At 49.4% G+C, this 71674-nt stretch overlaps 1 protein-coding gene across 1 annotated transcript; it reads right to left on the reverse strand.

Annotated features, from left to right (window-relative positions):
- Window positions 1–224: 224 nt before the first annotated feature.
- Window positions 225–29848, reverse strand: Pgr (progesterone receptor). Its single transcript, XM_090319771.1, has 8 exons — window positions 28488–29848; window positions 27726–27877; window positions 18517–18633; window positions 11303–11608; window positions 7033–7177; window positions 4979–5109; window positions 2928–3085; window positions 225–393 (listed from the first exon to the last, which is right to left on the reverse strand). Exons 1-8 carry the CDS (start codon window positions 29846–29848, stop codon window positions 238–240), a joined length of 2526 nt encoding a protein of 841 aa, XP_090175897.1. The 3' UTR covers window positions 225–237.
- Between the last annotated feature and the right edge of the window lie 41826 nt (window positions 29849–71674).

Consider the following 71674-nt stretch of genomic DNA (forward strand, 5'->3'; position numbering starts at 1 on the left):
AGTGCTTTTTCAGTCTTGTAAACTCTAAAGGAAAGTATAGGTACACCGATGCACTTTAAAAATTCAAACTGTGCTTTACAAAGAACATTCTAAGCTCACGTTTTTCTCATAAATGTACACAATGTGATATGTTATGAATGTAAGGCTTTCAGAAGGTATTTCAGAAGAAACCTCCAGGCCGAAGCTAAAGGACATTCTGCAGAACCCCCGTCTGCCCCCCCCCCAGGGGCGCGGCCTTCACTTCTTGTGGAAGAGGAGCGGCTTCACCATCCCGGCCAGGATCTTGGGCAGCTGTGCGGCTATCACCTCCGACATCATCTCAGGAAACTCCACGGCCAGCGTCCGGGACTGCAGGAATGTGTTCAGGCAGTACAGGTGGAGCTGCTTCACGAGCTACGCGTTCAACGCGGGGTAGAGACGGGGAAGGAAAGGTCACGCGCTCTCCCAGGGGAGCTCAAAGCATTGCTTCCTCCCACCAAAAATGAAACCACCTCCCCGCCAGGGAACCCCAGAACTGCTGTCTACACACAGTGGAGCAGCCCGTGGCCTGCACGGATTTAAAGGGATGGAAGCTATCTGTGTTTCCACAGTGCAGCCAAGTTGGACATTTTGGTGTATTGTTCAAGTTGTTTTTTTAAGATGCGTGAATGTGGGCACGCACAAACACACCACCAGCCTCGGGTCACCTCAGAAATGCTACCTGTTCGTCTCTTTCCATTCATATACCTGTACAGTGACTATTAATCAGTAACCCATCAGAATGAATCTCAAGGCAATCCATGTATACAATTTCAAAAGTCGCATGGCATGGCAGATTTAGAACACCAAAAGTGGCAGCAGGGAAACACGCCCGACAGTGATTGCTCTTATCCAGCTTCCCCCACACACACACACTTGATTTTTGGGGGGAGGGGTGCTTCTGTTTTTTATATTTACGTTTCAAATGAAGTTTGCCATGCCATTTTAGCATCTACATTGCACATTCATGTTGGATTTGTCTTGTTCTCGGTTCCCACCTCCTTCCTTACCTAACTTCACTTTGCAAGGGCTCTCTTACATGTTTGTCTCCTCCAGATCAACTGCAGAGTCACGGGTAAATTCTGACGCCAATGCCTTAGTGTCATCTGAGGAGGGCTTTGCCTGGCTCTCCCTACTTCTTCCCATGTTTCATGGTAAGGCATCCAAAGGAAAGACTCAAAGGAGGCTTTGCAGATGTAACCATGGCTTTCCATGACACTGGCTGAGATGTTTGTTGCCATCAAAACTCTGCCAGCTGTGTCCCACTGCCTTCTGGCTCCCACTGCTGCCACCTAGAAGTGTGACGCTGTCTTGTGAGTGCGAATCACCAAATGTGAGGTGGCCTGGGTGCACGCAAGGTGTTTCCACCAGTAGGGATGCTGCCGAGTTCTAATCATGTTCTGTCCTCACGGTGCAGGGCCTCCGCCAACCCCTAACGTCCCCCCACACCTGCTGACCCTTGGGCACTTCCGGGTTTGTCACCTTCGGGCTGAGCCGTCACCTCAGTCCCATGTTTTCACTGTAACCAGTTCGTATTAGCTAGCGCCATACTGTGATGGAATCTGGCATGGCGGGGTTGTTGGTAGGGCATCTTCTGTTCTTATGTAGTTTCCTCCATTTTCTGCTGTCCTTTCCCTGAAATGTTTTATTCCTGGGACCCTAAGACCCCAAGATTAACCTCCTAGACTTCTATCTCTTCTCTCAATTGTCCATGACTTGCTCTTAAAATTATTTCCACCTCCTTTATATTTCATACATCTTAATTGGTTTTTAAGTGTCTCTTCTGTATTTAATTGTGCCAGAGTATTTTTCTCACCAAACATTACTTTTTATTTTCTTAGCATTTTTTAATTTTCCAATCTTGGATACCATGCTATTCTTACTTTTCTGAAGATCTTACACATCTTTTTCTGTTCTCTACTGGCACTTTATCCTTCAAGTTGCTTTTTATCCTGCTTATTTTTCTCTCTGCTTTTCATCTTAGAGGCTTGACTCAAATAGCTCATAATGTTGGAGGTCTGCTCATAATTCAAGAGTTAGGCCCTTGGAATTTGACCTGGAGAGTAGATAGCTTTTTATGCGTTGACTGTCATTTTAATGTGGTTTCTGAACCCTCCAGTAATAAAAGTCTGTATCCAGTATGTCTTAACTAGCCCCATAGCTAACCGCACATCTTTTTTTATTAATATAGTTCAGGTGTTGGACGCCTCTGGGGTTTCGCCAGAGCAGGGGGGAAAGAAACCAAAAACAACCCAGAAGGAACTTAAAGAATTTAGATCCTGCCTAGTTATTTCTTCAAGATAAAGCCTAAAAACAGAAGTTTGGAAACCATGTAGATGTTAGCTCTTGATACGTAGTTCCTGGCTGTCTAGGGGGAGTTACTTGTCATTCCATCCATATTTTCACAGTGAGTGTACATATATGAACATGTAATTTTTTTTATTTTTGCTTGTCCTGCAGCTTGAACTCAGGGCCTGTGCGCTGTCTCTGAGCTTTTGTGCTCAAGGCTGGTGATCTACCACTTCAGCCACAGTTCTTCTTCCAGTGTGCGTGCGTGTGTGCGTGTGCATGCGTGTGTGTGTGTGTGGTGGCTAATAGGAGATAGGCATCGCATGGGCTTTTTTGACCAGGGCTGGCTTCAAACCGTAATCCTCAGCTCTCAGCCTCCTAAATAGCTAGGATTGCAGGAGACAGCTACAAGCACCCAGCTATTTTTCTAATTTTAAAGCCAAAATACTCTGGATCATATTGTAAAAAACGTGCCACCATTCCTATGGGTATGAACGTACTCCTCAGCTGTACAAATGACAGTGACCCTGGAAAGGGACATGCTTCATCCCTTCCAGCCAATGGCGGAAGCTTTTACAGTGGACTGTGGACTGCGGGCATCCCGGCACGGGCGTACTCACGTCATGCAAGTTATCCAGGAGTTTCGTGAGCTGGTAGAAGCGCTGGGAGCTGGGCACGACGCCCTTCTGCCTCAAGCCGACGGCCTTGATGAGCTCGCGGATGTAGCTCGATCGCATCTCCTCGAAGTGGCTCTGGCTCCTCAGGCCTTCCAAGGGAACTGCAGTGAGGCACGAGGCACGCGTGAGTGACGGGTGCTTCAGAGGAGATGCCTGCGGCCCCGCAGGGCACGCCAGGCCCCGCCAGCTCGTGGGGTGTTTTACTCTACGGGTTTCTCTGGAACGTTTTACCCTTTTCCTACAAAGCTCAACTACGGATCATTGCAAAATTAGTCCCCAAAAGTTTATCAGTGTGTGTGTGTGTGTGTGTGTGTGTGTGTGTGTGTGTGTGTGTGTGTGTGTGTGTGTGCTGTTGCATTCTAAATTCCTCCAGTCCCCTGGGCGATGCCTTCTTTTTGATCTGGAAAGCAAGCCATAGGCTATTTAAATACATCTCATATCCACCCTCTTAGTACTTTTTTAATATTTGTTTTTAATCTGAGTAATTGGGGGTGGAAGACCTTTGCTTTTCTTATATACAAACATGGCGCTTTCAGTAATTGCCACTTCTAATAGCTGTGGTTCTCATTTCTGAACCACCATTGACTGAAGGGCTCCACAGCTCTAGAACTGCCTCCCGGGTGACAGGGGCGGGGTGCTCATGGGTGCCTTTCCTGAGGACATGGCTCATGGGGTGGTGCTCTGATTCTCCCCTCTGAAACCCTCAGACCCGACGCCCAACTGCCCAGCTGGCCTGTTACCATGGAATCCATTCCACCTTTGGTTTTCTCCAAAGCCTTCTAGTTCTTTCTGGTTTTCTCCAGTAACTTTACTGCCAAATCCACCCCCCCCACACACACACACACATACCTCCTTGCTGCACTTCTTAAAAAACAAAAACACAAAAACAAAAAACCCTGCAACCTTATGTGAACTTCCTCTGCAGTGATACAGATGGCTGACAGAAAAGTCACAAAACTGCCTAGATTTATGACCTTGACCCTCAGCAGTATTTCTGTAATGAAGTACACTTAGTTTAAAGGCAACGATATGTGCCTAGCAAAGAGAAAAACACTAATTTTTTTAAAGCCTATGTATTACCTGCACTACATCTACCCTTGTCTTCCACTCTTCTTGCTGAGAAAGGCCACTCATATACAGCCAAGAAAACCTAAGCTTTGGGCTGTGATTTTTTAAGGCTGGGATCTTGAATAGAAAAGGGTCTCTGAAAGATAATTCAGCAATATGAAATTTTTGCTCTTTTGAAAAATGTAATTCCTAAGCCAGGCGTGGTGGCACACACCTTTAGGCTGAAATGGTGATAGCACAAGTTTGAAATCAGCCTGGGCTATGGAGTGATACCCTGTCTTCAATTAAAAAAACAGAAAAGAAAAAAACCATTAATTCGCTGTATGTATGTCTACAAATATGTGTATGCATCTCTGATCTCTCAATTATCTCCTATAAATTTACTTCAAAACATCACTGCCTCTAAGGTTTACAATGCTCACATTTCCCTCACTTTCCCAAGCCTTTGATGTCACTTTGGAGGGACTCGGGTAAGCGCCCGAGTTCACCTGTCACCTCTTGCTGGAAGAATCTAAGCAGGAGTTTAGCTTTATCGCTACCCGTTTCTCCTTTGCCAGCTTCCCATGGTACGTACTTACACCTCCTCTCTGGGACTGGAAGAGAATTTCTGGTGCTCCTCCCCTCGAGGGATTTTCAGGAAGGTTTGCCTGAGCCGCCCTTTCCCCGGCGCCCTTTCCTCCTGCCATTTTCCCAGTGGGGTCCCGTGTTTATGCGCAGCCTGCCTGGCCGGCAACGCCCCTGTCTGTGCTCCCCAGTGGCGGTGGACAGTTGTGTGTCCCCAGGCCCAGCTCTGTCTTGGCTGTGATGGGGCTCGAGACCAGGTGCTGGTCTGAGTGCTGAACTGCCCTCCCCACATGCCCCCCTTCCACCCCGCATCCGGGGAGGCGTGTGAGCAGCCACGTCCTCTCCTCCTCGAGCTCACTCACTCGTGCTCAGCAGCAGCAGAACCTTCATGCAGAGAAACTCCTCCTGGCTGACCTGCAGCTTCACGAACTCCTGGGGAATCTGCCACATGGTGAGGCACAGGGAGTAGAAGGACGACTCCTTCATCCGCTGCCTGGCGCCACACGTGCAAGGGACAGCCACGGAAAATCAGTCTCAGCCACGGAAGAAGGCCACGCCTCCCCCTCACAGGGTTGAGTGGTTAGCAAGCGAGCTTAGTGTGTGGAATTCCAAATACCTTTCATGGATTCCACAGGTTGGCACTGACTGACCGAGGTGATGGACTGGGAAAGTTAGAGGTGCAGAGGTGGGGAGATGAGAGTGGAGGTGAGGATGCTCACAGAGGTGGGGAGGTGAGAGTGGAGGTGAAGATGTTAACAGAGGTGGGGAGATGAGAGTGGAGGTGAGGATGCTCACAGAGGTGGGGAGGTGAGAGTGGAGGTGAAGATGTTAACAGAGGTGGGGAGGTGAGAGTGGAGGTGAAGATGTTAACAGAGGTGGGGAGATGAGAGTGGAGGTGAGGATGCTCACAGAGGTGGGGAGATGAGAGTGGAGGTGAAGATGCTGACAGAGGTGGGGAAATGAGAGTGGAGGTGAAGGTGCCAACAGAGGTGGGGAGGTGAGAGTGGGGGTGAAGATGTTAACAGAGGTGGGGAGGTGAGAGTGGAGGTGAAGATGTTGACAGAGGTGGGGAGATGAGAGTGGAGGTGAAGATGCCAACAGAGGTGGGGGTGATGAGAGTGGAGGTGAAGATGTTAACAGAGGTGGGGAGGTGAGAGTGGAGGTGAAGATGTTAACAGAGGTGGGGAGGTGAGAGTGGAGGTGAAGATGTTAACAGAGGTGGGGAGGTGAGAGTGGAGGTGAAGATGTTAACAGAGGTGGGGAGGTGAGAGTGGAGGTGAAGATGTTGACAGAGGTGGGGAGATGAGAGTGGAGGTGAAGATGCCAACAGAGGTGGGGGGTGATGAGAGTGGAGGTGAAGATGTTAACAGAGGTGGGGAGGTGAGAGTGGAGGTGAAGATGTTAACAGAGGTGGGGGCGATGAGAGTGGAGGTGAAGATGCACTTATCCACTTGTTTCCCGGCAGCACACATGGCATTGGTGTGTGTACCTGCCCGAGTGTGTCCACGCATTCTGCGTGCAGGCCCGCGGGAGGCCTGCCCCTGCTCAGGGCTCCCACCTTGCAGAGTGGTGCAGGGGAGGGGTGTGGTGGCGTGTATGAGCAGAGGACGAGCCAGCCTGAAGGACTGTGAGGTTCTAAAGATGGGGTGCATGGCCCTGAGGCCTCAGCCTCCAAGTCCAGGACTCCTGAACCCAGAACCTCCAAGTCCAGGGGCCTTGAAATGGTCATCTTTTTAATTGTAAAAGTAAATTACCAGCCTCGTTTTGGCTGCGATGATTTTACCTTGTGAAGGGAATCAATAGTTTCAAACAAAGCCACTTCTAACATATTTCATTATCTCCACTAGCACCAAGGTCTAAAACTAAACTTGATAAAGCCAGCATTTGATTATGTGCTTGGGGTGTGGACACATTTTTATTTTCTGTGCCAAACCTGCAGCTTAAACTCAAGAACTGCGCTTGAACTCTGTCCCGGAGCTCATTTTTGGCTCAAACCCAGGGCTCTTCCACTTGAGCCACAACTCTTCTTTTTGGCTTATTTTTGATGGCCTTTTTTTTTTTGAGATAAGTCTGAGCTGGCTTTAAACCTCGATCCTCAGATCTCAGACTCCTGAGTAGCTGGCATGGCAGGGGTGGTGCCTGGCTCCAGGTGTATTGCTTGATACATTTTGGAAGAGTTCAAACAAATCTCAGACCATTTTGGACAACAATGCCTCTTGGAAGGCGAGGAAGAGCTATGGATCCCACGTTTCCGGGGAGGCTGCGGTTGAAGGCTGAGGCCTGGAATGATGGAGGGAGGCCCCGGGCAGACTCGGGAATGTTCTACCACCCGGGACACCTGGTATGCTGGCAGGGGCCCCGGCAAGACCCTGGAGCGAGGCTGGGCGCGTGCGGACAGCCCCGAGAGGCTACTCACTCGTTGAGGATCAGGTCGGGCGCGAAGTAGAGCATCTGGCCGCTGACGTGCTTGTAGGACCTCCAGCCCAGCCCGAACACCATGAGACTCATCCACGAGTACTGGATCAGCGTGATCTGGTCATCGATGTGCAAGTTCCGGAAACCTGCGGGAGCACCACGACGGTCACCTCTGTGCCCACACGGCTGGAAACGGGTGCCCTCCGGACAGCAGAGGTAAGGAGGGTGATGTTGCACACTCCCCAAAGCCAGGAGACAGTCGCAAGTAGAGCGGCCAGAGAAATGGAGCTTAGTGGCCGCGACAAAGCACATGGGGGAAATCTGTCCTGTGACTCAGCTGCCTGCCACTCACTTGTGCTACCCATTTACGGAGACCCTGCGTGAGGGCCCCAGGCCCATGTGGAGGGTCAGGAAGACAAGCACAACCCCACCAGGGTCCCTCACAAGCTCACCACTACTCGGCGGGAGAGACACGCACACAGGAGGATGAGAACACGGCGCCACCCACTGGAAGAAGGTAAGCGCTCTGTAGCTGTTTTTCAGGTAGCTAATGCTTTTGCCCAAGAATGGCTTCAGAATCAATCTGCCTGTTTATACTTCCTTCGCGGTGGTGACAGACAAGTGCCACCATCCCCGTTTTGTTGTTGTTATTTGGTTGAGATGGGGTCGGGTTAACTTTTTGCCCATGGTGGCCTTGAGCTGCGATCCTCCTAAATCTTTGCCTCTCAAGTAGCTGGGGTGACAGCACGAGCCATTGTACCTGGCCTACTCGTTCTCACGTTCATGTCCTTCTTAAGGAAGTATTTAAGTAGCTGACACAAAAAGCTGTGCTTTTTTTTGTCTTGCTTTACCTTTTAATCTCCGACTGGTTTGAAACATGTTGCAAAGTTATACATGAGATAACTGGATTGTTCTTTATTTGAAAATAGATTTTGTTTATATTTACAATCACTTTTTCACTCTGTCTTTTTGCTTCTCTGTTTCTTTCCGTTGTTGTGTTAGCAGTCCTGAGTTTAAGCTCAGGGTCTGGGTACTACTGTCCCTGAGCTGCTTTTCCTCGTGGCCAGCACTCTACCACTTGAGCCAGGACACCAACCACTCTAGAATTTCCTGAGTAGTTCACTGGAGATGAGCGTTTCGTGGATTTTTCTGCCTGGGCTGGCTTCAAACCTCCATCCTCAGATCTCAGCCAGGGGGCGGGTAGCTAGGGTGACAGACATGAACCACCAGGACCTGGCTTGCTTTTCTGTTTTGGCATTCTAGGATTATTAATGGCATGAAACAAATGAATGCATCAATATAAAGGTCAAATGTTTAATATGTAAAAGCGTACTCAGTGACCAATATTTCCACCAGGTAGTATATTTCCATCTGGCAGAACAGAAGCCAGAAAATCCCTCTCCTTACCTCTGGGAGGTCTTCTCTACGATAAATAACTGCAGCATTGAGTTGGCTTTAATACGCTGGCTCAGAAGTGTAATGTGCCCACGAACTGTGATATCATCCTATTATTTTATACTTAAAGATGGGAACACTGAGAACAGATTTCCATGGCGATAATTGGGAAAATTCAGTGTATATGAGATGAAAATGGAAAACCTTCACACAGAGATACGGCCAATGCTCACTGATTGTTCTTAGCAACTAGTATGAAAAATAACCTTCTAATTGAAGTGATTTGATCTGATAATTCTAGAAAGAAAACTTTGGTAAGAAGCTGCTTGGTTCTCAATGCACAAAAAGTGTAAAGAAAGTAGAAGAAAGGCAATTCTGTGTGCCCTGCTTTTTCTTCACGCGTGAGGATAAAGAACATGGGCGATGGCTGGGTGTGGTGGCTCATGCCTGTAATCTCCGCTACTCGGGAGGTTGAGATCTGAGGATCTCCTTTTAAAGCCAGACCAAGAAAGTCTGAGAGATTCTTATCTCCAATTAACTACCAGCAAACCAGAAGTGGAGCTGTGGCTCTGTAAAGTGATAGAGTGCTAGCCTCGAGCAGAAGAGCTCAGAGACAGTATCCAAGCATAACAGGCAAAAAGAAAAGAATACCTGTACACACACACATGGTACGCTCCCCCCAAAGCAAAAGGTCAGGGAGCATGAACAAGGGCAGAACATCACGTATCATTTCTGTCTATAAGTATTAGACAAATAGATCGGTGGTATATGAAATCAGTGTCTCCTGATTCCACACACAAGCGTGGATCTGGAGGGCTGTACTGTACTTCTTTCACCACCAGCACAGGTTTAATCACGAGGATCTAAGACAGCGCAGCCCGGGGAATGCAAACGTTTGTATCAATTCCGTAGTTGGAAATTATGTCTGCCTGCAGCACCGCAATCTGGTGAGGCAGAGAGAAAACAGAGCAGTTTTGTCTCAGCATGACCACGGTCTGGCTGACGAGGGCAGTGGAGACACAGAAGGGTGAGGGGAGGCTCTGGAAGGGCCTGCAGAGCAGGCGGTAGGTGGGAGAGAGTGGGGAAAGTTGCTGGAAATGCAGGGTGTCCAGGAGGGGAAGCAGTGGGGTGGGGGTGTTGTGCAAAGGCGTCCAGGTACGCTGGGCTCCGCAGTGCCCTGGCAGAGGCGCCATGGCTCAGCCTGGAGCTGCCCTCCTACACGAGACGGGCAGATGGGCAGAATACATTTCTCCATGGGCAAACGTGATTCACCGATGCCAGAACAGACACACGGATTCGTGCCCGGAGCCCAGCCTCGAGCCTTGTCTTTCTCCCCTGCACGCTGCCAGTGTCCAGTACATGCTGTGAGTGAACCAGTGAGCAGGAACAGTGGCTTTGGTTCAAGTCAGCTGACAGAATTCTGGAGTAGCTACTGACACGTGTCCCTCCCAGGCCTTTCTCAAAGGCCAAAACTGTCACTGGAGCTCATGGACCATTTTGTCACTGACTCAGTGATGCTGGCTCACAAAATGCAGTCTGTGAAAGCTCAGGCCGCAGCGCCCGTGGGTGACGCCATGCTTCCCTCATTTCTACATAACCGCTGTCTCCTGTTGCTGGCAGGGGTAGGGTGTACCGTCGACTGTGAGGCTGCATATAAATTATGTTTTCAACATTAAAAAAGTGGCCACCCAAATGCAGTGAAAAGTCATATGGGAGTGAAACTACCTGGACATATAACTCTCTTGCTTACAAGCTGAGCTTTGAGCCACAATGAATAAATTATCTGCTTAGTTGCATAGAGTCTACAGTCTTCTTAAGCACTAAAGAACCTTCAAAATGCAAACAAAAAGAATGTGACCAAAATCAACCAAAAAATATATCACCATTTCTAAATAAGAGAAAATTAAAAACACATTTGAATATTCATTTTAAAACAGAATAATTTATCAATGCTGTTATGACATTTTGCTCAGTAAGGACCTATCAAATTTATTAAGTCCCTCACAGCAAGTTTTAAATATTCAGAACTTCTCTAATAGAAAAAAATTACCTGTCTAAGGTCTTTTAACTAGAATAAAGCCGATAAGGACTTGGGCATTTTAGATTTTTCTATAAAATTACTTCATCTCCATTAGAATACTAGATTTCATTAACTTTGTTCCTGTACATTTTTTAAAAATGATTCAACAAACAGGAATCTGTTTTTTTTGTTTCATATAACCTTGAATGTTCAATAGCAATTCATCTATTATACTTCAAACCGTTCCAGAAGAATGAATAATGACTAAAAAATATATTAAGGCAAATTGGAAAGGAATTCTTTATATTAGAAACTGTTGAATTCACTTGGAGACTAAAAAGATATAATACATTTAATTCTTAATCAGATATTAGAAAAATAAATTGGCCTCCAGAAGTAGAAGGATATTACAGATGCAAACAAAATATGCTTTGGGAGGAAACGAGGGGAGATTTCGAATCCCAGCTTAACACCACACCCTTCCATGGGAGACTCTGTGACCCCTGCCTCGGCAGCCCGAGATCTAGTGGGGACGATGTCATCCGGGTAATTCCCCGACCACCTCGCTTTTGGTGAGCTGCTCCAGGGAGCCCAGCAGACCACGAGACACAGACGTGAGTCCCCTCTACTCTCAGACCGAGTTCTCACTGCACGAGTACGTCATAGGAAATAAGTCCACATCCAGTTGACTTACTAGGCTTAGGGATTTGTTTTCTTCGTTAACCTTGGAAGCCTTACTGGCTCTGAATGCAATTATGGTTTATGAGGTGAATAGATACATCGAGGCTTATTTCACGCTTCATAGAACCACTGCCGCCACAGGGATTTTCAGCCCGTCCACCTCCAGGCCCGTTACCTGGCAGAGACTTGGACCACTTGACCACGGACAGGAGCTGCCTCTCACAAAGCTGGTTCAGGCTGGTGAGCAGGGAGCTGGAGGTGTCGGGCTTTGTGTTGTCGTACCCGGCGTAGATCACATCGGGCTCGATGCTCATGAGCAGGTTGATGAGGGATGGTACCAGCTGGATCTCCTGGCTCGGGGAGAAGGTCATTCTCTGGCTCAGCGCGGCGCCCTCGCTGGGAAGGCCCCCAGGCTGAGGGAGCGCCACTCCGTCCAGGGCCCGCACCACTCGGACCTTATTGAACTTTTTGAACTTTCGACCTACAGGGAAGAGAAAGGGAGAGAAAGTGCATGTGAGCCCTCGTGAGCTAAATACCCATGCCAGACGCCATTTCCCTTAAGCCTCATAATCATGGCAGCCATGCCAGGAACTCGTGATAAATCCCAAATGATAGACCTTAAAAGTAACAGCCCTCCTTGTGTCAGCAGGCGGCCATGAGACAGCAGCACCGGAGCCCATTCAGACAAGATGGTCTGTAGAGGAATGCGGCTGCCTTCCCCTGTAACCTCGCGGAACCTCGCATTACATAGTATCATGCTAAGAATATGCATAGATAGGAAACATTATAACACCTTTTTTTAGCTGTCTTGTGAGTTCCCAGATCCCTTGAAATCAGTTTATGAACTGCAATAAAGACAAAAATCCAGAAGATCCCTCGTGGTTGAGGAGAGACAGAGGCCGTAGCCTGTCGTGTGCTGGCTGGACTTTTGTGTTCGTAGGGATTTCTAGTCACATGGATTCGTGCATTAGGAAGGAAAGGGCTCGATGGTGGATGCCTAGAATTTGCCTTTGAGGAGACAGGGCCTCCCTCAGGGCACTCCTCGCCAGCTGCTCTTCACAGAGGTGAGTTCGAGAAGAACGGCTGGATCTCAGTACCACGACAGGAATGAGCTGATGGTCCAGCAGGCAGTGACGCGGTCTACACTGAGCAGTCACCGCAGGCCTGAGTCCCTGATCTGCTCACAGCCATCTGGCTCATTCAACAGGACCTTTTATGAAAACGCTCCTGAGTTCACTCAACGGCTGGTGGCAGAGAACATCTCCTAAGCCTGTAGATGCGATGTGGACTGTCCAGTTGGCTCAGTCACGAGTAAAGACCAGCAGAAGGCCGTGTCTTCAGTCCTCCCACTCTACAAGACCATTTACCTGCTGTGTCTAAAATCGTTGTCTTTTCCGAGCTCAGGTGTTGCTGGGCTGGTGTAGGATCACACCCACCTGTCTAGCTGTACAGACGAGGACCACACCTGCGCAAATGACCCAGCGGAGCAAGCACTTGTAGCAAAGGGGACAGCTGCTGGGGTCACCCGAGGAAGAGGATGCAGGTGTCTGTGCAGAGGTCAATGGCCACACAGGAAGGGAAGAGAAGAGCGGGGAGCACGGGCGGCTGCGTGTGGGGGCGACAGCTGAATCGCCTTCAGCCCCATCCTGCATGGGGAGGGGGGTCCAGACCCTCTGTGAGCGGGGAGCACAAGCCGCAGAGGAGATGCTGGGCGAGGAGCGCCAGTCATGAGGAGGCGCCCTGCCCACGGAGGCTGGGGAGCTCAGAGTTTGTGGAGTGGCCGTCTGGACGGCCTCCCCACTGGCATATCCTCCCTGGACATGTGGGCACGAGCTGCATTTCCATTCGGCACCCCCACCACTGGCGGGGACTGCCAGCCTGCCCAGCTTCCTTTCTCCCCCCACCCCGAACCTGTCAGCTCTGCTCCTGAATGGAGGCCTCGGAGTGCCCGAGGTACAGGGGAGTCCTGACGACAGCAGAACTGAGGCAGGACCCTGTGTTGAACCAGGTCTTGTGTTATCCTATTTACCCTTGGAAAGGAACTTGGTGTTCCCATTTAGAAGGGAAGGCTTGTGGAGGGGTGCTCCCCCACCCCTGCCGTCTCCGGGCTCCACAGTGCACAGATGCAGGGATACGGATGGCAGTCAGGACTGCGTTTATTCTCCCGTCGCTCATACATTCCTTCACTTCCCCGGCCGGGTTGATTTCCAGACCCCAGCAGCCAACAGCAGCCTGCCTTTATCCAGGCAGCCGACATTCTGGGTCTAAGGGGCAGAGGACGGAGAAGCTGCTACCTGAGGAGGGGCTGACCCTGAACAGTCACGGCCACCCAAGTGAGTGGACTTGAAGGCAGGAGGTACTAGGAATGGGGTGGAGTCCCCTGGCCGGTCCGCTGCCCCGTGTCGTGACCTCTGCAGACCAGGTCCTCTTTGGGATCCATTCAGGCAAGGCCTAATCGAAGGGGAGCCTTGCATACCGGGAGACTTAAGAGTCCAAAAGCTGCACAGTATTTAAACGGTTATTTTCCAGAAGGGCTAAACGGTTGCAGTCTTGCCAGGGTGACAATCTACCACCTACTGTGAACGTCAGTTTTGTTCTTCAGAAAATGCTCTGGAGATACAGCGACGTCTCCCTCCATCTGAGCTAGAGAGCAGGAAACTGGAAGGAAACCCTGCTATCCCAGACAGAGCCTGCATTTCTCACTTGATGACCAAACCTATTGACTACCTCGGGAAAGCATTTGTCTTTTCTTCTCTCTCTCTTTCTTTCTTCTTCTTTACCAGTCCCAGGACTTGGACTCAGGGTCTGACACTGCTCTGTGAGCTTTGTCAAGGCTAATGTTTTACCAGTTAAGCCACAGCACCACTTCCAGCTTTTTCTGCATATGTGGCACTAAGGGATCAAATCCAGGGCTTCGTGCATGCTAGGCAAGTGCTCTACCACTAGGCCAAACTCCTGGCCTGGGGAAGCATTTCTTTAGACTGATTTTATCCTCCAGTCTTCTGACATCAAGCCTACAGTTTATTACTCCCATTATCAAGCATCGGGTCACAATTTTTTTCTCTTACATCTTAAACAAAAGTGTAAATCATTTGAATGTGTGATGGTTTTATTACAATACAGTCAACCATAATATTCTCCCTCCTTCCCCCGGCCTCCTTCTCCCTCTCCCTCTCCGTCTCGGGTATACTGGGTCTTGGACTCAGGGCCTTGTGCTCTATCACTGGAGTTACACCTCCGCGTCTAGCTTTTTGACGGTCAGCGGGAGGTAAGATCTTCAGGACTTCTCTGCTCGGGCTGCTACTGCACCTCAGTCCTCAGATCTCAGCCTTCCAGGCAGCTACATTTACAAGTGTGAGTGACCGGTGCCCAGCCATATTCTACTCACCGTTCTCTGAACTATGAACCACAAGGACACATGTGTCCTGTCACACGTTAGAGCGAAACATGGGGAAGATTATTTTCTGGCTCTTCTGACACCTGTTCAGCTAAGGTCCCGGAATAAAAAGGAGCTGGGTTTCCCAACCAGGTGCACAGCTGGCGTCTCAGGTCAGGTCCTGAGGTTGATGGCAGGGAGGAGAGGGTGAAGTCTCCCTCTCCCTGAGACCTGCAGTTGAGGCACACTTCCCCTGTCCCTGGCGTGTCTTACTCAGTCCTGGAGTTGCCTCTACTAGCTGTCACTTCAGCACCAAATCCCACCATGTGCCTGCACACTCAGAAACTGCTCTCCACCTCTGTGCCGACCCATTCATCCCAGCAAATGCCTGGGCGAGAGAGCTGAGTCCCCGCCCCATTAGCCCTTCAATCCTTTCGGGTTCCATTCCACCCACACTGGCTCCACATAGAGAACTATGTTCAGCTAGAGCCCCAAGTTCAAGTCTTGTAGCTCAGGTTATGAGAGGATCATCAAAATAATGCTGGGGCAAACAAGAGAGGAAGCCAAGGAAAGCCGGTAAATAATAACACGGCTAACTATGAGGTTAAGACAGAATGACCAAGGTTCAAATGCGTTTAAGTAACACACAGATCTAAAGTATAAGTATTTGCAGAAATAATGTAAAGAGAAAGTAAAAGCTAGATGAACAGTGCAAGGTGAAAGGAAAAGCAGTACAACAAACCACAAAACAAATCTATACCTTCAAAAAAAATGTCTTTGCACACACTTCCAACCATCTACTGGATCATTCTGCAATTTGCTCATCTTTGAAAGAACTAATTACCCGAGGAATAGTCTAGCCTTCTTACCATAAATGCGAAATACAGAGCTGTACTGCTTCTGGGATTCTTTCTGTGAGTCACTGAACAGGAATGTTTTCTAAAGGAAAGAAGTTGAAGCAGAGGACTTAAATGAGAAGATATATTAGCTCCCTTCCCACAGAGCAATGCACAGCCGTGAAGGCAGCTCAGGAGTCGCTGTGACCTGCTCCAGGAGGGGAAGTGATTCATTTCAGCGAGACTGGGGCAGCGAGCGACGGAGGAGCTCAGACATCGTTCTTATAATGAAAACTTAGTCACTGGCGCAGACAGGAATAAACTGCCCTGCACAGGAACTGCGAAAGGACATGTCAAAACCACATTTCTGACTTGGGAGACTCCAGCCCCGGGGTTTTATGAAGTCCTTCAAAAAGCTCTTCAGTGTCCTCCCGTGTGCCATGCTGAGCTAATGGTTTTGTTCCTGTGTCAGAAATGAGAAATCTCCAGAAGGAGCAAGAAGCAAAAATGAACGAAGAAAGGAGGGGGAAAGAGAAGGGACAGGAAAGAAAGGAAGGAAAGAAAAATGGGACAAGGGCCTTGAACTGTGCTCTTCCAGAGCACCACCTGCCGGGTAGCCGGGGTGACGGGCACTGGGTACCACCTATGGCCCATGAGGACTTAAACCCAGAATTCTCTTTGTTGGTAAGTGACCCGGAACACTCCTGAAACATAGGCACAAGCATACAGGGCAAAGAATTGTCAGCGACAGGACATTTGACAACTATGAAAGATTATAAGCCAACTTCCTTTACCCTAAGAGCAGAGCAAAGCCATGAGGGATGTCCATCAAATGAAGCATTATGGAGTTAAGTCCAAAATCCTGCATTCGTGTACACACGTGACTAAATCGCATCAACACAAATGCCGTGTGGAAGAGCGCCTGGGAAATGCGTGTGCAGCAAGGTGGTGAATGAGCTCGGGATGCCGGCCGGGATGACAGGCCTGGCCTGCTGCTGTCACGCGGCGACTCAGCGTGGCAAGGGACGTGTCTAGTGCTCAGCGAAGGGATGCCCAGTCCAGGCTATTTCAAAATCTCTGTGATGTTTCATTCCTTAAACACACAGCAAACACGAACATCTAAAACACCCAGCAGCTCTTAGAAACTCCGCGAATTTAAACGTTACCTTAAGTCATATTTCTGTGGCAAGTTGTCAAAGAATGAAGAATCATAACAAGCTTACCCTCAAGGGTTCAATCAAGTTTCAGAATTAGGCAGACAGGCACTCTGGGGGTGGGGACACACCACCAGTTACACTCCACACATGGACTCACAAGGGCAACACTAACCAGCGTTCCCCATCAGCCACGACGAGCCCTTACACGTGACTAGCTGACTTAGGAAACTGCTCGAGTGAAACCAAACCTGGGATACCAAAGATGCATGGAAGAGCGTGACTAAAATTGCTGAGGGCCACACCGGTGGATTCTGCTTATAACCTTAGCTACGTGGGAGCCTCGTGGTTCAAGGCCAGCTCAGGCACTAAAGTTCACAGGACACCTCAATGGAGAGCTAGGAGCCATGTCACCCCAGTCAATACAGGACGTCTCATGGGCAGGTCACACCCCATTGCACACTTGGGCAGGAACTGAGATGTGATCTGAAAAATAAGGTCAGCAAAAACCAAAGCTGGAGGCCTGGCTCAGTGGTAAGGGCCTGACTCTCAACCCTAGCGCTCAACTCTTATACCCCACACACACACACTCAAAATGCTCGTGAAATGTGGGATTTGAAAAGTAGTATGTCAGGCGGGGAATGTGGCCTAGTGGTAGAGTGCTTGCCTAGCAGGCACAAAGCCCTGGGGTTGATTCCTCACTACTACATACATAGAAAAGGCCAAAAGTGCCATTGTGGCTCAAGCGGTAGAGGGCTAGCCTTGAGGTTCAGGGACAAAGCCCAGTTCCTGAGTTCAACCCCCGGGACCGGCAAAGACAAATCAAGGAGTAGAAAACTAGTATGTCAAAATAAGTTTCTGTATTTAGTTTCAACATTTGTATTTAATTGAACGAATGCACTAAACTCTCATTATGGAAATGTGTGGTGCCTCTATGCAGAAACCCTACCAAACCTTTCTATGTGTTGGCCATTTTGCAGCTTTCCCAAAGGGCTGGTCAGCCTGAAAGGACCTCTGCGTGCACCTGTTGGCCCCTTCAGTGTATGCAGTGTGCTCATTCGTCCTCGTGCCCACATCCTGGTCTGAACAATACGTCTTCTGGTTCCTCAGACATAAAATTGACTTGTCAACAACAGGCCAACCCTAAGTGCAGCAGTGTCCAAACAAGTACAACGAAAGCCTGCTGCAGTCCAGCTCTAGCGTCCAGGACCCCCGGGCAGCTCAGAGGTGGGAAAACACGATCAGATGGTTCCCCACAAAACTCCACTCCTACCATGAGCGGAGACGGGGAAGGTTTCGTTAACATGCTGCCACCACCCGCCACAGACCGAAGCATGAGGAGCAAGTGAGGATGCCTAGGAAATGGAGGAGAAGGCCTCACTCTGCTGATGGCCAGCGGGGTGGACTGCAAGGGCTGCCAGGAGAAGGGCCCGCCTGCGTGCTGTATTGGTCATTTGTTCAGAAAAGTCACTACTCTATCATCTATAAAGCTGGATACAGACCCCCGAAGCCCCGTGGCCCAGACTGCCCTCCATGTCTCTTTCTTCTGATTCCAGCTCACTGACTTAGCATCTAGAGACGCCACAGGGTGCCAGGCTTTTTTACACACAAACCTTGTCCATTCACCTATAGTCTATCTCCATTTGAGAAGATCTCTGAGGCCTTTGCCAGCACTCCTGTAAGTTATTTCCTTTTCTCTCTTGCCAGAAGTCACCGGCTTTTCCATCCTACACTTACTTTATTATAGAATCGTCCTATCCTTATTTGTAGATGATCAGAGTGTGCCTGGCACAGGGGAGGCAGCGCCTTTCCTTACCCGCCTCACTCTGCCGATGTCTGTAAACTTCATGTGATATCATTTTGGTTTTGTCATTGACACATACAAGTATAAAGAGTCACTACCGATAATCAAGACAGTAAAAAGACAAAACAAAGACAGGTAAGAAAGCCAGAGCTTCCTGGCCCTCAGTGCTTTTGTGCCAGCCGAAGCTGGTAGCCGAGGGAGGAGATTTGGAATGCTCACCTCCAAGCACCATGCCAGCCTGGCAGCACTTTCTCAGGCGACACGCCGGGCAGTTTTTCCTGCGGATTTTATCAACTATGCAGTCATTTCTTCCAGCGCATAAGTAGTTGTGTTGCCCTGAAAACAAACAAACAAGAAAGTCGGAATTATTTACAGCATTTAAAGCACAGTGGACAGTGCCTGCCTGCAAACATGAGTGAACGGAGGGTGGAGGCTCTGTTCAGCCTGCCAGGTACCACTGAGAACCTGTGCCCCTGCCAGCCAGCCCCCCATTCCACCTGTGTCCCCATGGCCCAGGAGAAGGGTGGTGAGTACTAAGTCACTTAAATATGCAGCCACAAAATGCAATGCATGTGCATCTTAAAGACTGATGAGCTCGGCAGCTCAGCATGGAGAGTTCAAGGGGGAAGGAGAATTCCCACGGCTGGGAGCACTGTGTGAAGGGCGAAGAAAGCACGGCTGCGGGGACTGTCCACCTAGACGGGCTGGTGGCAGGAAGCCTGGGAGCTCGGTCAGCTCTCCATGGTGGCCAAGGGCTGACACCCGGAGTTGGGCCTTGAGGCCCACCAAGCAGATGTACCATACTCGAGCCTAACACCAGGGCCTCGCCAGAGGTTAGCGTCCTGGAGACACGACCGGCCCCGGGCCAGGCGGGAGGTGGAGGGGCCCGAGACGCCTTGTGGCTGGCCGTGAGGAGTTTGATTTTATCCAGGGCTGGTGTCTGTGTGTCCAGGCCACACTAGCGCGATGGTTTGCTCAGGCCAGGCTGGGACCATGAGGAACTGGGAGGGGGCTGACACAGGCTTTGCCTTCTGGAAAGGCATTCCACGGGACAGGACCAGTGGAACAGTGGTCCGTAAAAGCCAATTTGGTGAGGGTGCAGAGCCAACTAGACTTGTCTGACAAGGCTGCCACTGGGCATGGCCCCAGGACCAGAGCCCCATACAGCTCTCTTGTCATTTGCCATGGAGTCATGCTGTCGGCAACAGACAGTGGACTACGACAGAGGCGTGTAACTTGAGAAAGTTTAGTGACCAAGCACGTGGATTACGTAAAGGGCCTGCAGTGGTGAGTGGGAGGGGAAAGAGAGGACCACAGAGCTGGTAAGGGACAAACCTGTTACTTTGAAAATCGATCATTAAAGGTAAGTCATTACCCATTTTAGGCTTGTGCAATAAATTGTATTTTAAGGTTACACAATTGCTTCAGGGAATTAAGAAAGCACTATAAAAAAAAGGTTTTGGAGCTGATAAAAATCAGGATGGACAATAAAAGTTAAAACAACATCCTTTACTGCCTCCAGCAAGACGACGACCACATGTGCAGTCCATGGGAATGCAGGCAGGCCTGGGCTTTGTGGGGCGCGTCCAGCTGTGTGGGGTGCCCTGACAGCACGGAGACCGGCAGGCAAGGGGAGTCGAGGCTGAGCTCACCAGGAGCGCCGCCCCACCCTCTCCCATCGCTCTGACGTAAGCTCTGCGACGTGAGCCACACACCTCCATCGTGGGACTCACGATGGAGTTCACGGAGGTGTGAAGCCCGTTCTTGCAGATGGGATCTACTATTTCATAGGGACTCTTGACAGACTGTAAAGCACCAGTGGGCCTGGCACATGGACCCAACAGTCGCTGACAGAAAGAGGCTGGGACAAGACACATGTTCATGGAGTGACAAAGACTCAAAACTGGAGTTTGAATTAGGATTAAGAAAGAAGACTCAAAGGAGCTGAGCAGCAAAAGAAAAAGAAGCGGAGGAGGAGAAGGAGGAGGAGGAGGAGGAGAAAGATTAGAATAAATATCTGGTGGTAGAAGAGTGAGTATTCAGATATTCAAAGAGTGAATATTGGGGTTGTGTCTTAGTTTAAGATGGACAAAGAGCGGGGCATATGAAGAGAAGCGGAAAGGGCCGGTAGAGGACAAGGAGGCAGCGGTGGGGCAGGACAGCTGCTGGCCCAGCTCCGCTTTCATGGGTGGGTGGTGAGTGCGCATCACGTAGCCGGAGAGCTCGTGGAGCTCTGCTCTACAGGACCCTCGCCATAGCCCTATGATCCCAGCTCCTCACCAGGCTGAGGTCCCCGCATCAATGCCAACCCAGGCAGGAGAGTCTGTGAGACTCATCTTCAGATAATCACCAAAAGAGCAGAAGGAGCTGTGGCTCAAGTGATCGAGCCCTGGCCTTCAGTGGGAAGCTCTAGGACAGCACCTGGGCCCTGTACTCATTCTCACACACACATATATATGCACATGCACGTGTGCACACGCGTACACACACACACACACACACACAGAAAAAAAATTAGGAAGCAAGGTCATCCTCTGAAATGAGGGCAGAAAGGGCTGGAAGGTAGAGGTGACAGAGGCAGAAGGCCCCCTCGACCCGTGCAGAATGAGTGGACAGACTGCCAGATGCAGGCCGTGGTTGTGAGAATCCTTTCCATCTTTAATTATGCAGCTCCTCACCCCAGAAATGCAACTAGCACACTTCTACTTCCCCTGATACAACTAGGGTTTTGTTTTCACAAATAATTAGTAGAAAGAGACAGTGGGGAAGAGGAGGAGGGACAGTCTCAGGTGTGGGCTTCCAGTTCATGTGAGTTCATTTCTTTATGCTTCATACGAGCCTTCAGCCAGCTTCTCAGCACGATGTAAATGTTCCATAGGGAAACCATTATTTCAAAATACGCTCAGAACCTCACTGGTGAAACTCTCAGGAAGACGAACAATTAGAAAATCCTATTTGCAAGTGTTTAAGCACACAGATGTGAGACTCTGACCTCTTGTAATACTTTTACAACAATAGAATCATCACTCCAACACTTGTTTTTAAAATATTCCATAAATAACAAAGATATTTCTTTTTCTAGCAAAAAAAGGCTTGTTTAACTTGATGAGGTAGGTGGTGTCCTGTGTGCTGAATATCTTCTAAGTCACAATACAACTGAGACACTTATCACACAAGAGGTGGTTCAGAACACGTGTCCTTCTGCAGAATGAAACCACAGTGCATCTTTACATTTAACAACTCCTTGTAAGTACTCCAGTACTTACAAGAAAAACAGAAAAACAGCAACGGCGGTGTGCAGTAAAAGCCACGGTCGTTGTCTAGTCACGTGCAGCGCTCCTGCCTGTGGTCCTGAGTGTTTGGGAGGTAGTGATGAGAAGATGGATCGTGGTTTAAAGGCGGGCCACACAAAAAGCAAGGTCTCACGGTCAGTAAACAAGCTAAGCATGTCTGCACAAACCTGCAATTCCAGTTGCTAAGTTCCAGACCCTAAGCTAAAGCAGAACAGGTGGGTGGTTCAAGAGGCAAAGCACCTGCCTAGCAAGCAAGAGACTTTGATTTCAGACATCAGCAGAGGCAGAAAGGGAGAGGGAGAGAGGGGGCAGGGAGGGAGGAAGAACGGGGAGAGGAGCAACTTTCTTTGTAGCACAGGAAGCAAATGCCATTGAGACTGTATCTCTTCTATACATCATTATTGACTCATTGAAAAGTGTTATGTTTTTCATGATTCACACAAAACCTAGCAGCCGCCATCAAACTCCACCATAAAGCATGGGATGCTGCTGCTCTTAACTCACCTAAAATACAATTCTGGAAGGGCGCCTTCACCCAGCCTGCTCCTAGCTCACAAGCAGAGAGGGATGGGTGTGAAGCTGGTCACAGTAAGCAGGCCCTCACCAGCTTAGTCTGTGCCAGGTTCCAGGTGGGCGTGCAAACTGGAAGCAAGCAAGCAAGAGGCTGTGCCCAGGAGATCCAGGCTCGACCGTGGGCTAGAACTAGGCTGGGGCCAGATGGACTTTCAAGCAACACTTCAACCCTGAGCGCCTGCCACGTGCTCTGCTGGCCCGGGGCTCGCAGCCCTGCGGTCACTGACGTGCGGCCACTGGCAGCACTCTGCCTCCGTGAGCCAACACAAGGCCTGCCGATCCTCAGCAGTTCCCAACCGCATCTCCCGCCGGTTTCGAATGTTCACCCTTGGCTAGCGACTTGCTTTGTGTGTGTTATCTGAGCCATTTATACAATGGAAGAGCGGTGACCTGGACACGTGGACAGTTAGCCAGCATCATTACATTCAAGGACCTGCAAAAGAGGCTCCATACCGGGCCGGGAGTTTGGCCTAGAGGTAGAGCACTTGCCTAGCATGCACGAAGACCGGGGTTCGATTCCTCAGTACCACATACCGGAAAAAAAAGCCGGAAGTGGTGCTGTGGCTCAAGTGGTAGAGCTCTAGTCTTGAGAAAGTCCAAGGACAGTGCTCAGGCCCTGAGCTCAAGCCCAGGACTGGCACGCACGCGCACGCACACACACACACACACACACACACACACACACACACACACAAAAGAGGCTCCGTACCTCAAAGTGGAGTGGAATTTGTGCATGAGCTCTGACCATGTGACCTTACAGGACAGGCCCACTGAACACAGCAGGTACCAAGTGACCTTACAGAAAACCTGCACCTGACCACAGCATATACCACTTGAGCTTACAGAACACCTGCACCTGACCACAGCATGTACCACGTGACCTTACAGAACCCCTGCACCTGACCACAGCATGTACCACTTGAGCTTACAGAAAACCTGCACCTGGCCACAGCGTGTACCATGTGACCTTACATAACCCCTGCATCTGACCACAGCATGTACCACGTGAGCTTACATAACCCCTGCACCTGACCACAGCGTGTACCACGTGACCTTACATAACCCCTGCACCTGACCACAGCAAGTACCACGTGAGCTTATATAACCCCTGCACCTGACCACAGCGTGTACCACGTGAGCTTATATAACCCCTGCATCTGACCACAGTGTGTACCATGTGAGCTTACAGAACACCTGTACCTGACCACAGCGTGTACCACGTGAGCTTACATAACCCCTGCATCTGACCACAGCGTGTACCACGTGACCTTACATAACCCCTGCATCTGACCACAGCATATACCATGTGAGCTTATAGAACACCTGCACCTGACCACAGCATGTACCACGTGAGTTTACATAACCCCTGCATCTGCCCACAGCATGTACCACGTGACCTTACAAGCCATCCTGAGCTTGACCACAGCACACACTATATGACCTTACATAAAACCTGGGTCTGACCACAGCATGTATCAAGTGACCTGAGCCTGGCCATAGCCCATACCACATGACCTCATAGGACAACCTGTGTGTGACCACAGCACAAGCCATGTGACCTTTTACAGGCCAGACCACAGTGTACCCCAGGACCTTACATGAAAAGCTAACCTGCACCCGGCCACAGCACATACCATGTAACCTTAAAGCACGGGTGTGACCACAGTGCGCACCAGGAGATCTTACAGTTTTCCCTCAGGTTCTGAGTACTTAGTTGTTTTAGTCCATTAGGGCTGTGGTAACAGAATTCAGTGAACCAAGCTGGCCTACACAGATATAAACCTTTGCCTCGCCATTGTGGAGGCTAGGAAGTACATGGGACAGGCTCTGGCTGGCGCTGTGACTGAGTGGGCCTGAGTCTTGCCCCATGCGTAGAAGCTCAGGTACTTGCACCAGGCTGAATGCCTCTCCTCAGAGCTGAAGAGACTCTCCAAGGTCTTTTCTGCAAGGTGACTTGCCCTGCTCACGAGTCAAGGTCCCATGACCTCCCTTGTGGGGCAAGTTGTATTTAAAAATTAAGACCGATTTGCACTTTAGAAGGATGATTTTAAAAAACCACACATCACAAGGAAACATTTTTATGCAACCAAACATACAAATATTCATGGGGACTACAAACTACCCATATGTGAGTTCAGAATGATGCAAGTCAGTAAGGTGCTGTGGACCAATGGCCAGAACAGAGCTGGGTGATCGAGGGAAGGATTGGCGAGCTGGCCTCTGCTTGCCTCTGTGTGCACAGATTCCTTAATTCATGATGCAGGCATGCATGCATGCATAGACATACTTAGGACGCCAAGCGATTACATGGAAAAGCAAAACGACACGTACGTTACACATGGTTATCAACACATCCTAAGCATGCATGGTCTACACACATGTGAAATCTGAGGCACAGACATGGGAAAATCACAAGGGATAGAAAGATCAGCACAACTGGATCAGGCATGGTGTTGCATGCCTTTAATCCCAGCAACTTGGGAAGGCCATGGCCCCAGGTTGGCCTATGCCAAAGCACACGACCCTATCTGAGGAACAAACTAAAGAGTTCCAAGGTGGGTGGCATGGTTCAGGTGGTAGAACACCTTCCTGGCAATTCTCCTGTACCACCACCACACACATTTAAAAAATAGCATTATTGACCAAATAGTGCCTATACATCACTGGCACTGTCTCTGGGGTATTTTTCTTATTTTTCTTTTTGTCAGTCTTGGGGCTTGAACTCGGGCTTGGCGCTGTCCCTGAGACTTCATGCTCAAAGCTACTACTTTGCCGCTCGAGTCACAGCACCACTTATGGCTTTTGCTCCGTAGTTTATTGGAGAAAAGAATCTCACAGACTTTCTTGCCTGCGATGGCTTTGAACTTTGCTCCTCAGATCTCAGCTTTCTGAATAGCTAGGATGACAGGCCTGAGCCACCAGAGCTCAGCTAGTATCTCTGTTTTGTTTGGTCATTTATTTTTAAAGGAGAATGGATTGCTGCTGCATCACGTGAGTAATTAAAAGTACAAGGACTCAAGCCAGAGTAGAAGCAGAAAATGCTGAACTCCAAATGCCAACACTGTCACTACTTATCTTTCAGTACAGCACAGGCTGGCTTCAATGGTTCATTCAGGCTCAATAGTAAACCCAGAAGAACCTGGGTATAGAGCTTTGAGGTGAAATCTACTCGGTGACTACGTGTTTACTTTTAGGATCATGGGAAAACTGCCAAAGGGTAGACTGTGTGGGAAAGTAAACTAAATGAGATGATTGGTAAAGTACCTTCTCAAGAGCCCAAACGCTAATCAGATAAATTGTGGAGGGATTATTGAATGGTTTCCTGGACTATAAGAGGTAGAAAAGGCATTACAGACGGGCAAATAACTCCAACAGATGTGACGATGGTTTAAATGTTTTATCTTCTCCGGATGCTGTATGAAGGGAGCTGGGTGACTATTTTCCTATTACCCCCGACACCCAGGAGAAACACTTCATTCACACGAGCACGTCACTTCTGCCCAGCTTCTGCTGTGCCTGTTTAACGAGTGTGCTTCTCTTAACTCTGGGCACCACTTCCCACATGATGGCCAGCTCTGTCCACACACCGCAGTGACCTGCCCCATCGCGTGTGCCAATTCATCAGAAGGCCCCTCTCTCCCCCTTCCCCTCACCAGCTCACTGCTTGGACAGGGCGGTCAGTGATGAAGGAAGGGGGGTGTGAACTCGTGTAACGGGGTCCTTAAGTTATGAATACATACAGGAATAAGGAGGGTAGATGGTACTCCAATACAATTAAAGGACCCATCAGCACCTCTCTGTGGTCTCATGCCCTGTGAATAATCGCACTGCATTACTCTTACTCCACATCAGCGGTCAGACACCTTAGAAATACCATCACACAGCCCAGTATCCAAAGAGGAGGTGTGGGGCATTATCAGCTGGGGTGAATGGGGTGGCTGGCAAAGCAGTGACCCGGTCAGTGCTGTTCTGCCAGCCCTGGTGGTGGCCCAGGTAAACAGGCCTAGCCTGTCCTCCCCGACTCCCTCCCGCCCTCTGTAGCAGGCCACCATCTCCTAGAGAGATCTCACCTGGCCCAGTCCTACCTGTCCTGGGGAGATGGGAACAGACAGCCCCAGGGGAGGGGGGAGGCTGTCTCACCTTTGTAACAGGCTCACACTCGCTCACACACGCACACACTCACACACTCACGCTCACACTCTCACACTCATGCTCACACTCTTGCTCACACCCACACACTCACACTCATGCTCACATACTCACACACACATTCATGCTCACACACACACTCATGCTCACATACTCACACACTCACACTCATGCTCACATACTCACACACTCACACACACTCATGCTCACACACACTCATGCTCACATACTCATGCTCACATGCACACACACACTCATGCTCACACACACATGCTCACACTCATGCTCCCATACTCACACTCACACACACGCACATGCACACACTCACACACACTCACACTGACATGCACACACTCACACTCACACACACACTCACACGCACACACTCACATGCACATACGCACTTGCACTCACACATACTCACATGCACACACACACACTCACATGCACACACACTCACACTCGCACTCACACACACATGCACACACACTCGCACTCACACACTCTCACACACACACATGCACACACACTCGCACTCACTCACACACACTCACTCGCACACACTCACACACGCACACACTCATGCTCACACATTCATGCTCTCACACACACTCACACTCATGCTCACATGCTCTCATACTCACACATTCATGTTCACACACTCATGCTCACATACTCACACACTCACACTCATGCTCACATACTCTCACACACTCACATACACTCATGCTCACATACACACTCATGCTCACACACTCATGCTCACATACTCATGCTCACATGCACACACACACTCATGCTCACACACACACATGCTCACACTCATGCTCCCATACTCACACTCACACACACACTCATGCTCACAAACTCACACTCATGCTCACACACTTGCTCACACCCACACTCACACTCATGCTCACACACTCACACACTCAAGCTCACACCCACACTCGCATGCACACTCACACTCACACGCACATACACTCACATGCACACACACGCACACACTCACATGCACACACTCACATGCACATACACACTCGCACTCACACATGCACACACACTCACGCACACACTCACATGCACACACTCACATGCACATACACACTCGCACTCACACACTCACATGCACACACTCACACGCACACACTCGCATGCACACACTCACACTCACACGTACATACACTCACATGCACACACACTCACCTGCACACACACTCACACGCACACACACACTCACACTCGCACTCACACACACATGCACACACACACTCGCACTCACTCGCACTCACACGCACACACGCGCACTCCCACACTCAGGCAGACAGGGAGGCGTCTCCCCGCGATGCCCTCCCGTCCTGGCGGCACTGGTGCCGCTTCCCCGCAGCCCGGACGGAGCCCGGGCAGGCCTACCTTCCATGGCCCTCTTGAAGAACACCTTGCAGCTGCCGCAGGTGAGGACGCCGTAGTGGCAGCCGGAGGCCTCGTCCCCGCAGATGAGGCAGATCTTCTGGGGGAAGGACTCCAGGCCGAACTGCGGGCTCGGCCCGCCCTCCGCGTCCGCTCTGCAAGGCAAGGCCAGCGAGCCGCGCTCACTCCGGGGACGCCGCGCCGGCCGGCGGGGGACGCGGGGGACGCAGGGGAGGCCGGCGCTCGTCCACGGCTCGTCCACGGCGCCCAGCGCGCTGGAGGCAGCGCGGACCCCGCGGGCCGGCTGTACGCGGAGCCCAGGCCGCCGCCGGGCCCCCAGATCCACGCCCGGGGCCCGGGGCCCGCGCCGCCCCCACGCCAGTCTCCACGCCCGGCCCCGCCCGCCCCTCCGGCCCGGGGCAGTAGGAGAATGGGAGTACGCGGTGAACAGGTGTCCTGAACAGGTGTCCGAGGGCGCGCCGGCCGCCCCGCCCCTCCTGCCCCGCAGCCTCGGCCCGGCCCGGCCCGGCCCGGCCCGCCCGCCTGCCCCGAGCCGACCCGACCCGACCCGACCCGAGCCGCCCGCCCGCCCCGCAGCCCCGGCAGCCGACACCGCGTGGGACCCCGCACAGCCCCGACACCAGGTGGGTCCGCCGCGGCAATCCCGAGGCTGCGCCAGGTCGCACAGGTGCGGGAGCCCGCGCCCCCGCCGCGGAGGGGAGCGGAGGGGAGGGCGGGGGGCGGCGGGTTCGCGCCCGGCCTCACCTCAGGTAGTTGAGATAGGGCGGGTAGACCGGCGCCAGGCCGTCCTTGAGCACCGCCGCCTGGTAGCCGAGCTGCGGGAGGCCGTTGAGGCTCAGCGGCGGGTAGAGCGCGGGCGCGGGCGCGGCGGCCGCGGAGGAGGCGGCCAGGCCGTCCCGGGGGAGCAGGCAGGCGGCGACCCCGGCCCCGACGCCGGGCCCCGCGGGTCTGCAGGGCGCGGGCGCGAAGGCGCCGGGCGGCGCGGCGGCGGCGGCGGCGGCGCCCGGGGCTTTGTAGAGGATGCACTCCAGGGCGGGCGCGGGCGACAGCGAGGGCGCGGCGGGGCCGGGCGCCGCGCCGTCCCCGGGTCTGCAGGAGGCGGCTCGGGGCGGCGGCGGGAAGTCCGCGAAGGCGGCGGCGGGGCAGGCCCCGGGCGCGGGGAACGGGCGCGGGGAGCGCGTGGCCGCGTCCGCGCCGCCCTCCTCCTCCTCCTTGATCTTCAGCGCCGCGGCCTGGAAGTCGCCGAAGCCTGGGAACGCGTCCTCCTTGGGGTCGGCGTCGGGCGGGAAGGCGCAGGCCGGGAAGTCGGCGGGGCCGCCGTCCAGCGCCTCCCCTTCCAGCAGCTGCCGCGTGCGCGCCGTCAGGAGCGCGTGGCCGAGCGGCAGCACGGGCAGCGGGACGGGGACCAGGTCCAGCACCGCGGGGCCCGGCGGGCCGCGGCCGGGCAGCGGAGCGGCGTCCGGCTCCGCCGCGGGGCCCCCGGGGGCCGGGGCGCGGGCCCGGGGCAGCGGCCCTGCGGGGCCGTCTGGCGCCGCGTCCTCCTCGTCGTCCTCGGCGGCGGCGGGCGGCTTGGGGGGCGCCCCGGGCCACGGCGGGGTCCCTGGCGTGGGGAGCAGCAGCGCCCGCGCCGACGGGGCCGGGCCCCGGGGCAGCACCTTGCCGACGGCGGCGGCGGCGGCGCCCGGCCTGACCTCGGCTCGGCCGGCGAGCAGCGCCGGGGTCCCCCTGGCGGCCGGGCCGCGGGGGTCGTCCGGGAGCTCGGCGGCCCCGGAGCCGAACAGGCACCAGGCGCCGGCGGCGGCGCAGGCGGGCGGACTGGCGCGCGCGCCCGGCGGCTCCAGGAGCGAGTCGAGCACGCTGTCCAGCAGCCGGCCGTCCTTCTCCGGGGCCGCCGCGTCTGCGCCCGGCAGCTTCCCGTCCGCGGGGGCCCGGCCCGAGCAGGGCCCGGGGAAGATCAGCCCGTCCAGGGAGGCGTCCGCCTGCGGGGGCCCCGCGAAGCCGACGCGGTCCGCGCCGCCCAGCAGCGGCGCCGCGACCTCGGCCGGGACCAGCGCGCTGCCCGCCGCGCACGGAGCGCGGGCGTCCTTGGGCTGGGGCTCCGTCATGTCCTCCGGCGCCCCTTCCCTCCCGGCTCTAGGGAGCAGGGGAAGGGGCGCGGGAGAGGAGCGGCTGATATAGGGGCCGGCGGCGGAGAAGGGGGGCTGCGGCGGGACCCCGGGTCTCCGCCTCCGAGGGGGCGCGGCGCTGGTCGGCTCGGGCCGCGCTCGGCCCCGCCTGCGGGAAGGGTGGCGGGGGTCCGCCCGCTGACGGCGGCGGAGAAGCCGGCGGCCGCTCTGGTCCCCTGCTGGCACTCGTCGCCGGGCTGGGGCGGGCGCGCGGGAGCCAGGCTCGGCTGCAGCTGGACGCGCAGGACCGCGGCTCCGCCCGCCCCCGACCCCCGCCGGGGCCCCTGGAGCCGGGGTGGCCCGCCTCGCAGCCGCCCCGGGGTCCTGGCCGGCGCCCCTCCGTTCCGTGCATCCGCAGCCGCCCCTCTCCGACCGTTCCCGGCAGCGCCCGGCGCGGTCTCCACCTGTGCCCGCTCCCCGCGGCGGCGTGGCCCGCGCGGTGCCCGCAGCTCCGGCGCCCGCCCGCCCGGGAAGCAAGCTTGCAGGCGGGCTGGCGGGCGGGCGCACCGCCCCTCCCCTCCGCTCCCACGCCGGCCTGGCTGGAGATCCCCATGGCGGGGCCCCGCGCGCTCGGAGCGGGCCAGCCCGGAGGGAGGGAGACTCTTGACTGTGCCATGCCCTAGACCAAGCGGACACGCAGACGACCCTGAGAGCCTGCGAGTTCATGAAGTGAGGGGTTTCCAGCGCCTGCCGCCTCTCCAAGGCGGCCCAACGTGGGTGACACACCCCTCCCTCAGCCCAAGGAGCCACTTCCGTGGGCCCCCACGTCACCAGAAAACCCCGCGTAGAGTTGTTGAACACTTGCTTTCTCCCTGCAATATTCTTATCCTTAAAAATAATCAGCATTGCGTTTTCTTAAAAATCGCCTTTGGGTGGAGGCCTCTCCCATACTCCAATACTGGATGTGCGTCTTGGAAAGGCGGCCTCTAGGCTGGGACACAGACCCTCACCTTGCAGTCCAGGCTGGCCTCAAGCCATCCTCCCTGTCCACTACCCAGGGCTGGATTGCTAGCACTCGCCATCCCACCTGGCTTGAATCTCTTGACAAAAACAAGATTCACTGGTTGCACTTGAATTATAGTGGGGCTAACTCCAGATAGTCCTAGAGGCTGTTTGTAGAGGAGAAAATGTGAACTTGGCATTGTCTTGCTCTCATTTTGGGGGGGGAGGCGGGATGAGGGACGCAGGCTTTATCAAGGCCCAGTTGTCACACAGTAAGTTGCAGGTTCAAACTGCATGATTGGTCAGTGAAACTGCCTTTATTCCTGGGCTGGAGTTTGAATTCAGGGCTTCAGGCTTGCTGGGCCAGCACTTGAGATGCTTAAGCCATATCCCCAGAGCAAGATGCAGAAATGCAAACACTGCAATCTATCGCCACATGTGTGTTCGATGTATGTATGCCCTGCATCCCTGCAGACGCAACCCAGCACACAGGACCCCCTCCCCAAGAGCCGTCATGCAAATGGCTCACTTCCTCACCCCATTCCCCAACTGCCACCCATCTGCTTTTTGTCACTATAGATCAGTTCTTGAATATCCACTGCACATTTAAAAGTATGTGCACTATATATATATTTTGAAGATCTCAGTGGGTTTTTTCCTAAGTAGTTTATTGGTAGACTTTTTTTTTAATGCCAATTCTGAGACTTGAACTCAGGGCCTGGGCACTGTGTCTGAGCTGCTTTTGCTCAGTGCTATTGTTCTACCACTTGAGCCGTGGCTCTACTTCCAGCTTTTTTTTTTTAATGGTAGTTTAATGGGGATAAGAGTCTCATAAGCTCTGGCTTCAAATTGTGATCCTCAGATTTCAGCCTCCTGAGCAGCTAGGATTACAGGCATGAGCCACAGTGTCCAGCTCCTCTTTAGAAGAGCCTACAGTTTTCCCATTAGCACCTTACATGAAGAGCCTAGTTTCGTAACAACTGAGGAACGCCCATAAACTATGCAGATGCTCAGTTTTTGCTTACTGTCTATTTTCTTCTCTGGTACTCTGACCAGGACACCACATGTCATTGTGGTCTCCTTAGAATGCTGGTGGGGATAATTTCTCAGACCTGGATTTCATGGCCTTGTATTTTATGACCTTGACAGACCTCAGAAGTATTGTAGACTGCCACTCCATGACTTCGTTGGTTTGGGGAGGAAAATCAAAGGCGCACAAGCTGCCATCACCCCCTCATTTCAGAGATACATACGACAGATATGGGTTACCAATATCGGTGTGTGATGGAGTAGGAATTAAGCTCCTTTTGGGAGGAGAGGGAGGGTAGAGTATGCATGCACGTGTGCATACAGACGCACACACACACACGCTCAATGTTGCTAGGTCTTTGCATTTGCTAGGCCAGAGCTGTCTATGTCAGCCCCACCTTCAGCTTTAGGTTCTGGTTGTTTTTGATCTAGGGTTTGCGTTTTCCCCTAGCTGGCTTGGGCCATAGCAAATGAGATTTCTCACATCTCGTTTCTCTCACCCAGCACAGTGACTTTGAGTGAGCATTAGTAGTCCTCCCTGATTGCAGAATAGAAACTCTGAGTAGAAATCTACCCCAGGGGCATCCATGGTCCTGGGGTGTGCTAGGATTTAGAAGCTGAAACGCTCCACGCAGGTTGTATGTGAGACCTGATGGGCAACGGTGTCGGTGCTGGGGTGATGAGTCTGTGAGCCTGCTCCCGGCACCGAGGATATAGTGTGCAAGGGAATGTGCAGCTGCCCTTCCTTGCAGGGCCTGGCTCTGACATCAGACCCCACGGGCCTGCGGTTGGTGAGCAGGTTCCCGCTGTGTCCCAGGTTCATAGTTCCTGGTCTCACCACAGCCCTGATGGACTAAGATGATAGGTATGCATTCCACGCACAATCTTCCAAGTTGGTCGTCTTGAGTTCTCTTTCTCCCTCATTCTGCATGATATTGTTGACCTTAGCATCGGCCATTGTAATGGGTATGTGGTGGTCTCCACCGTGCTGGGCTTCTTGTCTCCCCCATGGTTGGGGAACTGAGTGGAGTTGCACATTCTTCCCATTGACATGGCTTCCTCATGGATCTCAGGCAGTGGTTCACACCCTTCCTTTGCTTTAGAAAGCATTGCGCTTGCTTATCATTGAAACTTGCTTTGGAATTCTGATTGGCCTAGTGTTTGAGTTGAAGCGACTCTCTCATTTTTTTGTGTTCTCAATGGCATCTTCAGAAGAGCAGATGTTCCAAACAGGACTTGAGACATTAATGATCAATTGACAACTTTTACAAATTGTGCTCTGTGTCGTAGCACAAAAAAAAAAGAAAGAAAGAAAAAACAAGTGTCTGTGCGTAAGTTCTCCGCTGTTCCTCCGCTTGTCTAGCGTTAAGGGTCTGCTGCTCGTGCTTGTTTGTGTGGTCTAGCACATGGGGGCATGCCACGAAACCCCACAGATACCAGCCACGTTCACACAGCCTCATCTAGAGAGCCGCAGCCCTTGGTGGCCTGGCTGTGGCTCTCAAATATTTCCAGGGTCTTCTCAGTCAGCTGACTTCAGAGGTCTAGGTTTTGTTTGTTTCCTTGTTCCCTGGTGTCTAAAGACAGCTCCTGATGCTGGAGGCCTCCAGACATCACACAGTTGCATCCAGAATTAGGAATAAGAGTTTCTCTTGGCATTCCTTTCTTTTTTTTTAATCAAGGAAGAAATGCACCCAGAAGCCTACTTTACCAATGTCCTTTCAAAACGTATCTGCTAGAAGTGAGTCGTCTGCCCGCTCCTAACCCAATTACTCCAGGGAGCATTTGATTCCTCTACCCGTGACTCATCTCCCAAGCCAATTCCACGGCCCAGAGCAGTGCTATCGAATGTGCACAGAGCTGGGGTTCATTTGGAAAGGGAAGGGAAAAGGGAGGTGCAGGGGGAGGAGTCTCACTCCCCTCTGAGCCCTAAACTACGTCTTCACCGAGAAGGAATTTCATGGTTCTGTCCCCTTGTCAACACATCGTTTTCGGGTATTTTCCCTGATGATTTTACACATGTGCAAACACATAGGTGACTGCTAGAAATTTCACTCTGGCGGCATTTTGTGATGTCCGAGTGTCCTCCGTGTCTGTGGATGTCTCCACTGCCGGGGGCTGAGGCTCAGTTCCTTGGTCCCCGTGGCTGTCCTTGAGCTAGGGAAAAGTTGACTGATGAGTTGTAAGGTCTTGTGTGTGGCTCTGCACAGTAGGGTGTAGAGAGCGATTATATATATTTTAAAACCTAAAAGAGAAATCATTCTGAATGCTTTTACTATAAGAAAATGATAAATGAGAAGGTAGATACGTTTAATCTTATTTAAATATTGCCTAGTATCTATGTGTATCAAATAGTGGTACTCTCGCTAGTATCTATAATATTTATATGTTTCCTGTGCATCTGTTAATAAATTTAATAGTAGTCATGTTTCCTGTGCATCTGTTAATAAATGTAATAATAGTCAAATGATACATGGTCATAACTTCTAACTCCTTTCTTTTATGACTGAATTTTAATCATATCACCTTTTCTAATATTTCCCCTGATAAAATTATTTTATCTTCTCCCACATATGCAAATAAGCCATTCACAGAATATTTTCTATTTTTTACATTGTCTTCTCTTTTATAAAGTAGCATTTCATCCTTTGTAATCCGTCTCCCGATGTTTGTTTTCATTTTAAACGTTCATTGGTTGAGGATATTTCCTGGCCATATCCTGCTGTTTGCAGTAGTTACTAATACTGAGTTCTTACATATTGACTTGAGAACGTTGTGTTATAAATTGTCTAAAAGTTGGTTTGCATGCTCTAGAGATTGATTGTAAAAGCTTCACCATGCGCAAGGAGCATGGCCTAGTGGTAGAGTGCTCGCTTAGCATGCATGAAGCCCTGGGTTCAGTTCCTGGGTACCACATACACACAAAAAAAGCTGCAAGGGGCACTGTGGCTCAAGTGATACCGAGTGCTAGCCTTGAGACAGTCCAAGGACAGAGCCCAGGCCCTGAGTTCAAGCCCCAGAACTGGCCAAAAAAAAAAAAAAAAACCCCTTCACAGTCTACTAGACCCAGTATTGTACTGCTGCAAGTAGAATACAGTTTACCTCTATACAGCCCCATTTCCTCCCCTCCTTCAAAATATCCATACATTAAAAATCCACCAGAAAAGTGTGTGTGTGTGTGGTGATTGCACTCTATTTCGGATCATTACACAAATGTGGGAACCTGAGAAGGTGAAAATGGTGTTAATTCTGTTCTATTCAGGCAGCTTCCCTTTCTCCATTTCCCACGGTCAGGGCCTGCCCCTGCTCTCTCCCTCCAGGCCCTGCTGCCACCACCAGCATCTCCAGACAGCCTTCCCCGAGAGTGGTCACTCTCTCTCATTCCTGAAACCAAGTTCACCAAAGACTACACTCTTAAGTCTCCTGGGCCCTGGCACAAGTGAGTGTGGATGAGGCTGCGGGATCTTGTTTTGCTCCTTTGGTGGATGAAGATGATTTGGGTTGAGCGGGAAACCCACTGGGCTGGGACCGGGTGGCCAGGGATGAATCTTATATTTTCTGAGTGTTTCAATGTCAGGTCTGTGGCTAAAGCTTGGTGTGGCTGCTCGGGGTTCCTTGCCCATGTGGCCGGTGTGACGTAGGATGGGCCGTGTCCTCTCTGGGAGTCCTGTTCCAGGGGCTCATCCTCTCAGGGCCCTCTCCGCCCTCCAGTGTGTTGGGTGTCCTGTGTCCCTTTGTCTTCTCCAGTGGGGTCACGGCTCTTAGGATCGCCTGCATCCTGCCAACATTGGGCACAAAGAATGTTTCAGAGGAGAAGCAAAAGAGAATTCTCCCTTTCCTGTTATGCTGACTGCTGCCACCTCCCCAGGAGCCCCGTATTAAATTCTCTCTGCTTTCCTGAGCAAAGAACAATCTCATTAGACAGCTGTTTGCCTGGAAGTGGATCAGTGCTAAAAGCAAGACAAGAGGAATTATTCTGCACGAATCCGATCCTGTTTTATGTGTTGCTTAGCCCTGTGTTGAAAGTTTAGCATTCATAGACACTTTCATGATGAGTATTAGACATGACAGAGTAGGCAGGCATTGATGTGATGAATACAACAACCTTTTTTAGTGTCTAGTAAAAAGCCAACTGTTAATTTTTGAGTCATTAGGTAGCCCAAGCTGGACTCAAACTCACGACCCTCCCACCTCAACTTCTTCAGGGCTAGTATTACAGTCATATGCTAAAATGTTAAGATATTCCAACATCTCATAGATAATACAAGTACTTTTCACTTTCTTTGAAAGGACTACATAAAGCATGGAAATTAAGCTTTGAGAGAAATAAGCCGTTATTAATACAATTTACTCCCAGGGAAATTCTGTCTCTAAAAGCCCATCTTCCCCGACACCCTCTCCTCCTCCTCCTCCTCCTCCTCCTCCTCTTCCTCCTCCTCTTTCTATTCCTCCTCCTCCTCCTCTTCCATCTCTTCCTCCTCTTCCACCTCTTCCTCCCAACACCCTCTCCTCCTCTTCCTCCTCCTCCTCCTCTTGCTCCTCCTCCTCCTCTTCCTCCTCCTCTTCCTCCTCCTCTTCCTCCTCCTCTTCCTCCTCCTCTTCCTCCTCCTCCTCTTCCTCCTCCTCTTCCATCTCTTCCTCCTCTTCCACCTCTTCCTCCCAACACCCTCTCCTCCTCTTCCTCCTCCTTCTCCTCCTCTTCCATCTCTTCCCCCCACACCCTCTCCTCCTCTTTCCTCCTCTCCTCCTCTCATTCTCCTCCATCTCTCCTTTCTCTTTCCTGTCTCCCTTTCTTCTTCCCTCCCCTTTCTTCTCCTCTCTCGTCCTTTTGTGCCTGTATCAGGACTTGAACTCAGGCCTTCCTGCTCTCACTTGGCTTTTCAGCTCAAGGCTAGATGACAAACAGAATATGATAACAATAGGAATCGAGTTGTGATGTACATCAAAAATTGTGTATTTTTTCATTCTCTGTATTAAACTAGAAAACAAAATTGTGTTAACTATCATGAGGACCACTCCACTATAAAAGCAGATAGTCATTTTATTTGGAAATTGTACCCAGGGAATTACAATGTTTTGACTGTTTCAAAAATGTAAAAGAATTCTTGATCATGGATGTCGTTGGCTCTGAGCTCTTCCCTCATCCCTCTCATCCACATCCCTCTCCCCCCCCAGTCCCTCTCCCCCATGTCCCTCTCATCCACGTGCCTCTCCCCCACATCCCTCTCCCCCACATCCCTCTCAGCCATGTCCCTCTCCCCCCATGCCCATATCCCTTTTTTCTCTAACGCCTTTTCTCATCTCTTTCCTCAAAGCTCCATTGCACTCCTTCCAGCCAATGGTTCCGAGCCACCTGCTTCAGAGGACTCCTGTGTGGAGCTCCCTGCTGTCTCTGTGTGCAGCCGTCCTTGAAAGACCCCTGCCACCCCCGCTGGCTTACCTGGCTTTCTGCTCCTCCTAGGGCCTGCTTGCGCTCGTTGCTCTGCAGATGGCGTTGGCTGGAGCATCGTGAGTAGATTTCTCAAGGAGGTCTCTCCCAGCAATGCTGCACGGCCCGCCCTGTCCACTCCCCAGTCCTGTGATTCCTGGCTGTGACTAGCCATAAAGGACCTGGTACTTCACAAAAGACAGACGACTTCCTGAGGCTGGGAGGGAGCCATACTCTCTAACCCTGAGCTTCCTCCCGGCCTGCGTCCGCAGTCTCCCAGCCCCTCAGGGCCGGCACTCGGCCCACCAACAGAGCTGGACAGAGCCAGGGACCGTTACTGTCGGCCTCATACTGAGTGTGTCTGCTGACACTCTTTAGCTCTTCATTCAAGACTGTTGAAATGATTTCAGATTTAACACCAGACACTCAGTGATCTGATTCTGCAGGTTGTCCTAGGCCCTGGAAACTATTTTTTTTCTCTTTTACAATGTGAATTCAAATGACTTAATTCAATTTTTATTTTTAAGAGATTTGTACATCGCACCATGCCTGGGTTGCTAAGTGAGGGCTACTAACTGAGGTCTACATAAACACACCTGAGGGAGCTATCTTGCTGTTTTGTGGCCAAATATATAATACACATACACACACACACACACACACACACACACACGCACGCACATATATATATACATATATGTTTCTGTTTTGTGGTAAAAATAATGCAATCTTATTTCATCATGCTACTGTTTTAGAAAATATTTTTCAAAGCACGTTTATCTTGCCATCTGTTGTATGCATTATAAACTTGGCCAACAGTAAATTCACTTGAGCTAAAGCCAGCACAACTGTTTCTCTTCTGCCTTTGTTTGTGTTTTAACAACACAGCTAATGTCAACATGGCTGTATTTGCTCTTATCCAAAAGCACTGACCAGAAACCAAGTAGATACCTAATAGTCTACTTTTTTTCCCTGTGTCATTAATGAAGTGTTGACTTTTCTGAAAGGAAGGTATTTTTTTAGGCTATAGTAATTCTGACATCAAATGCCCAAGTCATATTTAAGTTGAAGTGTAACATTTTTCTCAAGTGTTATGTGTCACATCACTATTCTCTTTCAACAACAGAAAAAAAACAAACTTGGCCTGATTTCACCTCATAAACTTCAGCATCTTGGTGTCTGTCCATGGAAGTTTATTACTGTTTATAGGGTCTGGGGTGTGTGTGTGTGTGTGTGTGTGTGTGAAGATCCTCATTTCCTCTGTTAGTAATCTGAAAATTTTAGCGTTTCTGGATACAGTCAACGTCTCTGCCTGCGTCAGTATTGTGATTGTATTGTGAGATGATCCCTCAACACTGTCCTGCCAGCCTACCCCATGGAGTCTTTTCTATTCCATGCTTTAGGATCTGGAGTTGTCCTGTGTCCTTCTGGGTACGTGTGTGCAGCTTTCCAGGTCTGAAGTAGCTGTAGAGCTCAGATGTCTCCATGTCGCCGGGTGTGGCAGTGATTTCCTCTCTGTGGAGCCCATGTGTGGGGAGCGGCGTGGTCTGCTCGAGTCTGGTTCTCTTCTCCAGGTGTCTGTGGCGAGGCTCCTGCCTGGCCCTCCACCCACTGTCTTCACATCATCACCATGGCATCCTGCAAGCATCACACACAGATCATTCCCAGTCAACACCACTCAACTAGACTTTCTCAGGCCATGGTTTTAAGCCTTTATTCACTCCCGTGTTCAGATCACCCGGTGCCATCATTTGTGATTACTCCAGACTTATTGGGAGCCATTCCATTCTTCTTTAAGTTTCTGGATTTGCTTCTTCTTTCCATAGCATTCCATCTAACTCACACCTTGTCTTGCACTCCCTCAAGTTATGTTTAGCAGTAGCCAAGGGATAGTTGATGTTATGAAAATATCTGTGACTTTCTAAAATTAGCAAGGTAAATCACATTTTGAGTTCACTAGAGGGAGCTCAATAATTAAAATAACCTTCCTAGAAATTACTCTGCTTAAGAAACCAGGGCTAAGGAGGTAGCTTGATGAGAAAGTGCTTGCCTGGAATGTGTGAGACTTGGTACAAACACCCCCCCCCACCCCCCCCCACACTGCACTCGCACACTGTCCCCCACAGCACCGCATGGAATACTGGCTCACAGTTCTGCCTTCAAGCTGGACTTGTTTTAGAAAGATCTTGAAAGTTTTGGAAGTCCAAGCCATTATTATCACAGCTCTTTTTTAGTTGCAATCGATGTTTACTCAGCCCTTGAGGCAATTTTTCCAGCACCGTAAGAGGCCTAACACATCCTTAACAACCACTTTGTCATCAAGAAGCTCTGCTGGAGGTGCGCGTTAAAGATGACCTGACTCAGTCCTGCGGGTCCTTTAAGGTGGACTGAGACGCAAACCTGCACTGTGTATCTTGGCTGGCGACTTTGCAAGGGGATTCTGGATCACTTAGATGCCAGCCTGCAAGGAGCACAGGTGTGAGGTGGCGCTGGGAGCACAGGTGTGAGGTGGCGCTGGGAGCACAGGTGTGTGGTGGCGCTGGGAGCACAGGTGTGTGGTGGCGCTGGGAGCACAGGTGTGTGGTGGCGCTGGGAGCACAGGTGTGTGGTGGCGCTGGGAGCACAGGTGTGTGGTGGCGCTGGGAGCACAGGTGTGTGGTGGCTCTGGGAGCACAGGTGCACAGTAGTCCCTGCCGATCCATCCTTGTACCTTCTGTGGTTTCTGCCACCTGCAATCAGCCATGATCCAAACAAAGAAAACCAAAAGAAACCGGAACATTCCAGAGGGAAGCCACTCGTGGGTGTCACACTGGGGTGTGTCCGTGGTTCCTCCGGGCAGGAGCCAGCCCCTCAGTGCAGCTGCTGTGTCGGCTGGCAGGCTGGCACCGTCCTCTGCAGCATCCAGCCTCCTGCCTTGTTATCCGCGTGCTCGTATTTTTGTGTAGATGCTCTGAAGCTCCCACTTAATCTGGTTTTAAGCACATGGGCTGATTTAAGAATGCCAACCACATCCATCTCTCTCTTCTGGGTGTACTTTTTAATATCAACTGTGATCACTTTACCTTCATGTTTCCATATTTGCAGCATTCAAAAATAATTTTCTCACGGAGGTCTTGGGCATTTTATATCTATGTAATGAATGTTGAGTTACACGTATGGATATGTTCAATCATTTGGTTCTTTGTAAGCATTTTCTTCATGGGGAGGTTACACATAGGTAGAAGCCATGTGACGACGTACTCAGTAAAGGCATGTGGAGGCCAGGAATACGGGAGCAATTACTGGAAAGCCATGGCCCGAGCTCCAGCCCCTTTCTCTGTGTGGCATGTCTTTAGAGAGTGCTGGCGCTGGTGTGAAGCTGCAGTGTCTACCTGCCTTACGTGTTCAACGCAGCAGGGAGACACACTGTCCTTGCCACCATAAACCGGCAAAGTTGTTTCATATTTACTTTGAATACAAATTGAAAATGTTTTTCTGGTGGTGCAGGGATGTGTGTTCAGGGCCTCCTCCTGCTCCTCCAGCCTGCCTCGTGCAGATGAATTTTCATTCCTGCTTCCCCTCGTCCAGGCATACCTGGGTCACCTGGATCTCAACCTTCAAACTCATAGTGCAGGCCACCGCCTGGGCGCTTCATTCAGAAGCTCTGGAGCTGGCATTGCTTTCTTACGTAATTGCTCGGGCCAAGTAGAATTCCCTTGACAGGGAAGGGTTTCAGCAAGCACTGAGGGAGAGGGAAGGAAGAGCAATGAGGAATGGGAAGAAAGCATTGAGGGCCTGTGACATTGTAGGCAGGGAAGAGAAGCAAGCTCGAGAAGAGCTCAACTGGCAAACATGGCCTTGGTAGCTTGGAGCAAGGTAGCATAGTTTTGAGAACGGCTAAGAGAACACAGAGCGATTACTAGGTGTGAAGCAATGCCTACGTGAATGCTCATCTGAGCCATTCTAAAAGGAACCCTGGATTCAATCCCAATACGCGAGGAAAACAACAACTCAGTAAAGACTGCGATAGTGCAGAGCAGAAAAAGGCCAGCCACGCAGGTTCACACCAAGTGAGGGAGAAATGACTTTGAGAGCTGAGGAGGCTCCATCTCACCTACGGGAGACATTTCAAGGGGAATCACACCAGAAACCATTCTTTCATAATTATTGGTTTAATAATTCCGATAAAGTATCTGGTGACCCTGAAGACATAGATAGTAAAAAGCAAACTTTCACAGGCAGGAGTATTACCATTACCCCTGTATCATAACCCTTGACTCCTCGGCATAACTCTTGGCTCTTCTGGGTATTCATCCTAAAAATATAATTGCAGTTATTTAAATGACATGTAAAAATGACCCCCTGCAGCATCCTAGTACAATACTGTAAACATGATAAATGTCACCAATGCAAATGTGGTAAGAAAAGTTTCCGGTTTCCCAGGGAAATGAGCAGTTCTGACTATGTCAGGGAGTAAAGGCCTGGAGGAGCTCAGAAAAGCAAGGGCAACTTCTTGGGAAGCTTCCAGAATTCTTGCAGACTCCTGGGCTCGGGGGTCTGGCAGACTAGGGAATTGCTTCTGCACAGAAGGTGTCCTGAGAGCACAGGGTGGATGGGAGACACGCCAGGAGGAAATGGCTTCCCCACTTCAAAATCTGTAGCAAAACCCTCTAGCTCCGTGTTTGCGTTGGCACAGCGTCATCCTGATAAGGGAATGGCTGTGCCCATTCACTTTTCATGCAAAAGCTGGCAGAAAGATAACAGTGGCCCACACCACACAGCAGACTTTCCGACAGATCTGCCCAAAACGGCATTTGGAAACAATAAGGAAATAGTTCGATGTGTGTCGTATGTTTCCTTGCCTTGTTTTTAGACAAACAAGGTCAGTAGAAGTGTAATTAGATTAACTCCAAAGTACTTATCTCATGAACGCAAAATATAGATCTGGGAAAATTAGCCACCCTTTAACTCTTTCAACATCAAATCCACTTGCGTACAGTTTGTGGTTATCCCTCAGAATAACAGAGGAAATTCTTAAAATGCCATGACAAACAACCATAGCATTTGATTTAGTATGACATAATTTCCAAAATACCCTCCTTGATAAGTGTTTTTTTGTAATCATTGTAACACAAGTAATTAGATACATTGCCCTATAATATGTTGGTTGAAATCTACGATTATTCATTAGTTTGATTCTTAAAGCAAATTTTAGTAGCATTCCTCATTATGCACTTGCTAAGAGTAAGAGACTAATATGACCATATATTTCTAAACAGAATAGCTATTAACTAATTAATAACTACTTGTAACAGAAAATTTTGGAAGTTATTTTTTTCTGGGAGAGTTTTGTTTTTTACAAGTCTTATTTAAATGTTTTATAGAAGAACAATTTCCACTTTAATAAGTAAGCTGTAGCTTACTACTAATGCAAACACCTGTCACCTACCTGGACAGTATAGAATCTGGGACTCAACTGTAGCAACAGCACTATTTTTTCTAATGTCCACGAAGTGAGGCAATCTGGCATTCCAGGTGAAGGCTGATGTGGATGGGTGACTGTGTGCTGTGTTGAGCTGCTGGAGAATTCCCGTCTACCCTCGAGTTAATGTAAGCAGTGCTCTTACTTGGATCACGAATATGAATCAATGAAGAATACCACACTTGGCCTTGTTCTGATGACAAAGGTTCAGGTCTTCCGGATTCCTCATTGAACATGTTACGAAAAGAAAACAAGTGAATAACAAATTACATCAAAACAAACACTTGAATCATCTTTTGGATTTTTAATGGCCTTAAGATTGAATTAAATACAGATAATGTAACTAAGTTACCCTGATATTAAGAGAAAATTTATGGTGCAGATGTAACTACATTCTGTTACAAATTGTGCCTGGAGAAATTTTATAGTTTTGTTTTCCAGGAGGCAGAATAGGAATTGCATCAGGAAGGCCAAGCATAAAGATGTGAAGGAATTGCAGACTGCTCTTATGACTGGATGTTTAGCCAGACCCCATGAAACAGGGACTAGAAATGCAGTCAATGAACTTAACGCGAACCCGCAGTCTGGAAGGGCCTCAAAAGATGCAAAGACCCCCTTCGGTTTCGCATTGGAAAAAGGAATTTCTTGGAAGAAAAGTGAGAACAGGGGAATATGGTACTTGCAGGGTGACCCTGTGGGCTGTGAGTGAGGGTGCGTGCGTGTGTCTGTGTGCACGTATACGTTACCTTGTACATTTCTCATCAAGCAGGAGCGCAGCAACTTAAAAAAAAAATCTGTGTAGGCCAGCAAGCACACTTTTGTTGAATTTGGTGTTTAGTCTTTTGAACTTACTAGGCATACGTTAAATGGGATTATAAAATATTTGCAGCTCCAAAATATATCTCCAGAAATCTATTCAACCTGCAATTGTTCATTTATTACATCTCTGGTATTTAAAGTCGATTGCTTATGTGACGATGGTGCAATTTATTTTTTAAAAAGAGTACTTGAGCAAGGGTTATTAGCCAGTGGCCTTGCTGATACCTAGCATGCTGTCATATACTGGAACAAAGCCTTGTAGTTCCCACAAGGAATGAGTATTTTCTGATAGAATCTGCAGCTTTTATGTATTTAATAAATATGCTTGATGACTTTGAAAGGTCTTATTAAGGAACTCGGGGCCTGGCTGCTGTCCCTGAGCTTTCTCCCTCAAGGCTAGCATGCTACTACTTTGAGCTGTAGCACATTTCTGGTTTTCTGGTGGGTTAATTGGAGAACAATCTCAGACTTTCCTGCCCAGGCTGGCTTCTAACCAGGATCCTCAGATCTCAGCCGCCTGAGTAGCTGGGATTGCAGATGAGGGCCACTGGTCCCGGCCACATAATGTTCTTTCACTTTTCTGAAGATGACACTCAAGAGCAGCAATCCCCTGCTAAGTAGCACAGTTGTTGTTGTTGCATAATACAGATTTTCTAATTATCATTGGAATCTGTGGCCCTCTCAGCCATTTTAATCATAGACAGCTTTTCATCAATGAAAATGTTGATAAATAAGATATGGAAATGAATTTTCTTCAGAGATAGGAAGAGAAATTCTGCATTTTGAGAAATTACTAATATATGGAAATCACCTGGCATTCTCATACACTGATTACTATTTTACTTTTTCATGTTAGAGTTTAATATACAATAAAACTTTACAGCTACGGAGTGAGAGAATATAAAAAGTGAAATGTGAGTTTTCTGGCCAGCCCAAGGGCTTGAACTGCGGCTGTCAAGGCCGCCTGCTTTCCGGACAAGCTCTCTGCAGCATCACAACTCTCCCAGACACTTAGGAAATGGGTGTAGAAGCTTTGCCGCCTTACATATGACTCAGATTTTTACTTGTCTTCTGTAGAATGGTGCTCTAGTTTAATTGCCACTAAGCTATTTTGGCCTCTTAAGATTGTTTGGCTCTTATTATTGGAGGCAAGGTGGCAAATAGCTGTTTTAATTTTGTGCAGAAATTATGCCGTTTGAAAACTGTAGTTCAGGAAGGGGGTACTGCCAAGTGGAAATTTAGTAATTACCCAACCACGCCAAAGCTGCTACTCTTCAAGATGTAGGCACCAACAAAACCTACAAGGATTTTTTTTTAGGGGGGGTGAGTCCTGGGACTTGAACTCTGGGCCTGGGCGCTGTCACGGAGCTCTTCAGCTCGAGGCTACTGCCCTACCCCTTGAGCCACAGCCCCACTCCGGTTTTGTGGTGGTTAGCAAGAGAGAAGATTCTCACAGACTTTAGTCGGTGGCTTTGAACTGGGATCCTCAGATCTCAGCCTCCTGAGTAGGATTGCAGGCGTGAGCCACCGTGCCTGGCCCACAAAGATTTTTAACTCTAGTCAAATTCCACCCTACTGAAACATTTGCAAAACAAGATTAAATCCCCCAAATAAGCTTTTTGGTAATTGTGTTGGTTGGATTAGGAGAAGCACTCATTATATAATTATAAAAATTACATTATTATAAAGGCATCATTTTAAAGACAATGTAATTCCAAAAGAGAGGAATGAAACCAGGCAAAGTTACCAGCTGCTGTGCCTCCTATTCTGCCTACACGGATGGTGGAATACAGACGCACAGCTGAGGAGGTGGCTGGTTCTGGAGTAAGAGCTGAGATTTGCCCTAGTTATCTCCACTTCAAGGGGCCAAAGCTTGAATCCTTCAACTTCTGCTTCTAGGAAAAGGCAAATTCTGATTCTTCTGCCACTGGTTAAGTAGATAGATCCCAAATAAAATACACTTCTCCAGCGCATAGCTGGATTCAAGGTCGTATAGTGGAGGAAATAAGGATACAGGAAAAGGAAGAGAGGAAGTATGTGCATAGGTAACGGTTAAGGCCAAAGGCCAATATAGTGGGAAATGAGGGTACAGGAAAAGCAAGAGAGGAAATATTTGCCTAGGTAATGGATAAGACCAAAGGTACAAACCTTTCTTTCCTTGTCCTTCCCTTTCCTGTCTCCTCCCTCCCTCCCCTCCCCCTCTCGCCCCTCCCCCCCTCCCTTTTCCTCTCCTCCCTTCCCCTCCCCTCCTCTCCCCTCCTCTCCCCTCCCCTCCCCTCCCCTTCCCTTCCCTTCCCGCCCCTCCCTTCCCTCTATTTCCTCTTCCTTTCCTGGGGATTGCTAGGTTACTTTGGGGGAGACAGCTGAGGTCTCTTTCATATTTATAGTTTTCTTTATCCAAAGAGTGCCAGGCGAGGATCTAGCCCGCCATTGGAGTAGGCCTCTTTTGTGGCCTTGGCTGTGTTCAGCGCACTCCCTATAATCTTGAGCACTGGATCTTGCATGGTGATAGGGGCACAGGCGTAATGTTTGGTCTTAATAAGCCATCTGCATGGAGAGTGTGACCTTGGCACTTCACCCAGGAACCTCCCCTCCGTGAGTGAGCCCCCCCAGGGCTGGCTCACGGCATGGAGAGCAGCGTCTCTGGGTTCTGCACCCAACACCTGGTGAGGTCTCTGACCAGTGGGCCCAGACTGAGTTGTCCATCTAACTGAGACATTTACACATGGCCCGTTCGTCTCAAGACACGATCTGTCCTGAAGTACACAAAGGGCCCGGGTGTCACTGGCGTGCAGCACACGAACAAGCCCGGTTCATTCTGTGGAGCATCCGCATGCCGTGTGTCTGCCCCCAAACGCCGATTTGAACTTCTGCTGGAAAGTTAAACGTGTAACTTTTGTATGTCGTGCAGTTAAAATGGCTGCTCTAAGTCAACTCTCTCAGCCCGGGTGATCCAGTTAGTTCACCAAGGCAAAAAGGAAACATTTCTGGTCATCATAGTCACAGCCTAGACATGCGCAGAGCGTGCATTGTGCCCTCTCCCCACCCCGTAAGAACGCCAAGCCTGTCTCTGGTCCTGTGGCTTCACAGCCATTTTCTGAGCTACTGGGGACGCACTGTATTCTCTCCAGCAGGCCTGCAGAGATGGCCTGTGTGTGGCCTGATCAGACTCCACACGTGAGCATTGCTAGACGAGGTCCATCATCTGTGTGACAGGCAGCAGCGGGCGGTGGCCTGGGCGGGTGCATTGTGAGCAGGCTCTTGGGAATGGGGCTGGTGGGAATGCCACGAGGCAGACTGAGAAGCCAGCTCTCTAGGCTCTCTTCGTGGATTGGATAGCTAGAGGGCCACGGTCTACATTGACTTGGATAGAGAGATTCTGGAGTCTTCACCTGCCTTGGACTCTTAGACTCTGGGGCCCTTGCATTGACTAGAGAATGAGATTCTTGAGTCTCTTCGTGGATTGGATAGCTAAATTCTGGAGTCTTTTCATTGTTTAAAAGTTTAAGAGACTAGATAATTTCTATTTTCAATTATATTTTTTATCATTTCTGGTTGGTAAGAGTCTGAGTTTTTAAAAGAATTGTTCATGTGGGTGGTGTGTGCGTGTGTCCGTGTCTGTCTGTCTGTCTGTCTGCTGGCCGGCCCTGTGCACGCTTTGTTATATTTTTCTCTGCCATGTGAACTGACAGCAATATGTGACCAGTCATCCCCCTTCTCTGACTTAGAGACTTTGCATTATTAAAGGGGTTTGATGACCTAGAACAAGCAGTTCAACTGGTCAAGAATTGGGAGGAATGAGCTGATGAGAAATTTAAAAAATAAAAAGATTCTTGCATCCTGGGATGTGTGGTGAGCAGAACGCTCTTAAGCTACTAATTTAAACCCCTTGTGATTCTGGCACATAATATTCTAAAACTCATTTGAGTCTTCTGCTAACCTATTTTACAATCTTTCTTTTTTCCCCCTGGATTACTTATTTGAATGAAGTAAGGTTGGAGGAGCATTGGCTTCAAAGCAAACAAGCTGGTGATTTTTTTTAAAACAGAAATTGCCTAAAGTATTTCTGTCTCCCTATGCCCTGGGTCACGGTGTCCTATTGAGTGAGTCCTGGCATGCTACCAGCAAGTCCCAAATTGTTTTCTTTTCTTTTTACAGACCCAGCTTTTAGCAGAAACCATTTTCAGTCTTCAGTCACTTACATACAGCCTGTGTTTAAGGCCTAAAGCTAAAGATGCCTTCCCCTAAATCAGCTGGGAACTTGGGAGAAGATAGATGGTCTATGTTAGGATAGAAAAGCATAAATGGATGAGCCTAAATTATATTCCTTAGGAATTTTTAATCTTCTCCCCAAGTATTTCAAGAACCTTCAAGATGTGTTGGTCTATGAAGAATTGTTTCCCAGACTGTTTTCTGTAGGTGCATTATCTATCTGGTTTGTCTACTCTGAATGGGAGACCTGAAATTGAAAAGGATATAGGTAGCGTTACCTGTTCTTATATGACACATTGCTACCGTGTTTAAATTCTGCATGATAAGCCTCCCATCTCATGTCACTGGAGGCTTGCATCAGCCAGAGGCTAGCCCAGCTAAAGTGCTGGTTTAAAAAGACGGGCCTGTCCTGGCTTGCGTTGTTACCCTGTTCTTGTCGATGGGGTTCTTCCAGCCCTTCCCTCTCTGCCCAGGCTCTCGGGGCCAAGCTTCTCGGGTGTACCAGCCATTGTTGTAGATGCTCTAGGGACTTGCGGGACTGGGGTTCTCAGCACGAGGCTCTCTATGTTGATGGGGTGTGCTGGACGTCAGGGGTTACTGTCAAACTTGATTGCTAAGAAAGACCATCCACCACTGCATCTCCTTCAAGTTCAGTTTAGGAAGTGTAGCACTTTTTTTTCTACTGGGAATACTGCCTTTATTCCTTGCACTCTGCATGAGAAGAACCAGACAGTCCTTGCCCAGAAATGGCTTTTTCTGCTTCTTCCAGGCAGCACTGGCACACGGGCGCCATGTTCCATTGGAGCAGCGCTCTGTATTCTATCCGGGAAGTTAATTGGACAGTAGGAAAAGCAGCTTCGCTGGTGAAATCTGAACAGAAAAGACTGCCCGGGATGAGAAACCTGGTACTGTGACACTGGATGGGTGGGGCCACACATCTCCTGAGAGCCATTTCCTAACCATTTCCATCCATCACGGTCTGGGCCGTTCCCTCACTTTCCTTACACAAGATGGTGACAATATTAGTATTGCCCTCATCTAAGGAAAGTAAAGGAGGGATGTGAGTTGCATAACTTCCCACAGTCAATAGATGTCCCGCCCTACATTCTGAGCCAACCATTTGGCTCCAGGATTCTGTCTTTTCCACACAGCACACTGAAGTTGAACGTGAGTTTCCTATTGTACATTGTGAATGTGCTTGTATGCAGTGCTTGAATATTCGGTGAAAGATGTGTCATTGTGAAGAACATGGTTGATCTGGTTCAGGCTCTTAAATTCTAGAGTTGCTTTCTCTGTCTTTGAGATTTCATTTTATTAAGTATTAACAAAGGGAGAATGCCTAGGTGAAACAGTTGCCAAAGATAACTATTTCAGCTGGATTTAAGGAATGGGTGAACCTTTAACTAGGTTGGGAATACAAAGGTGAGCTAGCCAGGAGGAGAGGACAACAGAAAGGAATAGAAACGTATGTGGAGATCAGAGACATACTGGTCTATCACTGTGAGTCACTTCACAGCATTTCTGAGATTTCCTGGCACTTATTCTTCATGGTTATTTGGTAAACCATTTAGAACACGTAGAAAGGAAACCCTCACTCTTGAGAAAGTGACGGGTACTGAGAACGCCAGCATCTCCGTTACTGCTTACATAGATGCCATGCTACCTCTGGAACTTGAAGATTAACGTCTTGGCTCAGGCTCTAGGATTCCAGTACAGCTGAATGTAGCTACACTGTGATTAGCAGATGAATGTACATGAACATTTCTTAGAATAATTATTCCCCTGGGTAGGGGAATCCAGAAAAATAAAAGAACTTTTCTCTTTTTCAAAGAGCAGTGTCATCACGTTTCCAGGCTGGCCCGGAAGTCACTGAACAATCCAAAAGGGCCTCTTCCCAGTGTCACTTTTCATCTCTGGACAGACACAAAGCAGCTCTGTGATTTTCCTCAGATTCCTGCAGAGATCAGAACTTGGACTCTAGTCACACTAATCTTACTGAAGTTTTCTGACTTCATGTGTGGGGTATTTGCAAATTCTATCTAATGAGTTTTCCCCCGTATCGCAGAGAATCTGTTCTAGTATGGTTTCCCCTGTGATCCTTTTATGGGACATATGTGGTCTGTCCTTCCTTATAATTTAAGATCCTTTAGTTATTGTATTTAGAGCCATTTTAAAATTATAATTCAGCATTAATGGAGTTGTGCTGGTACTGTCTTTGTCATGTTTCTGATTTAAAGTTCAGAAATGGGCCGGGTGAGGTGGCTCACACCTGTAATCATAGCTACTCAGAAGGCTGAGATCTGAGGATCAAGGTTCAAAGACAGTCCGGGCCCAAAAGGACCTGAGACTCTTATCTCAAATTAACCTCTAGAAAAACGGAAGTGGGGCTTGGCTCATGGATAGGGTGGTAGCCTTGAGTTGAAGAGCTCAGAGACAGCACCCAGGTCAGTTCAAGCCCCATGATTCCCCCCCCCCAAAAGAAAAAGTTCAGAAATGGTGGGACAATAAGACAAACTATGATCTGAGAGTTCTGACTAGATACTTGCACATGCTAGCGATGCAAAACTAATATATACTGATGTTATAGAATATATGTTATAGAATACAATAATAAAATGTATATACTTATAGAATACAATAATAAAATGCATATACTAACACTGAATCTATCCAACCACGGAAGAGGAAAAGATCATTTTCCTGCTCAGGATGTATACTTTCAGTAAATGTCAGAGTCCTTAAAATGGCCCACGACAGCTGCTCCATCTCCTCCTCATTATTGCTCTGACCTTTGGTTCTTATCTGGTGGGAGTGTGGTGGGATGGGCCCCCTCCCTCCATTACCTGCCGGCCTTGGCTTTCCTCTGCCCTGCAGAGGTACATGAGAAGGCCAATGCCAAATGAAGGTTCAGTTCACCGTCTGTCTTGAGGCCTTCTCCTCCTGCCCCTGGGCCTTCCTGCTTCTTGTACGACTTCATTAAGCTCACTGTCCTTTCTCCTAAGCTGTATTCTACAGCAGATCAGGAGAAGAATGGATGAGCTGCTGCTCTTGAGCTTAGCCTGGGTACTCTGGGTCTTGTTTCCTGGCTAGATGCTTCCAAGTCAGGCCTTGCCAGAATTCTTTCCATTGAAAGCATCCCGATGAGATGTTTGAGCTCTGTCTGATTCTCTGAGAATCTCTGGAGGCTTTTTTTTGTTACATTTTTTTTCTTCTCAAACTCTTCAGATAATTCCATAGATAGGTTACATGTTCCTTAACCCCACCCCTCAAAAAAAATCTGGTGAGTTCCTCATCCCTAAAAATTCCTTCTCCTTAGATAGATTTTTAAGTGATTTTTTTAATGGTCTGGCTTTCCCTGCGTGCTATGATAGCCTCATTGCAAGGCGGCTCTGTGGTATTTTGAAGGTCAGCTGTCCTCATGTCCAGTGAAGCCAGCTGGACCAGCCAAGGCAGGGGATGTATTCTAAAGGAGGAGGAGCAGAGTGAGGATAGCCAAGGCAAGTACGTGGCCAGTGCTAATAATAAAAAAGAAGAATGACTCGGTCATCTGGACGCTAGGTTATGGATGGCCTTGGCTCCCTAGCCTCCACAGGGAAGAATGACTTCGTCTAAATAAGGCATCGTAAACCTAACCATAATGCCAAGTTTTGCAAGAGCAAATATATTTAATTTCAGAATATTCATTCTTTTTTAAAATTCCAGTTATCTAATCTACTTCTAAATCTCAGACTGTTGATTCCACATTTCCATGGTAAAACATCCATGTGCATTGTTTGCGGCTCTGTGTGTGTGTTTTCTCACTGTGATACCATCAGCAGAGCTATAAATTCACCATGAATTCGAGGAGTTTATTGAGAAACGTTATGGCATTTCATATCAAGATCTTAGGTCTGAGTATTTGCTTGGACTATAAGACAAGTCAGTGTAATTTCAAGCTTTATGGAATCTTACAAATATTTCTGGTAAATCAGAAGTAGCAGCTTTCCAGATGCCTAAAAAATCTAGAAGTAATTCAATCAAGAATCTCTAACTCACTCTAGATTTTTTTTTAAATAAGACTTTCTTTAAAAAGCTATCGGTGTTTATTTTTTTAAAGCTTTAGCTTCAGCAGGGAAAAGATAAGAATCAATGAAAATGTGTACTGTGGACAAAGTTTTTAAAAAGAAGTCATGGATCAAAGATTAAGAAGAATACTCTTTGTTTCTGGGCCATTGTGCACTCCAAATCATAGTAATTAAACTGATTAAAATATGAATTGCTTTTGTTTTCATCTCACCCTCTTTGAGACCCTGGCCATTCCCTTCATGTTTTAGTTTAATCATTAGTGAGTAGTGGACACTTCCCCAGAGTCGATCCACTGTTCATCAGAAAATGCCATCACCTATGTAAATGGTACAGACAACGCGTTACTGATTCACTGTATTTAGTAGTTCAGTTTCTTCGTAACCACATGAAACCTCGGAACCCTGTGTAGACTCTCAATGGAAAATTCATGTTGAGGGAAACCCTCCCGCAGCCATTTCTAATTTCCTATTTGCATTTTGTTTTCTCCCTTTTCCATCTTCAAGAAATCCAAATGTAGGGGCCGGGAGTTTGGCCTAGTGGTTAAAGTGCTTGCCTAGCATGCATGAAGACCCGGGTTCGATTCCTCAGTACCACATACATAGAAAAAAGCCGGAAGTGGTGCTGAGGCTCAAGTGGTAGAGCTCTAGCCTTGAGAAAGTCCAAGGACAGTGCTCAGGCCCTGAGCTCAAGCCCAGGACTGGCAAAAAAGAAAAAAAAAAAGAAATCCAAATGCCATCTTTAACTGTCTGTAATCTCTCCCCAACATAGCTACTTCCTTTGTCTCTCATTACAGTTGTTTACTAGTATAGAGGAGAAATCATCAAAAAGCAACCAAATAACCCTGAGTTTCTGCCTGGTTTGGTGGTGATGGTGAATGTCCATCTTGGAACCCGCAAATGGGAACGATTAGCATGTCTGCCAGGAGGAGTTCATAGAACTTCCAGAATTTTCCAACTGAAAATTACATTTCCATTGTGCCCCACGTGGCCGATGTTGAAAAGTGTAGGCTCTGTCAGACATGTGTCCATATTGTGGTTGAGACTGGAGATGCAGGTTGTAAAGTCATAGCCATTGGACATGAGAAACATGACACATACACCCCCCAATTTAAAAAAAAAGCCGGGGGTATGGTTCACATGGTCGAGCACTTGCCCAGCAAGCAGAGATCCCTGGGTTCAAACTCAGTACCATTTTTAAAAATGAGGGGAAGAGAAGAGGAAGAAGACAGAGGGAGAAGGGAGAAGGAAAGAGAAGGTGCTTGATTCTGGAGCACAGTATGATCATGTGTCTAAAATTGCTGATTATTAGAAGTGTTTTGGTGGCATTAAGGCTCATGAGTCACCTAGGCCTGGCACAGTCAGTGCCTCTGAGGAATGAGATGGTAGATCCAATAATGAGCCCGGGCAGATGAGAAGTCAGAGGAAGCTTCCAGAACCCGCCGTGGGGTGGCCCTTCCCTGCCCGGCTCCTCCTGCCACAGCCACAGCCCCTGGTGGACGCCCATACCACCTGCTGTGGAGGAAGAGGAAAGCTCTAGTCTGGCAGGGATGGCCTGACATGATGGCACAGCAGAAAACGGATGACAACTGCTCTGCAGTCAGCCTCAGGGATGGCCCAAAAGACGGGGAAGACAGAAAACCTTCCGCAGGCACAGAGTGATGCAAACGCCCGGTCTGGAGCACAGAGCTTCCGGTACAGGCGCCAGCTGTGGTCGCTGACATGGAAGGTATAAGTAAGACTAAGCTGGGTTCTTCTATGAATAATCAGCTCTTGTTCGATCAGGAGGAGAGCCAGGCGGCACAGGTGCATGTATACAGGAGGAGTATGCTGTAGGAGTGCTACTACCTGTAATCTTAACCACTAACCCCATGCCTGGAAGCCAGCCACTGCTTCCCGTCCGCCAATCTCCCCGCCATCTCCATGTGTCGTATTTCTCCTATGTTCCTCATGACCCTTCGCCAGTCCGATGGAGGCTTTGGTCACTAAAGCTTCGGGATACTCCTTAGTCCACGTCTTTCCTAGGCACACATTAGGCAACAGTGGTTGTGGGCCCTGCGTCCGCCTCTTGGTTCACACTTCTCTCTCTGGCTGCTCCTCCTCTCAGCCAGGAGCGCAAGAATGGCTATCCGAAAGCAGTGGCTCTCAGAGTGGTCAGAGTGGGTGGACAGGGGTTGAGCCACAAGTGCAGGGATTTGTTGGGCCCTGGCTGAGCCCCAGTGCAATGCGCTCCCACGCGGGGAAGTCCTGCCTCCAGCCCTGGGAATGGCACACACCACAGCTCGAAGCTGGCATGGGATGCAGGCCTGTGTGGAGTCCAGTCCAAATGTCCAACCAAGGTGGTAGAGGAGGAAAGAACAAGGGTTGAAGCTACACAAATCTAAGCCAAATTCCTCAGTATTTTTTCCTAAGGAAAAAAAAATCGGGCTTGCTGCCATTATGCTGGATCATACTAGCAACCTGTGAATGATAACATGTGTTTATTGCAAGACCACGCACTTGGAATACAAGTGAGACATACAGATAGCGTGCCAGCCACCGGGTATGTCGTATGCCAATGGCCAGTTGCAGCACAAAGGGCAGTCCTATTGAAGAAAATACCAGACATCTGTTGTGAAGGCTGACTAAACGTTGGCTGCATGGTGGGCACCTTACGACTCACCTCACTCTCATGGTAAAGGAGTGGTCAGCTGTAGATCAGGAAACAGAGGCACAGAGACGCCAGGGTCCTTTTCTGGCAGTCCTTTGCAAAGTGGGCAAAATCCAAGCCACGGTGCCTTTTCTCTGAGCCCTGCCGTGGCCTTCCACATGAGAAGCTGGAAGGAGTTCATTATCTCAGTGTCTTAAACATGGAGAACACATATTATTATTCTTAATCTTAAGCATTCGATGGAAGATTTCCTGTAAGCACTAATGGGTTCATGGATTTTACTATGCATTTGGAGTCATGGCACCTGTGAATGGTTTTTAGTGGGGCCCCTTTTGATAAATCATGTAATAGCTCTATGTTTCTTCAGATATAAGTAGGGGTGGTTGCTATATTTCCTCATTTCAAGGTACAAAGCAGGAGATGATAGATAGAAATAAAAGCATCTTGCCTAAGAAATAAATGGCAGTTGCCTCTAGGAAATAAGCCTAATTATGCACCGTGTGAAGAATCCACGTTCGCTATTAGAATTTGGGAAGCTTATCTGCCCATTCTGCAGGGAATCATCGGATGGCGTTATTATACGTAGCACACCCTCAGTTAAAACACTGCTAATATGCGTTTCTCTGGGATCATTGTGCGCGGGTGAAAACAAAGAATGGGGCCGTGCGGTGATGCTGCTGTCTTTATCTTCTAGAAAGTTTCACCGGAGAATGAGAAGCAACAGGTGTCCAATTTCCCGGAGGACGTTGTTAGATGGTTTCCTAGGTGACGCTTGGGGATACATGGCCACCCTGTGCCTCGTGTTCAAACAGGCAGGATGTGAAAGGTAAGCCTCTGGAGAGAAACATGTGCCATTGTCACCATGACCGAGAGAGCCAAAAGATATATTTACCCTTGCCCTTTCGGATTCATTTAGCCAATGATGCAATCTGTGGCCCATGTCTCATTCTAACAAGGCGCTGAAGGAAGCAGGTCTGGAAATCCTCAGTCCAGCGCAAAATGCAAGATCAGTGTGAATCAGGTAGCGGGTGTTGGAGACGGGCACACTGCAGCCTTCGCTGGTGAAGCTAGTCGGGTGCTGCTGGCCAGCAGAAGTTGAAGGGGGGTGGTCAGCGAGGACATAAGGTCTAGTAAGCCTCGAGGGAGTGAGAGCAGAATGGGGACCAGGAACGCAGAGAGCTTTGGGGAACTCGCCATCACTGGACTTGGCAAGAGCAGGAAGGCTCCCCCCAGCCCAGCAGCTGCACAGTGTGGTCGAGTCCCCGGCAGAGGGCTGCAGAGGGGGTACAGAGGGCAGCGCCTCCATCCTGCCCGCTGCCCACTTGCACTGCCCCTAAGGAGGTTAGCACCGGTAGGAGGAGAGAGGACCAAATTCTACTCTGGGAAAACCGTGGGTTCCTTTCTCATTCTCATTGAACTTAATCACCTCAATCTCAATACTCTCACCTTGAAATTCATTCATCCTAGGGGCTGGGAATGTGGCCTGGTGATAGAGTGCTCACCCACCGTGCACAAACCTCTGGGTTCCATACCTCAGTACCTCAGACACTGAAAAGGCTGCAAGTGGCATTGTGGCTCATGCGGTAGAGCTCTAGCCTTGGGAAAGCCCAAGGACAGTGCCTAGGCCCTGAGTTCAAGCCCCAGGACTGGCAAAAAATATATATATCAAAAAATCATCTTCGTGGCAGTCTATGGTCCTGTTAATTTTATTTTTTTAAACTTTTTGTTGTATCTCAGTAATTCTTTTCCTTGAACCAATATTTTATTTTTCTTTTTTTATATATTTTATTTTTCTTAAGCAGTTGTACTCACTAGTTACTGATGATGGAGGAGTGTCTAGGGCTAGATTTCCTTGTATTCTCTTCCTGTCTCATGACTGAATTTGTCTACCTTCAACTACTTAGTTTTGTCTCTAGCAGACTCCCTTCCCTTAATTAAGCCTTCTCTGTCCACCTGTGTCCTGATAACGTCTCATGCTGATGGAGGTCTAGAATGGACCATTTACTTCTGCACTGGAAACCTGATAGGGCTAAACTCCTTGTCACTTGAGAAAATAATTCAGCCATTTATCCACATGGCTACTCAGGCCAAAGACCTGCCCAGCTTTTGTAAAGGCAGTAGTGCAACTGAAATGTGAATGTGTATCCATAAAATGCCTCAGAAGGTTTAGAAAAATAAGGTGTGCTCAAAATGAAAGGAAAAAGATAAACTATATATATATATATTTTTAATTAGGGGAGGCCTATTCTCAAAGATTAAAATTTAAGCTGATGTTTCAAGATCTTAACAACAAAAAAATGTGTGTATTTCTTAATGTTTGGTTGTAGGCCCGATGTCTTGAAAGTTCTAACTTTGGATAAGGAAGGCTAAACTTGTAAGACACAAAGGAAACTCCCAGCACGTCCTTTGGATGTGCTTTGTTTTGACAGATTACTAAGTTTCAACGTCTCTTGGTGATAATGTTTTAGTCATATGTTTGGTGAGGGAGAGGTGCTTTGCACAAAGGAACTTGCTCAAATCAAACCTGCAAATGTCCTGAAATAAGTGCTATCACAATGATGTTCGGGCTCTATTTTTTAGGTTCAAACAAGAAAAAATGAGGCTCTGTGGCTAATGACAGGAGAGGAGAGAGATGGAAAGTTCCGGGAAGAAAATGCAGCCCGGCAGGAATGCAAACAAGCTCTGCCAATGGTTCCTTGTTCCAGATGACAGCTCTTCGCTGGAGGCAGACTCTGCTGGGGTGACGCTGGCTTGTCCTCCACCGGCAGGAAGAGTGCCACTTGACTGTCCTTGCTGGGTGAGTTGCGTTGTGTGACAGGGAGGGAGGTAAACTTAAGCTTATTCTCCACTGCAGGTGTAGCAGGTAATCGACTGCCAACCTTTCAGCTGGCTCCTCATGGAACGCAAGGGAAGTGGGGCCCGGTGAGCTGTTTGCCTGTGGAACAGCAAGCATACTATTACAGTCCCACACACCGACTTCAGTAACTGCTCTGCATCCTTCCAGGGCGATGGCTGTCTGGAAAGAAAGGCTGGGAGGGTAGTGAGTGAGCAGACAGACAGAGACAGAGAGCAAGCAGGTGTGATGGTTTTAAGGCTCTTAGCTCTGAAGAAAGGCCTTGCATGGAAGGAGACGGAGCCAGGATAGGGTGTGGGGTGAGCTCTGACTTGGAGCTGGCTGGCTTTGCAGCACTGCTGGTTTACCTGCCGCACACCCTGGCTGGGTCATGGTGACACTCACCTGAGGGCATTCAGCAGCGCCACCCGCCCGCCCCACCCCGCCCAGAGGTGCCTCGGGAGAAATACTCAAAATTCCCCACGTTGGCTCGCCGATGACACGTGGGCACTCCAGCCTAACTTGGTCTTCCCAGAGATTTTCACAGCAGCTTCTAGGTCAGGGTTCTGCCCTGCAACCCTTCACCCCGTTTAAGTACAGTGACAGCAGCGCTGGACTCTGATGTAATAGAAATGCCAAAGGTTTTCTGCTCAGATCTGCTCTCTGCTGAATAGATTGTCAACACCTACTGTGGTTACCACAATTCAGGTCAAGATGTATAAACGTGAGTGAATCAGAAAGCCAGCCTGCCCTGAGAAACACCTTGACAATTGCCTCATGCACCAGGGAGTTCAAAAGCTTGTTGTGCCGTGATACCTTGGCTTTTTTCACTTATCTGTTTAAAGTGCATGTACAGTTTGGCCAAGTTAAGGTTTTTGACATTTCACTTGAAGCCAGAGAAAGAAAAAGACGGAATGTGTTGTTCTGTGGTTTCCAAATGGAAACTTGGAGTTTTGTTTAAACATTTTAAACTTCTGTCTGCCAGTAGACATCAGACACAGCAAGAAATTACAAACAGTAATAGACCAGAACCATCAGACCAATATACCATAACCCAAGTTCTGTGTCTCAAAATACCTTCTTGGGCTGTGCCATGTCCTTAATTTTGTGAGGTGGTGGACGTGGCCTCTGCCGTGAAGAGCAGGGAGGGGAGGAAAGGTGCTGCGGCCGAATGTGAGAGGCGCAGGAGACCCCATATGCGCCTGCTGGCATGTGATGTGCGATGGTGCGCCATCTGAGGTAGGCAGTAGGCAAGGAATACACGACATAGACATTGTGCGTGAAGCAGTTACTCACCTCCAGTGCAGGGCCTAGGTTTCAGCCCACGACTCAAAACAACACAGCGTTGCATTCAGGAGTTGTTTCTTTCTAGAATGTTCCATGTAACACTTCTGAACCAAGGTTGACCAGAGAAAATTCAAGGGGAATTAACAGCAGGAGTGGCACTTTCCTGCCATCGAGTGAGGGTTCTGTTTGTCTTTTTTTGCCACTTCAGGGGACATTTGACAACATGTTGAAATTAGTTGGCTAGCACATGGCTTCGGATCATCACATTAGCCAACATGCTCCTTTGTTTCACTCTAATCTGTCATTTTCAATGAACACATCATGAACCTTTGCTCCACTGCAATTGAATATTCGTATAACATTCCATAAAACTAGGTTGTCAAGATGACATAACATTCCTAAAGTCTTGGACCCAAACCCAGTGGCATCCAAAAAGCACAGGTGCCAAATCATCACAAGTAAGTTTAGCAGGACATGTGCTGTACCTGCAGAGGCAGCTGGGCTGCTGGCGTGGGGGACAGGTCAGGGAGGACAGAGGCTGATCTTCTCCACAGGAAGTGAGCAGAGTACCGGGAAAGCCCCCAAAGCCTCTACCCACCTGGGCAGGGCTTGAAGAGCTTCACATGTGTGTTGGCATTACTGACTGGCGGGCTTCTCTCCGCAGAGACGAGGTTCCACCCGACAGATCTGAGGTGTGTGCCCAGGGACAATGCTCAGCGCCCAGGCTCTCAAAGCAGGTTTCTGAAACCTGGGTGGTTTGGGTCTCAACTTGTAGAAAAATAACCAGCATGCTGGTTGTCTGGTTTGAGACCTGAAGGTAGGTAATCTGAATGAATGGTTTGTAGAATCACAACAGCTCCCTAGCGTACCTTTATAGTGTAAGCAGTGATTAGTACCTGTATTTATCTCCAGATTCCGATAGAGAGAGAGAGCAGACATTTCCTTTGTATTTGCCAGCAGTACACAAAGCAGAATAGCGTGTCTCCCGTTCAACATTTGGGGGGCTGGTCAGCCTGTCCATTCACTAAAAGGGCTCTAATCCAGCTGGACTTAACTCTGCAGAGGCTACACTTGTAAAAGGCCACGTGTGCAAGAGGCTGACTTCTCTAGTCTTAGACAAACACTAAAAGATCGCCTGCCAAAGGCAGGACATTTTCTCTTGGAGAGTTGTTCTGAAAGGGTTTAGATTTGAAGTGTAGAGGCCAAAGGATGCATTACCACCATTGAAAAGGTAATTGAGATGTTTGAGAAAGGGAAGGGATGAAAGACCCTACAAGAACTCAAATACAGAGTAGCCTAACCCTTTCTTCACTGAGAAGTTAATGTATATTTTAAAAAAGTGGTGTTTGGAAATGTTTGAGAAAGCAGTACAGATGGTATGAAGAGATTGTATGAAACCTCGAGGCAAAGGATAGAACTCAGTCTTGAATTTTTTTTTCAGCAGGGGGAGCAGACACCACAGTGTTCCAAGAAAAAGGAAATGCAGGGGTGCCCTTGGCATGCCACAGCCTGGAGCCCGGGGACTGCAGGCTCAGCCAGGTAGGGGCGTGGTGTCTGCGGCTCTCAGCCTCAAACCCAGAGCTTCAGTCAGAGGGCAGGCATGTTCTGATTTGTGAATGTATTGACTGAAAACCGTGACCAGGCACAGACTTTGCACAGCTGATGACACATTTAACAAGTTGTTTTTATAAGAGAGATGAGATTTGTATGATATTGGCTGAACAGATCTGTGGGCCCTCGTCGCCACAGCTCAGCCCTCTGATTTACAGCCAAATACAACCTGTGAAGTCGTTTTGAACTTGAGAGAGAAAATGAGAGGTCATTGTACACATTTACAGTTCTTAGCACATGACATTGGGTATGGGGAAGGAAGCCCTAATCGACAATAATTGGCATGAGAGCATAGAGAATATAGTAAGTAACTTCCAGAAATTTCTCTATGGCGAGTTGTTACTAGCCAGCATGAGAACAAGAAAAATAAAAGACTGGACTGTCCACTAAAACTTACTTTGTGGAGGAGTATTCTAGGCTTTTGGGAAATACTACAGAGCAATTTGCTATGCCATAATCCAGAATATTGTTTTGTTTTTATGGCAGTTCTGGGGCTTAAATTCAGGGCCTAGGCACTGTCCTTTAGCTTTTTTTTGCTCAAGTCTGGTACTTTACCACTTGAGCCACAGCTCCACTTCTGGATTTTTGCTGGTTAGTTGGAGATAAGAGTCTCAAGGACCTTCCTTCCCATGCTGGCTTCAAACTGTGATCCTCAGATCTCAGACTCCTAAAAATTACAGGCATGAGCCACCAGAGTCCAGCTGGGACCTTGAGGGGTGGAAATTCTCCTCTCCGGCTGTGACCATGTTTCCTGGGAATACATGAGGTCCTGGGGAGCGGGGGATTTTACTTCAGGATGCACATGTGATTCTGCCATTCCACATTGCAGAGTTCCAAGAACTCTGTTAGCTGAGAAAATTCAGGTCTCCTTTACTTAAGAAAATTTTATAATCAGAAAAGTAAATTCCTACTTAGCTCTGCCAAATATACAAAAAAAAAAACTTGTAAAGAAAATAGAAATTACGCCATCTCAGAGACCCCTCCAGTGTTTTGTTCCCCTAAGATTTCAATTTAACAAGGCATTTCTAAACTAATAACGGAATCTCAGTTCCTTTGTCTGTGCCGTTCGCTGTTAACGATTGGTATGAACAGAAACGAAGCACCGTCTTATAAAACATGTCCCCCGTCCATTTGGTGCCCGCCTGTAAGATGTGCTCGTCTGTCTTCCCGCCACAGGCTCCCTGGGAAGGCTGGAGAGGCCCCTGCGGGCTCCAGCGCACCTCGTGACCCACAACGATGCCCCGGAATGGGCAGGCCAGGGGCTCCCCGGCAAGGACACCCAGCAGAGCAGCAGCGCTGGCACAAGGTAGGCAGCCATGAGCGGACCTGCAAGTGCTGAGGACACCACCACGTGCCGCTTCTGGAAAGACAGGTAGGTGAGCCTGGGCTGGCGGCCAAGCCGGCTGCGCCTTGTCGGTGTCTGCAGCGATGGTTCCATTGCCTTTGGGAGCGGTCATCTCCCCTTTCTTACAGCGACTTACAGATCCTCGCTCCCCTCTCTCATAAACTCGGAGCCAAGCAGAGAATTCAATTTGAGGAGGAGAACAGGAAATTTAGGGACCAAAACTTGAGAATAAGTGGGCCTGGTGAAACCTGCCTCCGCTGCCCGTGCTGGCTGCTGGACTAACCCATGTGGCCCGCTCCCAGGCTTTCTCCGTGGCATTGGTAACGTGGCAGGTCCAAGGCCAGCCCTGTGGAGCCAGGCTGAGAAGGCCCAGAGGAGGATGCCACTGGACCGGCGGCCCTCAGGGTGTGGCGGTGTGGACGCTGCTAGCGGACCTTGTTCCCACAGCCCGGGCCCTCTCTGCCCACCGGTTGTGTGACTTGGGGCATGTGGCCGACACACTGGCCACTCACCTGGACTGCAGTGTGTATGAGTAGAGGCGTCCCCGAGACCAGATGTTTCCCTTGTATTCTCACAGATGAGAGAGAGAGAGTGGACGCTGGGCACGAGGTGTGGGCGGGGGGTGATTTGCAGACTGCGCCGTGTGCCAGGTCTCGTTCAGCCCCTGGTCAGAGTTGCTGAGGGGATTCAGTGCCTGTCCGCGTGTCAGGCAGTCCTGGCCGGTCGGCCTCCATCCATCCTCCCTTTTCCTCTCCCCCCACGTCGGCCATTGGTCCCTGGGTGCCCTGTGGTGTGGGGCTCCCTGGCGCTGAGTGCCCCTGAGGTGAGGGTGTCCTTGCCAGGGCCGGCGATGGCAGTGTGCAGTTTGGCCAGGAGCCTGGTCCACTGGCGCCGTCCACACCAGCCCAGCGAGCGCCCGCCCTTCCCAGCATGGAGCCACACACATCCACGCCGGGTTTCTCGTCGTCAGCCTGCCATATCCGTGTTGGATCTCTTTCTTTCTTTCTTTCTTTCTTTCTTTCTTTCTTTCTTTCTTTCTTTCTTTCTTTCTTTCCTTTCTTTCTTTTCTTTCTTTCTTTCTTTCTTTTCTTTCTTTCTTTCTTTCTTTCTTTCTTTCTTTCCTCTCTCTCTCTCTCTCTCTCTCTCTCTCTCTCTCTCTCTCTCTCTCTCTCTCTATCTCTTTGTTTCTCTCCCTAACTTTCTCTCTGTTTTTCCTTTTTGTAATTTTTTTCAGTTTGGGAAAAGCTTTCCAGCGAATGCCTTTAGAACAGGCCACACATGTGGCTTACCACCTCATTGGGCTATGAAAGCTGAGTTCCGTAAAAAACTGGAGTGGGAAATGCTCAACTTCTGTAACTTAGAACTGTGTTTTCATTTTACTTTTTAATGGATTCTTTGAAGTGTTTCTGAGGCATGTGGTGCAGTCCTTTGATACAATCAACGGGTCATGATCAAGTCAGAGCCACACGTGTCCAAGCATTCCTTTTTCTCTTTGGCCTGCTCAAAAAATGACAAAATGGTCTAGGGGTGTGAGGCAAGGGGTAAAGTGGTGGCTTAACAAGGGCAAAGCTCTGAGTTCAAACCCCAGTAACACCAGAACAAAGAAGAAAATTTTAAAAGAAATCAGGCCTCTGGTGTACCGCAGATATGAGGAGATCTCCTTGCGTTGCTATCCCTCGGGGGGACGGGGGCTCCATCTTCAGGTCCATCCTCCCTCACTTCTGCTGGAGACAATTGCGCCCCTCACCTCGCTGCTGTCACTTCAGCCACTGCGTCCTCCACCTCCTCCTTGTCCTCCTCCTCTTTTTCCTCCCCTTCCCCTCCCCCTCCCCCTCCTCTTGCTCTCTTTCCTCCCTCATGCCTGGCTCATGTGTGATGTCCCATGTGCTCTATTTAAGGAGGATATTTATTAACCAAATAATTTGATTTCCATTTCCTTTATGGCCAGGAGGTTGCGTATGTCCTCCTCTGTCTCTCCGTGATTCTTCTGAGAAGTCTCTCCTTAACTCCGTTCCCCATTTAGTGATTGATTTATTGTATGGGGGATCATTTCTTGAGCTCCACGTATCTTGGGGATGTTAGGCCTTTGTCTGATGTAGGCTGTCTTTCTAGTTTAATGCAGAAACTTCTTATTTTGATGCGATCACTTTTGTCAAGACTCCTATTTGCTGTGCCCCTGGGACTCTTTTCAAACAGTTCCGGTCTATGGCTTTGAGTTAGAATGCTTCTCCTCCTCCATCTTGTAGCCGTTTTCAAAGTTTCAGGTCTGATGTTAAGGTCTTTGGTCCACTCTGAGTTACTGTTACTGCACAGCGACAAATAAGGATTTTGTTTTAGTTTGCTGCAGATGGATGTCCAGTTTTCTCAACACCCATCATTATAGTCTGTCTTCTACCACTCTTTTTTGGCTCTCTTACTAAATTACCAAATAACTTTAATCACATGGCTTTATTTCTGGGTTTTCTAGTCTCTTCCATTGATCTTGGGACCTGTCTGTGCCAGTACCAACCTTTTAGTTTTTACATAGCCAAATAGCAAATAATTTGATAAGAGCTCAGTAGGGACGCCCAGCGGACGCATTTGAGAGACCTGAGGGCCAGGCAGATTCCAGGATTGTGTAGACCACAGTGGGCTCTGTTGTTCAGCGCTTTACTACTGATGGCAGCAGAATTTCTACTCTTTCATTTAGTGTTCTTCCAAAAGATTAAGATAGTACTCGTTTAGAAGCAACTTCATCTTTTAAATGCTACATTTGTGATTTTTTTGTTTTTGTTTTTGCCAGTTCCTGGGCTTGAACTCGGGGTCTAAGCACTGTCCTTGGGTTTTTTCAAGGCCAGAGCTCTACCACTTGAGCCACAGCACCATTTCTGGCTTTTTTCTATGTATGTGGTACCGAGGAATCGAACCCCGGTCTTCATGCATGCTAGGCAAGCCCTCAACCACTAGGCCAAACTCCCAGCCCCATTGGTGACTTTTTAAATGCCAATTTCTCATGACTCCCAACTGAAGCCTTATTGAAAAATAAATAAAGCTCAGGGGCAAACTCATATTAGGAAATTAATACGTATTCCTATGAAGCTTTGTGGACTATGCCTTTTATTTCTCTCAATTAATACAGTAGCATTCCCAGAAAATGAAATACAACAAACCACAAGCATCCCTGCCTTTTTGAACTTAGTTCTTCCATGAAAACCACAATGAGTCAGGGCAGCCTTGTGTATTTTCATACCTGCCCATTTCTATCAGTGCCCAGTGTTTTTTCCTGCCTTTAATTTTGTACACATTCGTTCATCTTCTGTGCAGTCAGGTCTGTCACATGTGTGGCTTTCCTGAGGTGAGGCCCGTGAGCCCTCAGAGCACAGGCTTGTGTGTGGTGACTCTGGGTCTCTGAGGATGGGGCTTGTGGCCTCCACAGTCTTATGGGAAGGGAAGAATACACAGACACCGCTCAGGAACCCCTGGGGTCAGACCTTGGACCTCTAGAATGCAGCTGCAGCAAGTTGTAAGAGACCCCGTTCATCAGGTTGGTCTGGAATGTTCTGGTTGGCTCTGTGTGAGCCGACGAAACACAAGCCTGGAAACACATGCCATGCTTCCTGTAGACACAGACGCAGCCCTTGCCTGAGCCACACAGACCTGCCTGAGAGGAACAGAACCAGTACTCGTCCATGGCTCTCCATGAAAGCAAGACTCTGCTCTGTCTGTTCTGCTGTGTCTGAGTTCTTTAGCTGTGCAGAAAGGGAGAAAAAGAGCATCTAAATGAGTACTAAGTCAGCTAGCCCCCTGATGGCCCCGGGCATAGAAAACCCCACATCAGGACAGTATTTCAGAATGAGAAAGGAAAAGCAATTTGCTTGTCTAGGTGAGTGCTTTGTCCCCGGGCGTGTGGAGCCTGAAGAAGGTAAATTACTTTTTCCTGGTACCACTCAGTATCCAAGAAGACGTAATTTACCTCCTAATGTCAAGACACCCTGCACACCCTGCCTTGTGAAAGAGGTTACATGCAGGGGGAGGCAAGGGAGGTCACAGCCCTCCCTGGTGGCTGCTTGCAGGGGGAGGCTGGCTCGAAGATCACCAATCCAAGGCTGAGAGGTTTCGGGGCACACAAGCGAGTGGGCAGATGAATACGCTTGGCTCTTCTTCCTTAGGGGTTGGGAAGGAGGATGCTTTCTAGCTCTCTGTTCGCTGTGAGTTAGCTGTGCGGTTCCCTTGGAAACTGGGTTGGCTTCATAAAATTCAGAAATAATGTGAGAAAGTAAATCCCTGGCCCACGTTGATGGTGTAGATGGACACACTCAAGGCGCTGTGGGGTGGGCTTCTTCCCTCATCCTCCCTCAGCTGCAAGAAGGCCCCATACCTGGAGAAGGGGGTGTGGGGGGAGTTGTAACCTGCCCAGAGGCCTCCTTTGGATGCCACCTTCTCTGTGGCACAGGGATTATGTCTGTATCTTGAGACAGATGAGAGATGAACTCTGAGATGGCTTTGACCAGGTAGGAACACTGCCTAAAGCCTCTCAGCTACCGTCAAAGTCAGCCTTGGTTCGCTCTGGGGGTGTGCAGGGTGGGTGGAGCAGGATTGAACACACTGGCTCCACAGATGCTCTGCCACTGGAACCACCACACCCCGCCTGATGCATCCTGGGTGTCTGTCACAGACATTCAAGGCCTGTTTGCTTCTGTGGGTGTCTTTGAAGCCCAGGGAGAATAATGGTGTGCCCACGAGGAAAAGGTGTGTGCCAATGCTCATCCAGTCATTTGTTTGTCCACCGGCTAAATACTTGTTTGGAAATAATCATTAGGAAATGTTATTGGGTGCCAGATGTCATTGTAGATCCTGGGGTTCTATGATGAAGAGCGTGAGTACCACGCTCAGGCTGGCATCCTGGGCTTGTGCATTAAAGAGAAGCCACGTGCTTGCTTAGAATTATTACATGCCCGCAGTGAACAAGGAGCGAAGGCCTCAGAGTACATAGGGGAGAGAAATTCACCTGAGGAAGGATGTCCACAGAGATGTCTTGTCCTGGGGGCCAAAGCAGAAGCAGAGATGGTAAGGATGGGGAGGGGTGAGGATTCCCAGCAGAGAAATAAGATGGGGTGGGAGGATGGCCTGGAGAAGGGGAGGAATGGAAGAGGCGCTGCTGTGGTACAGAAAATCACGTGTGGCCTGCGGATGTGTGTGTGCCTGGCGTTGACTCTACCTGGACAGCTGCACGCCCCTCGTGGATGCTAACTCATGGCCTAGCACTGGTCCTACAGCCTACATAGTGGTATTATCCGCCCTAACTTAAGGGTGTGGGAAGGAGGGGCAGGGACTTTTGTGACAGAAGCAGGGGTCATATGAAGGAACTGAAAAGCCAAGTGAAATGTTCACAGCTTTGCTCAGAGCAGCAGAGATTTTCACAGTTGGGGGTGTCATGAATAAGGGTTAACTGGAGTGCACATGAGAGCTTAAGCACGTTGGGATATTGAGGAGGGGTCTGTATTCAGAATGAAATCAGAAACGTCTCTGAGAACATATGTACATGTAAACTTTTAACTTTCTCAGTTCTTTGGACCTTTATAGAGACACAAAGAAAAGCAAGATCATATTAAAGAAGAGATTTTTCTTTTACAGTGGACAGATTCGAGGACCAGATGGTGTCGGGGCTGAAATGCGGCTGGTGGGACATGGGGTTCCAGGGTCACTTGTGGCCAGGTCCACATAGTGCTGGCTTTGTTCTGGGGCCTCACACACTTAACTGGCCTTGCATCGCACCCCTTCTGCACTTTCCTAGTTTTTCAGGCAGACTCTCGCGCTTTCCGCTCAGGCCGGCCAGGGGCACGGTCCTTTCTCACAGCTGGAATGACACCCAGTGTTTTGTTCACATGATGCCTGGCTAACTTTTAGTCAGGGCTAGACTTGAACCAAGATCTTCCAAGTCTCTGCCTCTGAATAGCTGGGATTACAATGTACAGCATTGTGCCTGGTCCTCTTATGGTCTTTTAATAGCAGAAAAATGAGTAGCTCATTCACTGAGCCTCCAAATACCTTAACAGACGCTTACAGTGAAGCTATGGGGACCTCCTTATCTAAAACCTTCCCGAAGCCCCACTCTTCCTCTTAAATATTGAGATCCAGAGAGAACAGTGTGTAATCCCCACCCCCAAAGTGCCCTTTGACAGCCAGGGCTCAGGAGATGGATTGCCTAGAAAAGGTAATTCCGTCTAAATGGGTTTTGTGATAGGATTCTCGGGGGATGGGGAGAAGCTAAGCTCAGCCTCATCACCAGCTCATCTCCGCCTCCTCAGTTTATTCCCACTGTCCCCCAACCACCTGCGTGATGACCTATTGGCCTTCCTTGATGACATCTGAACTCTGTTTATCCCCACCTGCTTTTCTATTTCCGTCTATAATTTTGGCTTTTCCTAAATCTTTCTGGGTTCATGAAGTGACATGGGAGATTTGCTTGACATCAAAACTAAAGATATATATATATATTTTTTTTAAACAAGTGTGTGTGCTCCTGTACATGTATGCATGTCCACGTGTACATGTGTAATGGTATTCCGTGTTTGCTTATAGTCATAGTGAATTTTTTAGCTCCATTTAGCCATTTTACAATATAGAAAGACCTTAAAAGTATGCTGTCCAGGAAGTCAGCTACAATAAATTCTTCTGAGCCCATCTGTTTACATGCCAGTGACAATATACCCACCTTCTTTATGGCTGAATAATACTCTATAAACACCACACACACACACACACACACACACACACACACACACACACACACACACACACACACACACACACACACACACACACACACACACACACACACACACACACACACACACACCCTGGATGCAGAAAGGGAGATGGAAGAATTAACCTAGCCTGGGAGGGGTGGGGGAGAATAATGGGGACAAAAACATGATAAGGGGTATCAATGTGCGAGAAGTAATGCACCCACTACCTGAAGAATGTAACTGTAACCCCTCTATACATTATCTGTTAATAAAATAAATCTTTTTAAAAAAAGAATTAACTTAGCCTGAGGTGGGCCAGATGAATACTGACCTGTGAAACTGTCTCCTTGCTCTGCTACAAAATGCAACTTATACATTTTCAATGATTTCCTTTTGCTTTTTTTCTACATTGTTGGTCTCCACACTATTTGGTTTGTGTTTCCAGAAGCTATAGTCATCAAAGGAGTCCAAGAGGAAAGAAGCTATCTACCAAAGGAACTCTCTGTCTCAGAGCCTAAATTGCAGGGTTAATAAGACCATAACGTGTGCTTAGGTTAGCTCGACAGTAGCATGTGCAAGCCTGGGGACGGAGCCCCAGCCCCACAGAGGAGAAGAGAAAGGAAAGGAATCTATGCTGTGGTCATGAGATGGTGAGGGGGTGAGGGACGTGACCAGGTAGAAAGGCAGCAGAATTCGATTCCTCTTCTTGTTGTGGCACATGGTTTTCTAGTACTGGAAGCTTGGCCCTCGGAGGGGAGCCAGCTTACCTGTAATGTAGGAAGCAGCCTCGCTGCTCGGGGGGAAGGGACTTTCCTCCCTTTCCTTCCCCAGGGGCTGGGCCAGGGTGGAGCCGCGTCATCTTTGACCTCTCAAGGGCCATACAGTGGCTAGCTGAGTATCTGTTGCATCATCAGAGGCAAAGGCACCAAGCCCTGCATCCGTGACAAGGCCCACAAGAATTCTCACCCAGAATTCCAAAGGTGTCCCGCGGGGAGGTCTCGGTCTTCCCGCACCCCTCTCCTGCATGCTCACAGGTTTGCCACTCCGCTTTCCTTGGCTGGAGTCCCAAGTGTGAGTCACCACATCTGGATATTGGATTGAGGCAAGGCCTAGCTAGTGGGCTGTGTAAAGGAAGGCTGGCCTTGAGTCGTGATCCCCCCGAGTCCTGCCCCCCACCCCTCAGTACCTGGGATTAGAGACATGAGCCACTGTGCTCGGCCAGTGTGGGTCCTGGGGAGAAGGCGAGTTCCCAGCCATTGCTGGCTCTCCCAGAGGCCTGAAGAGCCACCACTGTCCTTTCTAATAAGTAAACACATGTTGGCAGGACATTTGGGCAAGACATAAATTCTTGCCTTTCCAAAATCACCATTGTTTCTAACTGAGGAACATGTTTTTCAGATTTGCCCAGTGCTGCAGCTGCTTAGGGAAGACAATGGCCGGGGCCTCTGGTGCCAGAGCACATTCTCCTTCCAGCCAGTGCCGTCCGTGCACTTGCCTTAGCTGCCGGCCAGCAGCCCCAGGCCCCAACTGCCCTTCTCTGTAGGAAATTACGAAAGGCTCTATTTATTTAGTTATTTATTTTTGGCTCAGCCCCACTTCAGGATAGTGACTTATTAAAGCACCAGGGACTCAATTGGGCATCTATTGTGCTCTGTGCGTGCTGTCGTTTATCTCTGGGTTCCCAGTGTCTGTGCGTGGCTCTGCTCCGACCCTGTGGTTTTGAAGTTTTATAAAATCCATGGAGAAGAATGTCAACAAGCACTGGGGGTGGCCGAGGGCTCAGGGCAGGTAGACATTCTAGGTAAGGGGTCTGTGGGGTGGAAGAGAAGCTGCCACTGAGATGGCCGAGGGAGAAGCCAGGCACCCAAGTTTCCTTCCAATAATTTATACTGCACTAGGGCTGCAATCCAAAGCCTTCTCCGCATGCCTCATTTCCGGAACATATCTGGTCTGCCAAGCCCTGGGCTGGGGCTCTGGAATAAAGGCAGGAATTAAGATCAGCAAACAGCGTAATGATCATAACGCAAGATATTTCCAGATGCAGCACAAGCAAGTTCGGGGACGATAACAGCCCTGAGGAATCTGGAGGTGGGAGCACAGAGATGACGCAGCTTTTAAGGGATGTGACCCCTTGTCTTTTTCCATGCCCAGCCCTTGTAGGGGGCTCATGATAAGCAGTCACACCCACTACAGTTCCCGTTTTGTTGGCATTCACACATTCACTTTAAAAAAAAAATCATTCTTCTCTTGTGTGTCAGATATGGCAGTCCATTTTGGGGATGTAGAAAGGCCTCACGTAGATCCGTCCACAACCCTGGTGAGTGTTTAGTGTATGGCAGCTAGAGAATGTGCAGAGGTTTGCAGAAGTACAGAAGGGAGACACTGAGACAGAGATTAGATTTAGGAGTGAGGGTGGGAGGGTCTGGGAGATCTCAGACCAGTGGAAGCTATGACCCACACGGGTTCCTTGACAGAGTGAGTGCAGACAGGGCAGGACCCAGGCCGACAGGCGCGGTAAGGGAGACCTGAGGAGATGAGGAAGAGGCTCAAGTGGGTCTTTGTGACCAGGTAGTAACATAGTCAAAAGAGACAAAGTAGGACTGGCTCCTGAAAGGCTTGTGTCATGGCCTCACTGTGGACCTGAATTCCCAGCGGCCCTTCTACAGCCCAAATCTGTTGGGGTTCCTTAGGTGCAGAGCCAGCCCTGGGGTGCGGTGTGTTCTGTCTATGGCAGCCCACAGACAGAACAGGGTTCTGTGTAGGGCCGGTGGGTGTGGGTCAGAGTCAGTCCTTGCTTCTCCCTGGAGGCAGCTCTGTTGTGGTGCCAGGCAGTTCCTGTGTGTCGGAGCCCCCACTTCCTTCTCCTGCACTGCCCTGAGGTGACACTGATGTCTGGAACCAGGGCACAGCTGGGGCGAAGTGTGTGCACATGTATGGCCCAGAGCTGGGGCCAGTACTCGGGCCGGATCAGTCCCCCCAGTGGAGTCTGGGCCTGGGGGCTGCTCTGCTTCACCTTGGCCGGATCAGTCCCCCCGGTGGAGTCTGGGCCTGGGGGCTGCTCTGCTTCACCTTGGCCGGATCAGTCCCCCCCGGTGGAGTCTGGGCCTGGGGGCTGCTCTGCTTCACCTTGGCCGGATCAGTCCCCCCCAGTGGAGTCTGGGCCTGGGGGCTGCTCTGCTTTGCCTTAGCTGCTCCTTTGCCCACAGTGAATCACAGATTCCTGAAAGAACCATAAACTTGGCTCACAGGCGTCTGCGGGCAGGCAGAGGGAGAGGGTTTCTCCGTCTTGTGATTGGGGTTGGGGTGACATACCCCTGCAGGGTCATCAAAACAGAGCAAGCCACCTGGAGCTGGGCCTGTGAG

The sequence above is a fragment of the Megascapheus bottae genome, chromosome 27, assembly GCF_031878675.1.
Source record: "Megascapheus bottae isolate mThoBot1 chromosome 27, mThoBot2.hap1, whole genome shotgun sequence".
In the NCBI taxonomy this organism is placed as follows: domain Eukaryota; kingdom Metazoa; phylum Chordata; class Mammalia; order Rodentia; family Geomyidae; genus Megascapheus; species Megascapheus bottae.

Excerpts from the sequence above, each read along its gene's own strand:
- Pgr (XM_090319771.1), bottom strand. The coding sequence starts at position 29,848 with ATGACGGAGCCCCAGCCCAAGGACGCCCGCGCTCCGTGCGCGGCGGGC. Across the intron at positions 27,878-28,487 it reads CCCTATCTCAACTACCTGAG|AGCGGACGCGGAGGGCGGGC; the intron begins GTGAGGCCGGGC and ends CTTGCCTTGCAG. Across the intron at positions 3,086-4,978 it reads TCTGCTGCTGCTGAGCACGA|TTCCCTTGGAAGGCCTGAGG; the intron begins GTGAGTGAGCTC and ends GCCTCACTGCAG.